At 37.5% G+C, this 72,089-nt stretch overlaps 4 protein-coding genes, 1 long non-coding RNA gene and 1 pseudogene across 6 annotated transcripts; 2 read left to right on the plus strand and 4 right to left on the minus strand.

Annotated features, from left to right (window-relative positions):
- Positions 1–5,485: 5,485 nt before the first annotated feature.
- LOC139192932 (uncharacterized) lies at positions 5,486–7,075 on the minus strand. The gene is made up of 2 exons (XR_011577494.1): positions 5,772–7,075; positions 5,486–5,684 (listed from the first exon to the last, which is right to left on the minus strand). It is a non-coding gene; the product is annotated as an uncharacterized lncRNA (long non-coding RNA).
- Positions 7,076–11,640: 4,565 nt separating this feature from the next.
- Positions 11,641–13,522, plus strand: LOC103403166 (REF/SRPP-like protein At1g67360). The gene is made up of 3 exons (XM_008341997.4): positions 11,641–11,822; positions 11,931–12,167; positions 12,752–13,522. Exons 1-3 carry the CDS (start codon positions 11,808–11,810, stop codon positions 13,205–13,207), a joined length of 708 nt encoding a protein of 235 aa, XP_008340219.3. The 5' UTR covers positions 11,641–11,807; the 3' UTR covers positions 13,208–13,522.
- Positions 13,523–13,881: 359 nt separating this feature from the next.
- Positions 13,882–30,818, minus strand: LOC103403772 (uncharacterized). 2 transcript variants are annotated; one of them, XM_070815380.1, is made up of 3 exons: positions 30,734–30,818; positions 15,250–15,556; positions 13,882–14,142 (listed from the first exon to the last, which is right to left on the minus strand). In XM_070815380.1, the coding sequence occupies exon 2, from the start codon at positions 15,544–15,546 to the stop codon at positions 15,259–15,261; it is 288 nt and encodes a 95-aa protein (XP_070671481.1). In that variant the 5' UTR covers positions 15,547–15,556; positions 30,734–30,818; the 3' UTR covers positions 13,882–14,142; positions 15,250–15,258. The 2 variants fall into 2 exon arrangements, with proteins under 2 accessions (XP_070671481.1, XP_028951815.1); XM_029095982.2 differs by lacking the exon at positions 30,734–30,818 and adding an exon at positions 15,905–16,040.
- Positions 25,548–29,614, minus strand: LOC103425533 (flavonoid 3',5'-methyltransferase-like; annotated as a pseudogene).
- A 3,643-nt stretch (positions 30,819–34,461) lies between the features above and the next one.
- On the minus strand, positions 34,462–36,305 carry LOC103403168 (F-box protein At1g67340). Its single transcript, XM_008341999.4, has 3 exons — positions 35,940–36,305; positions 35,646–35,808; positions 34,462–35,521 (listed from the first exon to the last, which is right to left on the minus strand). Exons 1-3 carry the CDS (start codon positions 36,203–36,205, stop codon positions 34,754–34,756), a joined length of 1,197 nt encoding a protein of 398 aa, XP_008340221.3. The 5' UTR covers positions 36,206–36,305; the 3' UTR covers positions 34,462–34,753.
- A 27,251-nt stretch (positions 36,306–63,556) lies between these two features.
- On the plus strand, positions 63,557–65,762 carry LOC103403170 (chlorophyll a-b binding protein, chloroplastic). Its single transcript, XM_008342001.4, has 5 exons — positions 63,557–64,322; positions 64,457–64,645; positions 64,819–64,856; positions 64,962–65,476; positions 65,586–65,762. Exons 1-5 carry the CDS (start codon positions 64,267–64,269, stop codon positions 65,601–65,603), a joined length of 816 nt encoding a protein of 271 aa, XP_008340223.3. The 5' UTR covers positions 63,557–64,266; the 3' UTR covers positions 65,604–65,762.
- Positions 65,763–72,089: the final 6,327 nt, after the last annotated feature.

The raw sequence follows: 72,089 nt of genomic DNA on the forward strand, positions 1-72,089 counted from the left end.
CGTGGCCTTTAAAGATCCTTGCAATGCGTTTCACCTAGAAATGAAACCATTAAGTAATTATGTATAACGTATTAACGTATAAACAAGTTTTCCATATTTTATTTCATGTTTTTCCCCTAAATTTAGGAGCTCATTTCAAGCTCATTTTCAACCAAATTCATGATTCAAAAGCCAACTAGAAGCTAGAAATGTGCGGAAGATGTTTGCACCAGTTTGAAGTCAAATAGAGGTCGGAGTTGACCGGGGAAATGGTCAGAAAGTGGCCAAATGCCCATGGATCCAAGTTTTCCAGAATACGGGAAATTTCATCCTAGCTTTTAGAGCTAATTACTAGCTCGATTCTCAATCAAATTTGATGATTCAAGAGCCATATTAAAGCTAGAAATGTAGAGAACAAGTCCATACCAAATTGGAGCTGATTTTATGCCGGAAAATGGCCTAAAGATGGTCAAATGGTCACGGCCAAAATTTCCAGAAATCTGGAAATTTCTTCCCAACTTTCATAACTAATTTCTAGTTCGATACTTAACCAAACCTGATGATTCAAAAACTAATTTGAAGCTAGAAATGTAGTGAACAAGGCTATACCAGTTTCGAGGGCCAATCATCACCGAGATGGTTGGAAATATCCTATAAAATGGGTTAAATAGTCACGGGTTCAAGCTTCCAAAATTTTTGGGGAAGTCCTCCCTTCGTCCCCGCAGCTTCTAAACCCTATCAAAACATGTCTAAGCCCTAAGATCGAACACTAGAAATGAAAAAAAAAATAAGGGGGAGAGAGATGAAAGGGTTCTTGAAGGAGAGATCACGGGAGGGAAAAGAAAAAGGGCACTAGAAATGGGGTGGTGCCACGTGTTAGTCATGTGGTGGTCTAGAGTGGAGAAATATCTCCATTTGTGAACTTACCAAGATACCCTTACATTTTGAATTCCATAATATCCCCGTTCTTGCTCCAAATTCAAATCCGCTTGTGCCCACGTGTTCATATCGTCGAGTACTACACAAATACACTAAAAGATGAGTCCTACGTCTCTCTAACCGGAGGTCAACGAAGGTCAAAATCTTTACCTCAAGGGGCATTTTCGTAAAATCACTCATTTAAAATTTATAAAACTTAAAATTAGGGACGGGTTGTTACAATCTACCCACCTTAAAAAAAAATTCGTCCCCGAAATTTGAAATCACTTGTTATACATAAAATACTCGGAGAGGTAAGAAGAAGAAGATATACATATATATGGAAGAAATCAACTTAGAGCGGTTGCATAAAAGAGAAAGCCATTCTGCCGCGATCGGAATGTAATAATTCCTCTTTCATGCTTCTACTCTAACTTCCCTTATCAAAACATAAAGTTGAAAGTATTTGTATATGTATAATAACATCCCGTCAAAATACATATATATAATAACGTCAAGTTAAAATATTTGTATTGAAATTAAACTGAACATAGAATATTTTTCACCTATCATTCGTTGTGTCACGTACTCTGAAAATAAGCATGTAGTATATTTGGGTCACGCCCAAACAATAAATAACTAACTAACATATAAATAAAATACGGGATACTTTGTATGCAGTTCCTAATCCTTAACATTTTTTTATTAATACCTTAATGATATTCAAAGTTTGATCAAAGTCCCTTGACTTTGTACACCTCATTATATTACAATTAATATTTTTATTTTTATAGTTTTGACATTAATTGTTTGATATTTTATGAGATTTAAAATCCTTTAAATTTAAAATCCCTTATTATAATACTATTAGAAACAGTTACAATAAAAAAAATTCAAACATTTTGATTGAATAAATGGATAAAAACTATGAAAAATTCAAACATTTTGATTGAATAAATGGATAAAAACTATGTAAAAATAATAAATAATAAATGGCAAAAGCATGTATAATGTATCCTTAGTGTTAACAAATTGGTACATTTCACATATAACAAAGTGTTACATTAATAAAGAATAATGGGTACATTATAAATAAATTAGGGTACATATAAAAGATTAAAAAATTATGAGTACAAATGAATTTTTAAAAAATATAGACACTAAAAGAAATTAATACATGGGTACAAAATAAAACTAAAAAGAAAATACTACAAATTTTAAAAAATGTTGCAAATTAAAAGTGGGTACAAACTAAAAATATAAATATATGATACAAAGCTTAGGCATAAAACATAAATATATCATATGTAATATTTCTATTATTGATTAAATATACAATGTCACGTGACAGTATACACATGGGTACAAACACAAATAAAACTTTAAACAATAAGGGTACAAAAAGAAACTAATATATGGGTACAAATTAAAAATGAAAAAAAAATGGTACAAATTAAAAATAGGTACAAACTAAAAATAAAAATATATGATAAAAATTTAGCCATAAATATAAATATACTAATTGTAACATTTTTAACACTAAAGGAATATATTTAAAAATAAAAATATTTTATTATTCAAATAATTAATGATGTTATTAATACTAAGGACCTTGATAAAAAATTGAAAATGAATAGGATTTTAATCAATGGAGTAGCAAAAAGAAAGATGTGAACCTAATTTCTCCATAAAATACTAACGTAGATGGACCTTGATGTCCACTTTGCTTAGCGAGTTCAACAAATAAATTCTTAGTATTACGGTCTGCAACCCGCAATACCTACAACTCACTGTTGTCCCAATAAGTAAGTAACAAATTTCCGAGGTGCAATATTACCATCATGCCCCCTATTGGGAAATATACATAAATTACCTGATTAACGCCTCAATCACACTCACAAGCTACCCTATCGGGTGATAACATCTATAGCACACGAATTAGCTATATAGTAACTTCGATTCTTCGAATACCTGTTTGCAATACTCACCTGTCAATCATGTGCTATGCATAAAATCTTTATATAACGCCTCAAATGGCACCATACCTAAAAATCGAAAGTGTAACCATAGTTACACGCAATTCTAACAAAGATAAGTGTATACTACTACCATGCTAAAACTATAGAACGGATAACGTAACATGCCATGAGGATCCGGATACTTCGTTTGTGGTACCTGACAACAACTTTGTAACTATAGCCTTCAAGGAGACTTCCCAAGGCTTGGAAGTGAACCATATGTCACGGCAAGATGCAGAAGTGACAAACATACTATATATTCGAACAATGCAGTTCACAATTCCATAATGAGCATATTCATATTGAATTTCTCTTGAATTTAGCGAAAAACTATGTCGAGAAGGTTAACATAACACTCAAAAATTTGAGGGTCAAAAGAAATCCATCAAATCTAGGATATCAGGTAACTGAAGTGAATGTATCACATCTCGCTACGATGGTAGCTTCCAAAAGATTCAATCACCAACGGTAAAATTCGTTCAGCAGAGTATTTGTTGGGTGATTGAAGAGTTAACGATCACCACTAAACTTCAATGCTTGTATGATTTTTCTAGATAATCTATCTGCCTCCAAAATAACACGAACTGCAGTAGAATGGCCACGTACCCAAAGTTAACTAGAATGTTTTCTACCACAAGGAGGTGACTATGGCATCATGGTCAAGGTAGATGTTGATCAAATCGCCATAAAGTCCGATAAGTCCAAGAATGAGAAATTTTGATAAGTGGTCTAAAATGTAGTCCTTTCGGACCAACGAAAGGTAAGCTGACTTATCAAGTCGATAGATAATCATCGAAACATCATCATGACATCCACATGTACAAGAAACCTCATACTGGGAGATTACGGTGATATTTCCCATCTCTTCTCAAATACAGTAAGTGATTATAACCACTCGAACGATTTCTTGAGGATTCGTAAGTAACGTCATATCAATACTCCTGAATCCCAACTAGAATGGAATAGGACAAGCTAAAGATGTTTAAGGGTAAATATGTCTTTTGCTATGGTAAATAGTATTTATGTTGCACAACCGAGATAATACATGATAGTGCAATCATAGTCATTGATGTAGTTCTTCCACTACTGCTGTCAGAAACTTAGCTATTTCCAAAAGTAAGTGTAATTGGGAAGTTCTAAGGTTAATAAAGATTTTGGACATATTTCTCCATAGAGAAATACCATTCGGTTTTCAGATAAAAATGACAACTGTTGACTCAAGGTCACATATATGATGGTTAATTTTGAACGGTTATACCGTTAGGAAATGTAAGCGATACTCCATCATGCTGCCTCTACATAGTTGAAATATCCAAGGAACATGTCATCATGGATTTCTAAAAAATGTGCCGACGAGGACGTCGAGCCCCTAAGAGGGTGGATTGTTAGATCGCACACCGCCCAATGCAATGGATCATCTATGCCTTATATATACATGCTTACCTCCCTATAACACGAGGCCTTTTAGGAGCTCATTGGCTTTAGGTTCCATCGAAACTCCAAAGTTAAGCGAGAAATGGGCTAGAGCATTTCCAGGATGGGTGACCCACTAAGAAGTTTTGCTCGCGTGAGTTCCCAGAAACAAAACCGTGAGGGTGTGGTCAGAGCCCAAAACGGACAATATCGTGCTACGGCGGAATCAAGTCCAGGATATGGGGGACCCCGGGTCAGGATGTGACATAATTTAAGTAATAATTTAATTATTATTTTTTATGTCATTTAATTTTTTTAATTTAGTCTACACATATAGTCTTCCTCCCATTACTCATGCTATTTTAACTAATAATATTCTCATTTATTGTAAGAGAAAAGCTTTAAGCTTGACGATTGAAGATGAAGAGTCAAATAGGAAATTCTATAATTGACTTTGTGTAGTTTAGCGCAATCTTCACATATGCATTATCATTTTCAACAAAAAAAAATTAGAATAAATTATAACAATGATCTCTTAATTTTAATTTAATTAGAGCAATGATACCTCAAATAAAAATTCATTACCATTGGTCCCTCAACTCATCAAAACGTGCAGCTATTGTCCCTCAACTTTAATCAAATTGGAGAAATAGTCCCTCAACTTTAACCCAATTTGAGCAATGGTCCCTCATTTTAACCTAATGGTAGTAATCATTCCAACATAACTCATTTTGATAAATTTCTGACAAAGTTGACGAAAATGACCATAGCTGACACACCCTGACCAAGATCAAGGCATGATGGCCGTCACGTGGGGGTGACGTAGCCATGTGCACAGTGCGGAAGCAATTAAGATAAGAAATATATGAATAATTAAAACTGAATCTACTAGAGTGCACTACTAAACAGGAAGTGTTTGGAGTAAGATACAAAAGTAAGTACTTCTAATCAGAGCATAGAAAGTCTAAGTGCAGTTAGGGCTGGGTTCGGTTCTTATCGGTTCGGTTTTTTGCCAAAACCGAAACCAAACCGAATTTTCGGTTCGGCCCAAATTTTTTTCGGTTTTTTTCGGTTCGGTTTTTTTTTCGGTTCGGTTTTTCCGGTTCGGTTTCGGTTTTTTTTCGGTTTTTTTTTTTTTTTTTTGTTCCTCCAAAAAATGCAAAACAACCACAACATAAGATAGAAATAGAAAATATGACATGTTTCCATCTCTCCAGGACGGTTTTTCAAGTACATGTTTTGAAAATATAAAAGCAAAAGAGTTATTCTCTCAAGTACTTATTCTTAGTATTCTCTCAAGTACATCCTCCCTTGAATGGATCACTTCAAATAAATGTTCGGCTGTTGCTCTATCAACTGATCTTCCTGGTCTTCTCCATATTCTTATTAGGACCTTATCTCTTAAATGACCATAACTATCTTGCAACATAGCAACAAAGACACTTCCCCAAGCACCTGCACCTACACCAACTATCCTAAGCGGATCACCTTCAGCTTTGCCCATTAAACTCCGAAGCTCATCAAGCTTCTGTTCAACAGAATCACTTGAGTGGTGAAGCAACCCATTTGAGTAGACATTATCGGTCACTCCATCAGTCCTCCCAACCATTTTCTTCTTCTTTTTCTTCGTCCAATTAAACGCGTCTCCAAGCAACTTAATATATGCACAACCAATTACAACAACAAATGCTCACAGACACTACAAATGTTTCCAATATTATACTCACTGAGAAGCGAAATCAAGATCAAACTGGCAATGATCAATCGCAAAAAGATCTCTTCGCTTTTTGAAGCTGCAAAACCTAACTTCCTAATTCCTAAATTCAAACAAACATACAAAGTTTGAAACAACTCACATCTGATTTTGTATCATAGATTCACACCACCCTCAACTGCACAGCTCAGATCAACAAATCACAACAACAAAATCGATTCGGAAAAAAACTTTAGATTTTCTTGGTGGGGTTTTCACCAAAATCTAAACAACCCCTTTTGTCAAACTTCCAGCTACCTTTTTCGCCTAAGACACTTCAGATTCTACAAAATTTCAACAAATACCCAAGAGGGTTTTATTTCATTGGGTGTTAGATCACCCCCACACAAGATTTGCATTCAAACACGCAAAGCAAAAACATTTAAAACTCTTAGCCAGAAGGTTCGCCTATCCACCCACCAAAACCAGTCAAAGCAAACAAAGAAAATGTAAAGCTTTAAAGGGAAGAAAAAAGAAGAAGTAACAAACTCTACTTTGCGTTTGCCGACGCGGTGATATCGACCGACCGACTTAACTTTGTCTTCTTCTAATTAATACGCTGCAAGCCTGCAAATCAAAATGTGTAGCCAAAAAAGCTGTCAAATTTGACACCCTTTGCCGATGAACGCAAAAGGGTTGTCGTCAGCGGAGATCAAAAGAGGAACTTTGAGGTCGAAAACTTGTTTGGTGATGTGGGTTTTGGAGTGTGAAATGGGAAAGTGGCCGGAAATGAAAGTGGCCGGAGTGTGAAATGGGAAAGTGGCCGGAAATGAGAGACTGATAGTGAGATGGCATCGGCGAGATGTGAGACAGGTCGCAGGTCGCAGGTCGCTGGGAAGGAAGAAGACGAAGCAGAGAGAGACCCAGCGAGAGAGAGAGGAGGCTCGGCTGCACGAGATGGTTACTTGGTTAGGGTTAGACTGGAGGCAGGGAACGAGAGAGAAGAGAAGAGAAGAGAGGAATGAAAAAAATAAAAGGTGCGGCTGCTAGTGGCTAGGGTTAGAAAGGGTTTTGACGATTTCTCAAAAAAAGTTTAAAAACTCTTCTGAAATCCTGGAGGCATGAGGGTTCGAACCCATGCACTGGGGCTTTAAAAATTTCCCGGAAACCAACTTGACAACAGGTTATATTTTGTTATGATTGTATGACTAAACTATTTATAATATTGAAACAAATAATTAAATATATATATATATATCGGTTCGGTTCGGTTTTCAAACCTTAAAAACCGAAACCGAACTGACCAGATTCGGTTCGGTTCGGTTTGACAGTTTCGGTTCGGTTTTTTTTTCGGTTCGGTTTTTTTCGGTCTCGGTCCGGTTTGGTTTTCGGTTTTTTTCGGTTTTCGGTTTTTTGAACCCACCCCTAAGTGCAGTCCAGTAGGACAAGTACTAATTATATAGTACCAGGAATGTCCTACTATTATTTAGATATGTTAGAACCGCCGAAATCCTCAAGGCCACTGACAGCAAGCTTACCTAAAACCTGGAGGGGCGCAAAACAGAAAACGTGAGTGGGCAAAAACAAATGTTTTACAAAACCATTTCATTTATCAACATATCAACCCCTCGCTGTAAAACATGTATAATTTTTCCCAGAATCCAGATATAAGCATAGACATAAATATATATGTAAATATATCAATTCAAATCATGCTTCACATAATCATATGCATATGTATGACATGCCAAGATACAACAGAGTAAGCAATTCAGGTAAGAATAATTTCATAGAAATATAACATGTTAGCCGGAACCCCTGTGGTAGTCTGTATGGCTGAATTCATAGCTCAAAAGTCAATCTAGCCAGAGTCACTACAATGACCTATACGGCACTATACTGCACAAGAGTCGGAACCAAATGAAAAGGTTTGTACGACAATAATGGGTGTAATATAATTATGCTCAATACTACTTTCACATAATAGCTGGGCGGTAAATCGCTAGTCAACTACGAGTCGGAACCATAAATAAGGTCTGTACAACAAGACTGTGCACCTAAATTGGATCCAATATGAGCATATGGTGCAGGAGGTGACATAATAAACAGGCATGTGCCATATCTCTGGCTAAATCACAATCACCCTAGGTGCAGTTTTATGAGCTCAACTTTATTCTATCACATATCGCATCATCGATAATTCACATAACTAAACACAACTCACCTGAGCTTACCTGAGCGTCCACAACACCACAATTATATATAATGCATCAAATACCAATTCATAAACAAACTATAAATTCATATGCATGGCATTTAAGGCATACTTTCATTTAAACACATATTTCTGGGAAAATATCAAGTATATAAATATATACTGAAAACCAAAAGCCCACTCACTGGTATGTTGAAGGGTCGTAGCCCCCGAGTCGCCCTTGAACACGTTCATCCTCGGGATAAGTCTCACCTATATGCGAATTAACTATAAAAACGTTATTTAAAGCACATAGACAAAACTAGCTAATAACTTCTCATACACTGGTCAAAATTGGTATTTGAATATACCAACGTGATCTACACAACGTCACGAACATCTCCATATTTTTAGAAAAATTTTCCGATTGCCCACACGCCGGCAAGGGCACGGCCCTACGCGCGGCCACGTGACAGGCATGCTGACGGCGTCAGTCAACGCCGCCAGGTATATACCGGGGAATATTCTGTGAAGTCCTAACGGAATCCGTCCAACCTAACTGACGGCGTCGGAATATTCCATCAGGCTTGACGAAATATTCCGTCGTCTCCTACCTCTGAACTCCAACGACCGTCGCCAGCACTGGAAAACTGGGAAATTTTTAAACCGTGATATCTCGGCCATTTTTGCACCATTTTCACAATCTTTATACCAAAATGAAGTGCATGGAGAATAGAACAAGTTTATACCTCTTTCAAGCTTAAAAAACCACGGGATCTCGCCGGGAAAATGGAGAAAAACTAGCCAAGCTTCGACCTCTCGATTCCGACGTCCAAAACCACCTAACGAACTTCTCCGAGCCTCTAGAGGGCCTCCCAAAGCTCCCTATGAGCTTAGAATTTCAAAAAACACATGTTTTTACGTTAGCATGAACAATGTTCAAATCGGAGATTCTTGGTTCACAAGGTTTTCGAAGGTTTTCATACCTGAAACTGGTATGGATGAGCTCGTGGTGAGGAGATGAAGACGATGCAACCAAGCACGATCTCGATCCGTGCGTGAATGGGTGAGTTTGGTGCTCATCCATACGAAGAAAGAGGAGAAAGAGTGAGTCTAAGAGAGAGAGCACGGGAGAGAAGAGAGAGAATGAGGTTTGTGTGTGTGTGTCCCACGTGGTCACCAACCAACCAAGAACATGACATCCAAGAACCAAAATATGTCACACACATACACTACAATTTCACGTCTAAGGATAAAACCGTCCTTTAAAGTCCTCGAGAATAAAATAATACATATCTCTGGGACGGGCTGTGACAATAGCTACCCATTTTGATGAGTTGAGAGACTAATGATAATGAATTTTTAGTTGAGGGACCAATACTCCAATTTGATTAAAATTGAGGGATCATTGCTACAATTTACTCAATATATTTATACTAAGGGGTGAGAGATTTGAGCTAAGACAAACTATGAATAAGCTATAATAATTTAACATAAACTCGTCATAAACTATTACTAAGCTATAATAATTTAACATAAACTCGTCATTCACCAGAATTAAATTATAAAAAAAATTCAATTATAAGTAAAGGTAAATATCAATTTTATAATAATAAATAGCAATGTAAAAAAATGTTCCTCTTCAACTTATTATGTCTCGATTTCTAACTCACGTGTAAGTTCAAATAGTAATATCTTTTTTTTTTTTTTGAAAACTTAGTAATATCATTTTATTATTAAAAGAAACTTCTTTACATTGCGCTATATAATAAATTAATGAGTAATGTTATTCATACTATATTTTTGTACTACATTTTCATACCACCTTAGGTGGCATTTGAGGTGGACATCCATATCATTTGAATTAATTAGAATTTTAAATTTAGTTTATTATTTAATAAACTAATAATTAAAAAAATGATTTGGCTGTACACATCAAATGTCACTTAAATAGTATAGAAATGTAATATAAAAGGGTAAATTACATAGTAGCCCCTCAGGTTTGAGGTCTATTGCAATCTTATACAACATCTTTAAAACATTTCACTTTCATACTTCAAGTACTATTTTATTTCAATTTCATACAACAGTTACATTTTCCATCCATGGATCTGTTAAATGCTAACGTGGCTGCCACATGTATGCCACGTGGCTGCCAAATGTCTGCCACGTGGCAAATAAAATAATTTTTTATTTAAAAAAAAAAAACCTGTTTGCCACTTTTTTTTTTCTCTTTCTCTTTCTTCTTCTTCTGGGTTCGGACCCCTTTTTTTTTTTCTTTTTTTTTTCTCTTTCTTCTTCTTCTCTTTCTCTTTCTTCTTCTTCTTCTTCTTCTTCTCTTTCTCTTTCTTCTTCTTCTGGGTTCGGACCCTTTTTTTTTCTTTCTCTTTCTTCTTCTTCTCTTTCTCTTTCTTCTTCTTCTTCTTCTCTTTCTCTTTCTCTTTCTTCTTCATCTGGGTTCGGACCCCTTTTTTTTTTTTTTCTCTTTCTTCTTCTTCTCTTTCTCTTTCTTCTTCTTCTTCTTCTTCTTCTTCTCTTTCTCTTTCTTCTTCTCTTTCTCTTTCTTCTTCTTCTTCTCTTTCTCTTTCTTCTTCTTCTGGGTTCGGACCCTTTTTTTTTTCTCTTTCTTCTTCTTCTCTTTCTCTCTCTTTCTTCTTCTTCTTCTTCTCTTTCTCCTCCTCCTCTTTCTTCTTCTTCCTCCTCCTTCTTCTTCTGGGTTGCAGGGGTTCGGTCCCTTTTTTTTTTTTCCTTCCAATTTCAGTTTTTTTTTTTAAATTAAAAAATTATTTTATTTGCCACGTGGCAGACATTTGGCAGCCACATGGCATACATGTGGCAGCCACGTCAGCATTTAACAGATCCATGGATGGAAAATGTAACGGTTGTATGAAATTGAAATAAAATAGTACTTGAGGTATGAAAGTGAAATGTTTTAAAGATATTGTATAAGATTACAATAGACCTCAAACCTGAGAGACTACTATGTAATTTACCCAATATAAAAATATGGTATGAATAGTATTACTCTAAATTGATTTAGAACCTTAACGTTTAGTTTTAGACTTAGAAAGAGTGGTTTCGTAGTGGGACCCACGTACGATGTAATGACAAGGCCCACAGAATACATTTCCGCCTCACACTCGATCATGATGGAGGGAAAGCAACTGGGTACCCGCCACGAGATTCCTTAAGTCAAGCTCGTTTCCTGAAACTTCCACAAACCTCCCTTCTTTGGGAGAAGAGATCCGAACATTTAAAATTTTATCCAACGATCTATAATTATTATAATTTTTAAGAATTCAAAATAAGTGGACCGTTGATAAAATTTAAAAAATATAAATCATTTGATCCGATGATTTTGATAGAGCTCTTCTCCTTATTTTGGTTTTCTAGTCGACCTACTCGGGGCCCACTCAGAACAAAACAAATCCCACATCCACGGCCCATCGTACGAACACACCAGATTCCTCTCGTAACTCCTCCTGCCACTATAAATAAAACCATTTCTCTATTTTCCGATCTTCCAATTCAATTTGCTCTTTCAGTCGCGACTTCCCGGAATCTCAAAAACCTGAAAAACAATCTGCAAACAATGGCAACTGTCGATGTAATTGAATTTCCGATCATCTGATTTGTCGTTTTATCTATATTTTTTGGATTTGTTTTTGCGTGGATCCTTGCCAACTATCTGATTTTTTTTTTTTTTTGTGTGCAGGATGGGGTACAGATCAACAGCAAGGAGAAGGAACTGAAGCATCTAGGGTTTCTGAGGGTGGCGACGATTCAGACGCTGGTGTGCGTTTCAAGTCTGTACGGTTACGCTAAGCAGAACTCTGGGCCGCTCAGTTCGACGGTCGGGACTGTGGAGGGCGCTGTCACCGCCGTCGTCGGTCCTGTTTACCAGAAGCTCAAGGGCATTCCTGACGATGTCCTCGCTTTTCTCGACACCAAGGTATTCTCTTCTCTTCTCTTCTCTTCTTTTCCTGACTCGAAAGAAAGAAACTGGAAAAGTTATGCATGTCAAATTAGATTATGCAAAATTACAAAGTCGAAATGTAAGATTGGTGCGGATTGTCGAAGGAATAGTGAAGTGTTAATTATGGTCTTTCTGGTATCCTTTGTGAACAGATGGTAGAAATTGTATGAGGTTGTGCTTGATCGGTGGATATGACTGTTGGTTTGCTTATGAATTGTGAAGGGGGGGTTTTTACTTGTGTAGTTGTTGTATTTTGTGTCTGGGATTGTATCCTGATGCCGAAAAGTCCCATCGGAATCCCATTGTAATAAGAGTGAAGGATCATCCGTGAACTGCGATTTCGATATCTTCATGGATAACTGATGCTTGTGATCCAACTAGTTTACTTTTTGTGTATTTGCTAACTCGATTTTTGAGCTACGTGTTTAGTGAGTTTTAGTTTATATGTTCTGCGGTTTTATGATGCTCTGTGCATGCTTACATATATGATCAACGTTGATTTTGAGATTTATTAGATGTTGATATGTATCATGTATGAGCAAAGATCACATTTTCAACAGGTAGACGAAGCTACAGACAAGTTCGATAAGCATGCTCCACCTGTGGCTAAGCAGGTTGCGAGCCAAGCGCACTGTTTGATCCAGAAAGCAGCGGAAAAGGGACAGAAATTTGTAAGGGAGGCTCAAACTGGCGGTCCACGCTCAGCTATTCACTATGCAGCAACCGAGTACAAGAACTTTGTCTTGAACCAATCTGTGAAGCTGTGGGTCGGACTCAACACGTACCCTTCCATCCACAGAGTGGCACAGAAGGCTACACCAACCGCTGCTCGCTGGTCTGACAAATACAACCACACCGTAAAGGGCATGACCCGCAAAGGCTATGCCATCTTCGGCTATCTACCCCTTGTTCCGATCGATGAGATATCCAATGCGGTTAAAAAGAGAGAGGTGGAGAAGAAAGAAGGTGCGGCTGCACACGTCGAGCACAAATCTGATTCTTCCGATTCTGATTGAAGAATCGGAAGAATCAGATTTGGTCTTTTAATTCTACTAGCAGTCTTGTTTCGAGTTGTGTTTAGGGTTGGCTGGTTGTGGATGAACTGAAGATATGTGGATAGCTACTTAGCTTAGCTTAGCTAGCGACTTCTGTAAATTAACTTCTAGACCCTTTCAACTTCTGTCTCAGTTTGGTAAAGGTCGTTTACCCTTCTCTTGGCGTGCGATTGTTTAGATACCGACTGATTTTGGTGCCGATTGTGGTTGAAAGGAAATGTCTGGTTCTGATGGATTACCATTTCGACAGCATGCATTGCTACCGTTTTCGTTTAAGTTCTACTCCATGGATACAAGGGAGTAGGATTCTCTCTCTTTTTATTTTCTCTCTTGTTATCTTTTCTTTTATTTAACCGGTTATGATTAAGCTGCGTCAATATCTTGTTTTGAATTTTTTATATAGAAAAAAAAACAAAAAAAATGAGAGAAAGGAAGAGAAGGAGATCATAATAGGAAGTCTTACTCCGGATTCAAGTCCAAACTATCTAATGACAAAAGGGGTTAGTGGTATTCACCGTCTCATTTTTTTAATTTTCGATCATCGGATTAAATGAATTAAAAATCAATAATAAAAAATTAACAAGAAAATTAACAAGGGTATGTGGAAGATAAAAATAAGTGTTGACAAAAAAAACTAACTAATTCGAACTTTTATTTCGTGTTGTCTGCATAATCCCAAACTAAAGCCAATGGAAATCCAAAGATTGTACGATAACAGAAAACTTGTAGAATTAACACATTAAATGTTTTCCTCCGCAACACCGAAGATACATGGGACTCTTATTCAAACAGAGACCAATCTTGAATAAACATTAAAACCGAACAACATTTTACGACAACGCCAAATTCCAAACTGCAACAGAAGCCTCAAACCTGAATTATGCAGATGGCTTGACCTGCAACAAGGAAAGAGAGCATCAAATATCATTCATCTCGTCAACCTGAGGATCTTAAGCACTATTCTTAAAGGTTGCGTAAACCTAAAAAACCCAATTACAGTGAGCTTATCCCACAATAGAATCCAACGTAAAAGATAGCACATCTAGTTTCAACTCGTAAGGACATATTTGAACTTCGATGATGCCCTTCGACAAAATCTAAGGCGGATGTAATCCTTTGCTCTCGTCTATAAAATGTAAGTGGTGGAAAGTTCAAATACAAAATAACTTACCGACTGTTTCTCTACGTACCAAAAAGTGACAAGCGGATAAGCATAAAGATAAAACCATGAATTTGCATAAACAGATGAAATGTTGGTGCCTAACCTATGAAAAGATTCAGGGCTGGTTTGGTATTGCTGTGCTTTAAAAAAAAACTGCTGCGAGAATAAGCGGCTGTGCTGTGAGAATAAGCGGCTGTGAAATAAAGCAGCAGAGTGTTTGGTAAACTTTTTTGTAAAAGTGCTTTTGGAAAAAAAAGCAGTCTGATAGTGGGTCTTTTCATTAAAGGAGCATTGTAGCTCGATGTGCTTTGAAAAAAAACCAGTTTTCCAAAGCTGCAAATAGCAACTTCAGCTTTTTCCTTTGATTTCAGCTTATTCTCACAGCAGCTTCCAAAATAAGCCCTTTTTTTACTTTACCAAATACCTAAAACCCTCACAGTTTTTTTTCATGGGTGCTTTTTTTTTAAGCACCTCACTCCCAAACTAGGGCTCAATCCAACAGAACTAGGGCTTACCTAAAAGAGAAGGGTCATACAAATCAAAACACATGCAAGACCAGCAATGTCCCATGCCAATACAAACCATGAGTTTATTGAAAGATTCTCACCGGAAATATTTAGACTAATTAACATGAAACTTGTAGCAATGACCCACACATATAGCACAAAGCTACCGCTAATGCCAACACACACTCTCCTGGGTACATGCGTTGGAGCAATTAGCATGAAGATGTATTCGGCTTCCATTCTCTTGGAGGCCACTGACAGCAAATGCAGAACATCCACACATTCCGAACAATGCAATAGAAACACAGAATGCCTTTAAAACTGAAAAAGCATACCTTATGCACTCATTTAGTTTTGGGGGTGACGAGATCATTGCTGTGTTCAAGGAGATCATCATAAGGATCCCTCCGGCCCTCAACCTGGCTAATCTGAGCATCCCAACGGAGCTGCGAATTATGGCGCTCAAAGGTCCAAAATCCGTAGGGACGGAGGGGTAGCGCCCACATGTCCTTGGTCTTTTGGCACCGGTCCTTCACCGCATACACGTGCTCCCTGAACTTCCTATCCCTCTCCTTAGGGTCCTCCATTAGCCTCAATACCAAATTCTCAGCAAACTCCATTATAAACGCCATCTCTCAGTCCCTGAACAACGTTAACCTAAAAATCTCAGCTCTGTTCACAGTTCCACAAACCCTAGCTTATACAAATCCAAAATATTCATACAAAACACGATTCAGCTACTATAGATTATTCGATTGGAATTCAATAGGGGAAATTTACGTTCAGATACACACAGAATTTTAAGATTTTTGTTTCCTTTCTAGCTTTTTCTCGGCAACCAAACAGATCGGATGGTCGCTGAATGGGAATTTTTTATGTGGGAAGAAATTGATTCAATAAACGATCTAACCAGCGATTAGTCTGAATCATATAGAAGATTAAACAGATATATCAACAGATTTGAAGAGGAGAATCGATTGGGAAGCTTACCTGTTCGTTGATTCGAGCTTTCCTGCTCAGCTCAGTGTATGGCACGATTTTTTGGGGTCGAACTGGCAAAGCAGCGGATTAAAAGTATTTTGTTTGGACCAAGCCTTATCAACTTCTATTTATTATCTAATTAAGGCCCAATTTTTATGATTTTGGACTTGTACAAGATTTGAAGCCTACAACTTCAATTGGGCCAAACACTTTAAACAAGCGTATAGACCCATTTCAAGTGCTTATCCCAAATTTCGAATTCATGATTTTTTTGAGTGATGAATCAACGTACTAATTTGCTCAAAGTGGCAAATCAACGTAAGAAATATTATTGCTCACCACTTTATTGATTATTGTTGAATGAGTTTGTTTTAATCTATGTGCTACACAAACTTTGAGACTTAACTGCTTCTAACGGTAATAAATAGAGTGATGAACGAAAATGCACTCTTCAACACACCTTAAAAAATGTTATATGTGTCAAAACCGAATTCACAGTCAAAGAGGACAAAACGAAAGACAGTCATAATTTCACAAGCCCATTTCAATTGTTTATTAAGTGTTGATCTCAAACTACTTTTTTACAAGTCCAAAGGAGGGAGAATGATAGTCGTATTCTTTCTATCAGTGGTAAAGTGGTCTACCACTAAAGCTATCAATCAAACACTCGTAGACAAATAGGATAACACATATGTTGTGTAATATGATTTTTTTTTTAATACATTCGACATTGAAAGAGGAGAAATCAAATTCAGGATTTCTTAGTGTAAGATAAACGCTCTTTGTGAACTAAACTCCAAACTCCATTAGACCATCTCCAATAGTGGCTTATAACCTAAAATTCCCCTTCTTCCCCCCCCTCCCCAAAAAAAACCCACTCCAACCCAAAACCTAAACCAAACCTAAAACTTAAAACCTAAAAGAAATGCAAATACCAGCCACAATTTAGCCTACAAAATAAAATGGGACTCACGGGTGAGAGTGCAAAGTGGGCTGTGAAGCCCACACCCCAAAACCCAACTCACCTCACGCGCCCACTTTCTTCCAGCCGAAGGCCCACCCACGTGGGTTGGTCCCCTCTGCTGTCATGGTTACTGTAGCCCAATGGCTACTTTTGTTCATCCAACGACCACTTTAATTGGACCGTTGGTTAATCCAACGGTCCACGTTCAAAATTTTTTATATATATTTATTGAATCTAACGGCTTAGATCGAATATAATCAAATCTAACGGTAAAAAAAAAAAAGATATAGCGGTCCAAATTTAAATCCAACGGCTAAAATAATTTTAAAAAATTATTTAACTTAAAATTCAACCAAAAACTCTATAAATACCTATGTATTTGTTCAAACATTCACACAAAACTCAATTTTCTTCTACAATTCTTCCACTTTTTCTTTCTACCATTTCTTCTCATTTCCAAAATTTTCAAGATGGTAAAAGAGCATGTTAGAGGTCGTAATTGGACCTTTGACGAAGATATTGCTTTATGTTTGGCATGGATTTCTGTTAGCGAAGATGGTGCCGTCAGCACCAATCAAAACTAGAAAGGTTTTGTGGGTAAAATTGTTGATAAGTTCCATGAAAACTCCAACGCCGGTCGAAGGGAAGTTGGTGGTGTTTATGATCAATGGAAGATTATCAACAAAGCGTACACTTTGTGGAAGGGAAGCTTGGAGAGAGCCATGGTTGACATGCCTAGTGGAAGGGGCGCCTCAGAAATTGTAAGTTTCTTTGTTGATATTTTAGTTGTCATGTACATAATAGTATTTTGCAACTAATTATTTTTATGTATTTGTTGCATATGGTGACAAAGGAATGACAATTTACAAGATAAGAACTACACCAAAAAATCAAGCTTTAAAGTTGCATCATGCTTGGAACATCCTCAAGGATTGTCTAAGGTGGGGAACCGATGCGAATCAACAATGTGGAAGATTATTTCATAATGAAGCCCCACCCCCAAATGATGTCAATGAAGGTGTGAATTTTGCCGACAATGAAAATGTCGACCAAATAAGCCCAACTTCTTCTTTTCCAAGGCCCCCGGGTAGAGATAAGCAAAATGAAGCAAAGAGAAAAGGGAAGTCCCAAGATCTAATACATGCACAATTTGCTAGCGAAATGGCAAGAATGAACAAAAACCAGTGCCGTCGGCAAGAAGAATCGGCCCAAATGCTTTTGGCCATGAAGGAACAAGGGGATAGGGAGCAAGAAAGGTACGAAACTAATTTTATAATGGAGGACCTCGACAAATACACTCTAGAGAGGAAGAAATACTTACGTGGTAAGCAAAAGGAAATTTTACAAAGGAATGCCACAAGGAGTATATTTCAAGATGATGATTCATCTCAAGACTATCACCCAAGTCCATTACCAAGTCAAGATGGTAGATATCATTATTAAGTTTATGTAGTCTATGAGTTTTCGATTGTATTAAGTTTATGTGGTTTATTAATTGTCTTTTTTTTTTTAAGTTTATGTGATTTATTAAATATCGTTGGTATTAAGTTTATGTGGTTTATCATAATTTTCATGTATTGATTTAGTGATTTTTCAAAATTTATCGGAATTTAAATATTTTAGGTTAAAATATTCATAAAATTAATCTAGGATAGTCTACATATTTTTTTTAAGTTAATTTTAAAAAAAATAGCCTTAATTCATTCTTTGATAATCTGGGGTTAAAATTTTAGATCAGAAGGGTTGGAGTAGAAAAACTGTTTTTGGGCTAAAACCTAAATTTTCTGGACTAAATATTTTTAGGTTTTAAGTCACCATTGGAGATGGTCTTAGTAAGTTAATTTTTCCACACATTGAGTGATTTACATGTCCTTTTTTTCACATATTCGGTGATTGACAGGTCTTTCATTCAATCAAAACATAACCAGAGTTGAAGTTTTGTGGCTTACCACACAAACAACTTTATTTTGTTGTATTTTGAAAAGTAGTTAGAATGTAGTATTTGTTGGGTTGTGAAATACAGTTGGCCATTCCCAATTCAACTAAGCACTAGAAGAATTTGAGCTGAGCTTCTCAAGTGTATACCCATAAGTTTTCTGCTAGCTGCAAACTGCTATACAATACAAAAGCACTTATTTAGCCAACAACACAGCCTTCAAAAACTGCTTCTGCGGTTTGCTTGTTTGGGCAGTCAAAACTCAAAAGGAGTTGGAGTAGGCAGAAAGGCATTGAATGTGCACCATCTTTTGAAGAAACTTTAGGCCCCCTCCTGCATGTAGAAATTTTTTAATATGCTGAAAAGACAATTGGTACATTAAGTATCATAATACAAGTAGTTAGAAATTTTTTTTTTTTAATATTCAATCACTTGTATTATAACGTTTGACGTACCGAACTATGTTCCCAGTATGCTGAAAAATCTCCCACTGCATCACTAAACTTTGTTTCATATTACTAAAAAAAAACAAAGACAGATTTGACTCCAACCAAAATATTAATTAATTAATAAATTAATAAATAACATAAGAGAAAACAAAAATGCAAACAATAAACATGGTGACGTTTTATGCATGATCCATTTGAGACAAGAGTATTTTCACAATCTGACATTTACATAGAGATAGAAGTTAAATTGCTAAACCTTTGTCTTTTTTCTTAATTTATTTGTATTTATTTGGATTTTCCAAGTTACGATGCAAAATATTCAAATTTAAGATTTGTGCAGTGATTCGTCGTTGTCATCATCATTTTGTACTTGGTTTTGTAGACCAAAATTTAAGTTAATTCAGATTATCAAACATAAAATCCCTCCCCTTGTAAATACAGAGAAATATCACAATATTATTTTCTTAGCTTTTGTGAATTTATTTTCTTAGCTTTTAACTCTTGGTTCTTATTGTTCTTGGTCAATAACTTAAATGTGTGTTCTCACCCTTTTTGACCACCTAAAAGCAAGTGCGATAATTAACACATCCTTTTGGTGTCTGCCTCACAACTTGCTCATTGCTTCATTGCTTGTGCTCTTTCTTTCTTCTGCATGCACTCATTCTGCATAAAAAGTATTTCTACTCTTCTAAGCTGTAAATTCGAATTTCGAATCTAATTTCCTTTATTTCACATCCCAGATAAGGAACATCTTAACTTTATCCTGCAAAATAACACTTTACAATATCTATTCTAGGAAAGAACTTAGATGAAACAGGTCCACAACTATTACGACGTTACAAGCCATTTTTACAAGGTCATGTTAAGAGTTTTATACATGACTATGAATTAGTAGTTCAGGACGCCACGATGATAGTAAATATGTTTTATATAACTCTCTCTTATTCTGAAGAGATATTACCGTATTATTAGAAATATAGCATCATTTTTTTTAGTACATCGATATTTTTACACTAAGGGAATGGAGAGTTCAGCAAAGCCACATAATGGGCAGCCTAATTTGTTATCGAATTTGCCATCCATTAGATTCGAATCTAAAACCTCTTACTTGCAAGTGAAGATGAATACTACCAGACCGTAGTAATGAGTGGCGAAATATAATTTCATTGGATTGTCTCATTGATCACGTGCTACAAAGAAAATTCAAAAACAGGTGTCTCTGTTAAATTTTAACAAAGGAGGTATTTTTCAAGATGATATTCATTTTGGCTATGCTAGAATAAAATGATCATTTAAAAAACAGGGCAGAAGCAAAGCTCAAATGCTAAGGTCACATTAAGCACACCATAAACCATTAGGTTAGTCGGAGGCATCCCCAGTATGTGAAATAATGTTCTGTATTTCATTTCTTAATCAAAAGGAATTACAATCAGGTTTATATACACTTCTGTAAAATAGCTTAGTGACTAATTAAGCTTAGTTAACTAACTAAACTAGGATTAGTTACATGGACAACTGTAACAAACTTATAACAGTATTACAGCTAGCTATTATGTAGCTCTTTACACCCCCTCAAGCTGATCGGAGGAGGACCGAGAGAAAGCTTGGACTGAAGAAACCGAAACCGAGCTTTAGACAAGGATTTGGTATGAATATCAGCAACCTGATGGTGAGTATGGATGTAGTGCACACGAAGCAGTTTGGCAAGAACAAGTTCACGAATATAATGATAATCAAGTTCCACATGCTTTGTGTGAGCATGAAAAACCGGATTAGAAGCCAGAGAGATCGCAGAGATGTTGTCACACCAGATTTTAGGAATAGTAGAAAGAAGGAAATCCACATCCTGAAAAATTTTGCACACCCAAGTAAGTTCAGCTGCAGTGTGGGCGAGAGATCGATATTCAGCTTCGATAGAAGAACGAGCAACAGTATGTTGCTTTTTGGCACTCCAACTGATTAGATTTCTACCCAAATAGATGCAGTAACCACTGGTAGACCGGCGATCAAAGACACAACCTGCCCAATCAGCATCAGAGAAAGCAGTAAGATGCAAAGGACCTTTCTTGAACCACATACCTTGATCAATGGTACCCTTTAAAAATCTGAGGATTCTTTTGACAGCTTGAAAGTGGGAATCCCGTGGACAATGAAGAAATTGGCAGACTTGATTCACTGCAAAGGAAAGATCAGGTCTTGTCCAAGTAAGGTACTGAAGGGCCCCGACAATGGATCTGTACTCAGTGGGATCAGCCAATGGAACACCAACATGATCTAGTTTCTGTGTGCCTAAAGGAGTACCACAGGGCTTGCAGCCGTCCATGTGTGTCTTGACTAAAAGATCCAAAGCATACTTGTGCTGAGAGAGGAATATACCTTCAGAGGATCGGTGCACTTCGAGGCCAAGAAAGTAATGTAAAGGACCTAAGTCCTTGACTGGAAACAAGGAACTGAGTTGATGAATAAAGGATTGACACAGAGAAGTATTGGGGCCAGTGACCATAATATCATCCACATAGACAAGCACAATCACAGGAGAGGGTTGAAGTTTCACAAATAAGGAACAATCAGATTGAGAATTTGTGAAACCAAGGCAGACTAAAGTATGAAAAAGCTTATCATACCAAGCCCGAGGAACTTGCTTTAAGCCATAAAGAGATTTGTTAAGCTTGCAAACATAGGTAGGCTTGTAGGAATCAATGAAACCGGGGGGTTGTTGCATAAAGACTTCTTCTTGAAGAGTACCATGGAGAAATGCATTGCTTATGTCAAGTTGGTTTAAAAACCAATCATGTTGCACAGCAAGAGTGAGCAGAATACGAATTGTAACCGGTTTTGCAACTGGACTGAATGTTTCTTTGAAATCAATGCCTTCCTGTTGATGGTAGCCTTTAGCAACAAGGCGGGCTTTGTATCTGTCAACTGAGCCATCTGGTTTTCGTTTGATACGAAATACCCACTTACAGCCTACCAGATTTTGATGTGGAGATGAAGGGACAAGAGTCCAGGTGTCTGTGGAGTGAAGGGCCTGAAACTCTTCAAGCATGGCTTTATGCCAGTGGTCATGTTTGGAGGCTTGGAGAAATGTGGTAGGGACAAACGAACTTGGATCAAGGGGATGTTTAGTAACAGCCAAGGCTTTTGGCTTGAAAATGCCAGCTTTAGATCTGGTGAGCATGGGATGATGATTGAGAGGAGCTGAAACCAAAACTGGAGGAGGCAAAGGGGAATGCTCCTGAGAAGGAATTGGTGATGAAGGCTGCGGGGAGTGTGGATGATGGGGTGCAGATGGTGTAGAAACATCACTAGAAGGGTGTGTACTTTGTCCCGGAAGAGAAGACGAATCTGGAGGTACAGATGAGCTTAGGTGAGGAAATGGTAGGAGAAAGTCAGTTGGCATAGGGGATGGAGCAGAAGAATCCCTCTGAGAAGAACCGGTAGGCAGTGAAGGAAGATCATTATATGGAAAATGATCTTCATTAAAGATAACATGCCGTGAGATATAAATTCTGTTGGAGTGAACATCAAAACACCGATAGCCTTTATGTTGAAGACTATATCCCAGAAAAACACATTGGGTACTTTTGCCATCCAGCTTGGAATGCACATAGGGCTTGAGCCACGGATAGCAACTGCATCCAAACACCTTCAGCTTGGAATAGTCAGGAGGCTTGTGGAAGAGAATTTCCCATGGAGACTTGTAAGAACCAGAAATAGGCATCCGATTGATAAGATATAGAGCAGTGGAGAATGCCTCTACCCATAATCTGTGTGGAACCTTAGAACGAACAAGAAGTGTCCTGGCAGTCTCAGTGAGATGTCAGTGCTTGCGTTCAACACATCCGTTTTGCTCAGGTGTGTGAGGACAGCTAAGTTGACGAGAAATACCATGCTTGTGTAAAAAAGAACAAAATACAGAACTTGTAAATTCACCCCCTGAATCAGATCTGAAAGTCTTGATTTTATTCCCAAGAAGGTTTTCAACATAGGATTTGAAAGTTACAAAGATAGACAGAACTTCAGATTTTGCTTTTAAAGGAAACAACCAGCTATATTTGCTAAACTCATCCACAAAGAGTACATAGTACTTATAACCACTGAGAGATGAAACTGGACAGGGACCCCAGACATCACAATGAACTAACTCCAAGCTACGAGAGACAGTAGAAGTACTAGATGAAAATGGCAATTTGTGAATTTTGCCAATGGCACAGTCTGTACAAAAAAATGAAACAGAAGCAGAACGAGCAGGAACAAGTTTAGTAGTATGCAGGATCCTTCGGAGAATAGCAGGGGAGGGATGACCAAGCCGGTTATGCCATTGCTGTAAAGAAACTTCTGTGCTAACTAGAACAGTAGGTGAAGCTTTGAGTGGTTGGCATTGTAAGGGATAGAAACCATTCTTAACCGGGCCCCGAAAAAGCATCTTCCCAGTGGAACGGTCCTTGATAACAGAACCATCAGAGTCAAGGGTTAAGGAGCAATAATTATCCCTTAAAAACTGATACGCAGAAAGCAAATTAAATTGCATCATTGGGACATGAAGAACATTATTTAAGCGAAAATCAGCATGAGGAGTTTGAAGAACAGAGGAGCCTATATGGTGAATGGCCATACCTTTACCATCACCAACATAGACTTTATCTTCACCAGAGTACGGAGTGGGAGAAGAGATTGCGGCAATATCATTAGTAACATGCGCAGTAGCTCCAGAGTCCAGGAGCCATGGAGACTGGGAAGAAGAAGCAGTATTGACACACATAGCAGCAAGCTGAGCAGGTGGAATTTTGCCAGCAAAAGCATGATTCATTCGAGCATAACAATCAATAGCCTCATGATCAAAGGAATTGCAGATTTGACAGGGAGACCGAGGGCCAGAATTGCGACCGTAACCACCAGAATTACGAGTGAAGTTGCCAGAATATCGATTAGAAGGACCATTACCAGTGCCATAATTGTTGTAATTTCCACGATAATTGCCACGGCCTCGATTGTTTTTCTGAAAGTTACCCCGATTACGATTGTTGCGCTGAAAATTAGGGCGATTACCAGTGCCATATGCTTGTGAGAAGGAGGGCGTAGGTAAAAGACCATGCTGAAATTGTGAAGGTTGAGCAACAAAGGCTTGGAATGGTTCTGCAACAGCAGATGAAGGAGTTTTCTTCTTCCGAAGCATAAAAAGTTCTTTGTTCATTAGAAGACCATGAAGCTCATCTAAGGAAGTAGATGAAATTCGAAGCATGATAGAATCAATGAATGATTCATAATCATCAGAGAGACCATTAAGCGTGACAGCAATGAGATCTGATTCAGAAATTGGGGCTCCGGCAGCCATAAGAGCATCTGATATACCTTTGATACGCTGCAGATAATCAGAAACTGAGAGATCACCTTTTTGAAGAGCATGAAGACGCGATCGGAGCTGATGAATGTGAGCAGCCGTGACTCCACCAAAACGCTGTTCAAGATTCTACCATAATTCTCGAGATGAAGTGACACCGACGGTAAACGGAATTAAGTCTTCAGAAAGAGTATAATTCAACCAAATTAGGATATTTTGATCCTTTTCATACCAGATCTCGAAATTAGGGTTAGGAATTGCAGAAGCCACACCAGAATGATCAGAAAGAAATGGCGGTGGACATTTCTCAGATCCATCGATAATCCCGGTAAGCTTGTATCGGCGAAAGATCGGAGCAAAGAGAGCTCTCCAAGCCAGATAATTATCCTTCTTAAGCTTTGTAGGAACCATACAACTGATGTTCTGGATGGAAATCGAAGAAACCAGAGAAGAATTGGAAGAATTAGGGTTCATCGGAGCAGGCGGTGGAGGAACAATTTCTGGATCGACAGGCGAAGAGGTAGAAGACGCCATGAAATCTATCAAGAACTCAAGCAAGAAACGCAAAGATTGAAGCAAATGCGATCAGAGAGATGAAGAATTGCAGAGGAAGGTAGGATCGGTGAGTGAGCAGAAAGGCGGTTGATACCATATGTGAAATAATGTTCTGTATTTCATTTCTTAATCAAAAGGAATTACAATCAGGTTTATATACACTTCTGTAAAATAGCTTAGTGACTAATTAAGCTTAGTTAACTAACTAAACTAGGATTAGTTACATGGACAACTGTAACAAACTTATAACAGTATTACAGCTAGCTATTATGTAGCTCTTTACCCAGTTGGTGGTTGGTGGCAAATTACAAGCATTTCCCAAATTTAATTAACACAGAATTCCTTGTTTCTCAAAAACTAAAAACAAAAACTTTCTTAAAATCAAAATAAAATAAAACCCACATGAATTTTATGTTTAAAATTTGGAATAGAAAATCTTCCAAGATTAAATGAAGTTCACTAAGAAGGCAACCAAGATAATGTTCATAACCATTTTAATTGCCACAGATAAAACTATCTTAATTATTTATTAGACAACTTCAAAATGAGAGTTGTTTCTTGCTCAGCAAGCTAACAGAGACGCCCGCAGAGGGTGAGTCCATCTCCGGTGGAAACAACGGCTAGCTCAACTAGGTCATCCGCGGCGAGAAAGCTGTTGAGTTCCAGCAAATGTTTTCTGCCCTTCCTTGCAAATTCTTGCACATTCTCCTCTCCTCAGGCTCCGCCACTGTCCCAAACCACAATGTGTTATCATAAGCTATGATTCCTCCAACCTTCACAAGCTTCATCAGCTGCTTGTGATATTCCATGTACGAGTCCTTGTCGGCATCCACAAATGCAAAATCAAAGCTCCCTTCTTCCTCCCCCTGCTTAATTGATTGCACGTTTAATTCTCCAAATCAAATAATATAGTATTAACTACTACTACTTATTACTTAAGCTAAGTATCGTGATGATATATTACATCCCAAATTCACCATTATTTAGTATTTACTCAGGATCAACATTATATTATTAAACACTCGTAGAAGAGGTTTAACATGCTAATTTGAGAGTGCGGATAACATTCTCCATAACTGTGTAGCTTTCTCTTTGTTTTAAAGACAAATGCTATTCATATTTACCAATTTGTTACTTGAAATCTAGAGACAAACTTAGGTGGGTCAGCCTGACCAGCTTAACGATCATGCACTATGCAGAAGGAAATAGCTCCACTGTATAGGGGTTCCTTCCAACCACACACAAGTACAATTTCCAATGCACACAGGCCACCCCATCTTATAAATTATAATGGCCTAATCTACTTTCTCCCAACTTAAAATCACAAACATTAACTTACTTTGGTAATGAGATCATTTAGGACCGTGAAGGCATCTGACTGGCAGAAGTTAATCTTATGTTCCACCCCAACCTTCTGAATAAATGGTAGTCCAACCTCATAGGCTTCTTTATCTACATCGATTGCTGTTATCTGAAATTTGAAATATTAATCTAGCTAGCCACTACACGTAAAAGGATGAAATTAATCTAACTATTTCAAAGAAATTTTTTATAAAAAAAAAACACATGAATAATATTAATAAACGAGTAGTACATACTTTTCCATCAGCAGGCAGTGCAAGAGCAGTAGTGAGAAGAGAATAACCAGTGAAGACACCGAGCTCCAACGTCTTCTTAGCATTCATCACCTGCAGAAGCATCGATACAAGCAGACCTTCGTCTACAGGCACATTCATAAGACTCCTGCGTGTTCGAAATGTAATCCTTCAGGCTCATGTAATTATATATATATTCATTCATGAAGAAACGTACAAGAGGATTGGGTGCAAAATGTGGCCTCGTTAAAACCTTGGCAGGGATTTAAGCCCAGTACGAAGGAAAAAAGAGTACTACAAATATCAAACCCTACCAGACAGCATATTTCTCGATGGTGGCCTCCCTTAGTTGCTTCAGTTGCTCGTGTTCTCTTGGAAAGCAGCTTGTTTCGAAGATGTATTGTACTATCAGAAATTAAGGACGTTGTTTGAGACCATTAATTAACGCAAAATATAATTAGCACCTTCTGTTTCTTTAGTTTATAAATATTTCAACAACAACAAAATGTGGACACGTAAACCTGAATTTCAAGAATTTTTTATACAACGATATATTTACGAATTGATTGCGAATTCTTCATTCCAAACTGTTTTCTTAAAAAAAAAATTGCAGAAGATAGACATTTGTGCATCATGCAGCTTCTAAGTTGTAACTGAACTTATAAACAGGGACATTTGTGCATCATGATATATGGCCATCTCATAATTTAAAAATAAAAAGAATCTAATTCCCAAAAAAAAAAATAATAAAAAAGTATCTGATTTTTAGCTGAAAAGACTAAAGATTATAAATGTTGATTTTTTTTATTTCCACAGTACAAGAAATTTTTATTAAAAAAATTAGAACGAAAATGTTGAAAACTCCAATCTGAATCTGAAAGAAAGAAATCTAGAAAACGAGAAGGAACTCATCGTTTATATGAAACAGGAGGTCAAGACAGTGGTGTTACAAACTAATCATGATCATCGTGTAAGAAAGTTAAAATGCCTAACAAGTTTGGAAGAACGTCACTATGGCGGTCTAGTTTCATGTGAATCTCTCTTTTATAAAAAACGCATTTGATCTGTAGAAGCAACGAGTCACATTAGGGAAAAGAAAACAAGAGTGTACCTTGAGAAGTGCTGGGGTTTTGAGGATTATCTTCTCCGGTCTGTCGTCTGCCTTGGCTGAGAAAACAACAAAAGAGCAAATGTTTATTTTCTTCAATTTCTAATTTTCTGTGAAATAAGCAGTTGGGTGCATTGTGTGTTTTATATTGGGAATTTGGGTGTAAAGGGGTAGGTGGCAAAAACATGGCCTAAAAGGAAAGGTCGTGCCAGACTTTTGGACTGGGCTTCACTTTTTATTTGATAGGTGTGGGCAGTATGGCTAGTTGAGCAGTGTGGCTGGTTGGGCTGTTTTACATTTTTTGGATCCGTGGATAATTACTTATATGTAACAGGTTCTTTATTGAACATTATTAAGGAGTGTATTGTATATAACGTTCAATGGATTTTCACAGAGTTCTGAACATAAAGATTTTGAGGGAGTTTAGTTGCCTTTAATAAGTTCATGTGGATTTGATTTGAATTTTACGTAGATCTTAACAAAGTTTGTGAGATTTTTATCATGAATTTTGGAGCCTTTATTGTATATAAAATTTGATGGACTTCACAAAGCGTTGTTTGACTCTCAAATTCAAGTGTATACAATATAATATTGTAGTATTCAATTAAGATTTTTGTAAGTCTCACATAAATATAGGTGTATTCAAAATTTCGTTGATTTTAAAGGATTTGATTGACTTTTGAGTGCTTTTATAGTAAATATTTTGTCATTGTGAATCCAATCACTACCTATAAGATTTTGTTGGATTTTATTTTTTCCACTTCTAATCATATACTCCACCACTCACCATAATTAATACAATGATGATCACTAGCTACCAACACCACCACCTTATCATGACCATCCATGTTACCTCTACTGCCAACAATGTCACCTCACCTTGCCATGACCATCACCATGACCCTATCACCCCCACCATCACCTTATCAATACCACCACCACCATCGTACCATAACCTCTTACGATCGCTCGCCGATGTCATCACTACCACGACTGCCATCTCTACTACCACCATCTTATATACCCTACCCATCGTCACCCCCGCCTTTACAACTAACATAACCTTCTACGACTATCTTATGGCCGCCACCGCCACCGTGACCACCAACTTTACCACCATTATCACCACCTCATCAAGGCTGTACCCACCCCCACTCCTCCATCACCCCAACACCAGGCTGCAACCACAGTCTCACCACCCTTACTTTTATCTCCTTCACCAACGAGTAGAGGTAGCAAATCAACTCATTGGGTTGTTAATGTGTACCCGTTTAATTTAATATCACCATAATATAGAGGTGATAATGGTAGTGGTGATGAAGGTGTAAGGTGAAATCAAACTAAATGAGTCTTAATGGGTTTTCTGATTTGCCACCTCTACCAACAAGCATTTCCCAAATTTAATTAACACATAATTCCTTGTTTCCAAAAAAAAATAAAAACAAAATTTTTTCTTAAAATCAAAATAAAATAAAACCCACATTAATTTTATGTTTAAAATTTGGAATAAAAAATCTCCCAAGATTAAATGAAGTTCATTAAGAAGGCAACCAAGATGATGTTCATTCATAACCATTTTAATTACCACAGATAAAACTGTCTTAATTATTTATTAGATAGCTTCAAAATGAGAGTTGTTTCTTACTCAGCAAGTTAACAGAGACGCGTGCAGAGGGTGAGTCCATCTCCGATGGAAACAACGGCTGGCTCAACACGGTCATCCGCGGCGAGAAAGCTGTTGAGTTCCAGCAAATGTTTTCTGCCCTTCCTTGCAAATTCTTGCACATTCTCCTCAGGCTCCGCCACTGTCCCAAACCACAATGTGTTATCATAAGCTATGATTCCTCCAACCTTCACAAGCTTCATCAGCTGCTTGTGATATTCCATGTACGAGTCCTTGTCGGCATCCACAAATGCAAAATCAAAGCTCCCTTCTTCCTCCCCCTGCTTAATTAATTGCACGTTTAATAATATATTAACTAATACCACTTACTACTTAAGCTAAGTATCATGATGATATATTACATCCCAAATTCACCATTATTTACTCAGAAGTTTAACATGCTAATTTAAGAGTGCGGATAACATTCTCCATAACAATGTAGCTTTCCCTTTGTTTTAAGGACAAATGCTATTCATATTTACCAATTTGTTACTCGAAATCTAGAGACAAACATAGGTGGACCAGCTTGACCAGCGTAACGGTCATGCACTGTGCCGAAGGAAATAGCTCCATTCTATATGGGTTCCTTCCAACCACACACAAGTACAATTTCCAATGCACACAGGCCACCCCCGTGTTATAAATTATAATGGCCTAACCCACTTTCTCCCAACTTAATTCACAAACATTAACATACTTCGGTAATGAAATCATTTAGGACCGTGAAGGCATCTGACTGGCAGGAGTTAATCTTATGTTCCACCCCAGCCTTCTGAATAAATGCAGTCCAACCTCATAGGCTTCTTTATCTACATCAATTGCTGTTATCTGAAATTTTGAAATGTTAATCTAGCTACCCACTACACGTAAAAGGATGAAATTAATCTAACTATTTCAAAGAAAATTGAAAAAAAAACACATGAATAATATTAATGAGTATTACATACTTTGCCATCAGCAGCAGTGCAAGAGCAGTAGTGAGAAGAGAATAACCAGTGAAGACACCGAGCTCCAACGTCTTCTTCGCATTCATCACCTTCAGAAGCATCGATAGAAGCAGACCTTCATCTACCGGCACATTCATAAGACTCCTGCGTGTTTGAAATGTAATCCTTCATGCTCAAGTAATTATGTTTAAAGTGATGGCAAACGATTAATCCGAATCATATAGAAAATTAAACAAATACATCAACAGATTTGAAGAGGAGAATCGATTGGGAAGCTTACCTGTTCGTTGATTCGAGCTTTCCTGCTCAGCTCAGTGTATGGCAAACGATTTTTGGGGTCGAACTGGCAAAGCAGCGGATTAGAAGTATTTTGTTTGGACCAAGCCTTATCAACTTCTATTTATTATCTAATTAAGGCCCAATTTTTATGATTTTGGACTTGTACAAATTTGAAGCCTACAAATTCAATTGGGCCAAACACTATAAACAAGCGTATGGACCCATTTCAAGTGCTTATCCCAAATTTCGTATTCATGATTTTTTTGAGTGATGAATCAACATACTAATTTGCTCAAAGTGGCAAATCAACATAAGAAATATTATTGCTCACCACTTTATTGATTATTGTTGAATGAGTTTGTTTTAATCTATCTACTACACAAACTTTGAGACTGAACTGCTTCTAACGGTAATTGATAGAGTGATGAATATTAACACCACTTAAGGATGATGAGCGAAAATGCACACAATTTAAAAAAAATTATATATGTCAAAACCGAATTCACAGTGATAGGGGACGAAACGAAAGACAGTCATAATTTCACAAGCCCATTTCAATTGTTTATTAAAGGTGTTGATCTCAAACTACTTTTTTACAAGTACAAAGGAGGGAGAATGATTGTCGTATTCTTTCTATCAGTGGTAAAGTGGTCTACCACCACTTAAGCTATCAATCAAACACTCGTAGACCAATAGGATAACACATATGTTGTGTAATACGACTATTTTTTTTTAATACATACAACATTGAAAGGGGGGAGAAATCGAATTCATGATTTCTTAATGTAAGATGAATACTCTTCGTTAACTGAACTCTAAACTCCATCAGTAAGTTAATTTTTCCACGTATTGAGTGATTGACTGATTATTTTTCCACGTATTCAGTGATTGATAGGTCTTTCATTCAATCAAAACATAACCAAAGTTGAAGTTTTGGTGCTTACCACACACAAACAACTTTATTTTGTTGTATTTTGAAAAGTAGTTAGAATGTAGTATTTCTTGGGTTGTGAAATACAGCTGGCCATTCCCAATTCAACTAAGCACTAGAAGAATTTGAGCTGAGCTTCTCAAGTGTATACCCAGAAGTTATCTGCTAGCTGCCTACTGCTATACAATACAAAAGTACTTAGCCAACAACACAGCCTTCAAAAACTGCTTCTGCGGTTTGCTTGTTTGGGCAGTCAAAACTCAAAAGGAGTTGGAGTAGCCAGAAAGGCATTGAATGTGCACCATCTTTTGAAGAAACTTAGAAATTGTAAGAAAAACTTGGAAATTTTTATTGAAACTTTGCAAGATGTTTATTTAGTCAAATATATATTAATTTTATCACAAAAAATTGGAAGAAAATGCATTGCATGATGGATTTAACTGATTTAGGTTGATTATATAGCGAGCTGGCAAACATTGTGAGTGTAGAAAATATGTAGTAATTAATAAAAGAAGTTTAAACACATCATAATCATTTATATATAATGAATTAGTACAATATTTTACACTTTATACATTGCATGGTAAGATACATGAGTGACTTAGTACCACATAGAGTTCCTATCCAGGTCTAAAATATCGATGATATCGGAAATATCGGTAGTCAAAAAACATGGAAATTTCGATGGAAATATCAGGATAATATCGATATTTTAGACCTCATCTCTATACCCTCTGGTTTTTCACCTACTATTCTTAGTGCCTAGCAAACATTTAGCTGTAAATTACTTGTACCTCAAGTACCATGATTCTTAGATATCAAACTCGTTATTTACAAACAGAGTTCGAATTCTTTTTTAGAGAGGGTCTTTCAAATATGTATTGAGAAAATTTTGAACTCATCACATGACTTATTGAATAAATCTTGTGAAAATTTGAAATAGGTCCAATTTTATATACATACTTTTGAAATAGGTCAAATTTTTAATTACTTTTGACTTTTAAAATAGGTCCAATTTTTAGTTACTTTAGATCCATATCAAAAGACTCCATAAATCTTTCACAAAACTGTAAGACCCATTAAATTTAATAGAGAGAACCAAAAGAAGTGTATAACACAACTAAGTGGGATGGGAGGTAACCATATAATTTTTGAAATTATAGGAACAAAATACAAAGAAATCTGATTTGAATTGTGGACAGAAAAAAGAAGGGCAAAGAAGAGGGCCGCACAGAGTAAATAAACAAAAATGTTGGAAAAATAGTAGACACGACGTCGATCGACTCAATTTTTTCACAAGGATAATTCATCTTCTTCCTCGTGTCTCACGGTTCTACAACTATAAGCTTGAGATCGCTAGAAATTTCTACAGTGGTTAGAATGGGCCTGGAGTTGGGTTTTGTAAAGAGTAAATGGAGCTGCTGAGCTATAATTTCACGCCCATCAGATCTCAATTAATGTGTTTTAATGTTGTGGGTCTGGACCACATCATATGTTGTTTTTGGGCATGCAATCACCAACAATCGTTTTAATTTATAGCCTAAAAGAAAATAGGCAAAAAAAGAAAAAAAATATATAAAATAAATAAATAAATAAAAGTGCTCTCCCACCAGGAGAAATGCTGTTTTGATTTTCTTTTCTCTTTTTCTCCACTTGATTTGGTTTTGTGAACATAAATGACTAGTCCCTAAAACAACAATGCCCACCACTTGCAAATTGCACATCTTTTTTGCCCACTCCCACTACTTTCAATTCCCCTTTTAGTTTTGTTTTTTTTTTTTTTTTAAATTAAGTTTTTTGTATAACCATTTTTCCACTAGATGGTAAAATAATTTAGGGCGAGCCTTGGCGCAACAAGAATATTGTTGTTTTGTGACGAAGGTCACAGGTTTGACTTTCCCACCTATCCTCGCAAAGTAGAGAGCTTTGTTTGCTTAAGATCGCCCTAGTAAAATAATTTAAGTTAATTCAGATTATCAAACATAAAACCGCTATTCTTGTCAATACAAAGAAATATCACAACATCGTAATTCTAATTTTTTTTTTTTTTTTTTTTTTTTTTTGGAATTCTAATAGCTTTTATGAATTTATTTTCCTAGTTTTTAACTCTTGGTTTTTATTGTTCTTGGTCAATAACTTAAATGTGTGTTTTGAGACCTTTTGACCACCTAAAAGCAAGTGCGATAATTAACACATCCTTTTGGTGTCTGCCTCACAACTTGCTCATTGCTTCATTGCTTGTGCTCTTTCTTTCTTCTGCATGCACTCATTTTGCATAAAAAGTATTTCTACTCTTCTGAGCTGTAAATTCGAATTTCGAATCCAATTTCCTTTATTTGATATCCAAGATAAGGAACATCTTAACTTTACCCTAAAGTCAAGCGATTTTCTCACCCCATAAATTCACATTTCATCACCCCCCATAAAATTATTAAACGGGATTATTTGGCATGACAAGTTCAATTTCGTTGATAAGAGTTTAGTCACGTTGCCTTGAAAATATGCATCAAAATTTGAATGCAGATTTCCGCAATTTAGATAAATTTAGTAAAAATTATTTTTTCTTTCGCAAAAAACATAAAATGACCTATTTGGCACCTACCTAAAAGACAGTTGTCTGTTGTCATTTATAAAAAAGAACAATAAGAATAATGTCAGGAGCATACGTAGCTTAGGCCAGTTGGTCTCGATTGTGGCCCAGATGGTCTCGATTGTGGCCGCCACCTTGCATCCGAAACCGAAACATTTGAATTTTAGAGTGAAAAAAAAAGAAAAGAAAAAACGTATGGAGAAAAGAATAAGAGAGGAAAGAACATTTGAATTTTCATGAGTTTGGAAATTTGCTTTACCGAAATTAAGGCTAAAGTTGCTCTATAGTACAAAAAAAAGGAACCGAAAAGGAAAAAACAGAACAAAGAAAATACTTCCTTCAAGAGATCCCCCGCTGTGGAACAAAGGGTGAACAAAATTTCCAACGGCCATGATTATCTTAACATATATTTCCACAAAAACGGCCCGTTTCCCTTTTTTGCCCTTTCCGTTCCCGTCTTCAATTCACATTTTCCTGCCGTTACCGTCACGGTCTAATTTTTAACTCTCAGCCATAACGTCATCGCCATCATTGACAGCTCCGTCACCGTCAGCACCCTCACCTTCCTCATCCGCCCACCGCTCAACGGCGGTACACTCCGCCTTGTGGCGCAGCTTCCAATCAAGTGCCTGGCAGGCGCGGGAGCAGTAGTTGACGGCCCCACACACCGAACACCGACGAAACTCGTGCCTCCTAGTCTCAGGCCTCCCGCACCCCACGTGCGAGCAAAGCCTCAAACCCGGTCCTGGCGAACCGTTCCGAGCAGCGAACCACTCTCCCAAAAACCGGTTCGCCGGATGGACCTCCGGGGCCGGAACGTTGCACCCGAAGTCACTGAGCAGGGGGCAGCCCGACCCGGTCAGGTGCCGCAGCTGCGGATGAGGATGAGGGTGCGGATGAGGGAGTGGAGTCCACGTCAGTAACTGGCGCATGGGGACTCCCGAAACTGCCGCAGAGGACAAAACCGCCGCGAGTTCACGTGCGTTGGCCTGCACGAGAAACCGTCGCCCTTCCGTTATGTTCTGACGAACTCCGTAACCGTCCTGGAGACAGTGCCCGAGCTCTCGCAGAGCGTCGATGTGGCCGAGAAACGCGGCTCGAGCGCATAGCGCCACTCCGGCCCGGAGGTCCTTGTCGTTTTTGGAGCCTCCGCTGCCGTTGAATTGAATGACGGCAAGCGAATAAAGCGCCGGCGCGTGAGAGCCAATCGCCGCCTTGGCCATGAGCGAGGCTCCGCTTCCTCTGTTTTGCAAACAATAGAAGCGAATCTGCAGAGGTAAATGAACAAAAACAATTAATATATAATAATGCCGCAAAATGTTCATAAAACGCGAATAAACAAGTAATTAAATGAAATTGAGTGAGAATTTGGAGGGTAAGGAGTGAACTGACCATGCCGAGAGTGTAGCAGGCCTCGGTGTTGCCGGCGTCGGCGCAGAGCTTGAGGAATCGGTGAGCCGACTCGGACCAGTTCTTGGCCTTGAGGTTAAACGCCTTGGGATTAGCCTTGGAGAGCACTAGAGAATGGAGAGATAAGCCGTTCAACCGCTTGCATCTGTCATCCAATCAAATCGTCAGTTCCGTTAATTCAAAACACACTCCCACCACGTTTCTCTAACTGACCGCGATTAACCTCCAAGCTTATACAAATTAATCAAATTAAAATTTATGCAAAGTAGACCGTACGTTATCAAGACGTTGATGAAATCGGCGGGCGTGTTAGCGGTGGCGCTGAGTTTCGAGAGGATAAGAATGAGGAGGTCGTCCGGCAAAGCATCGAACGAATCGGGAGCCGACGAGCTCGTCGTCGTCTCCGGAGAGAATCTATTCCTTTTCCGGCAGACCGTCCGCTCTCCTCCGGGTAATTCCTTCTTCCTCTTCCTCTGACAACACACATCTCCGCCGCCGCTGCCTCCAACTCTCGGATAACAAACGCCGCCCCTGGTCCTCATATTTTCTCTTAGAAATGAATAAAAAGCCGAGTGAAGGTCTTATATACGAAGAGAGGGAAAAGCGAGGAGAAAGAAACACACAGCCGAATGCTCTCCAACAAATATACATATATATATATATTTTTTTTTTTTCTTTTTTCAAGCGACTCTTAAATTACTCATTTAATAAACATAACGTCCTTTTTACAACTTCTCGCCCCTGGAGTTTATCGTATTTACGGTCAAACGGAGTTGACCCAGATCCGTTCGTCTGTCCGTCGTCGGTTCGTTTTGGCTTTTCACTCCCCCTCTTTTCCTAAAACCCGCAAAATTCAAGTATTTAAACCCTACCCGAACCCAATGAGAGGAGAGAGATAGAGACAGAAGGGTGAAGGAGGTGAGAGACAGCCTTTCTTCACCGTCTTCCCTCTTAACTCGATTTTAACTGTTTGTTGGCTGTAATTTTTTTTCACTCCTAAAAATACATATTTGTCTTCCGAGTCGTTACGGAGGCAGTTACTTTTGTTACCGGTAAAAACACCTAATCTTGGGTTAATCTTCTGTATTTCCAAATTTCACCCGCGGTTAAAAGTACTGAACTCGCGCGTGGGTTTACTCTTTCACCAACACAACATCGCCCCTTTGTTTTTGGGAGCGTTACGGGGACGCTTTGGGATTAGGAGTGGCGAGATAAACGTGGTCGTTTCAACAAACTCAGGTGGCAAAATCAGCCAAATAAAGGTCAAACGGATGAATTAGCACTAACACAGGTTCAATCACACTTCTTTTGTTTGGAAGATTCATCAAAGTCGTCCAATCATCTAATCTGAATTCTTGAAATTTAATTCAACGATTAAGTTATTATAACTTTTAAACGGATTATCTATTTTTAGCCGTTAGATTAAATTTAAAAAACTTAAATTTGTTTATTGAGTGGATTTGATAGAAATGATTCAAAGAGGATCATTTTCCCTTTTGTTTTACTTGCCTTTTTAGGATTTATCTCTTCTTTTTGTTACGATTTTTTGTTTTTTTGGTTGACGTGTTTTTTTTTTCTTCTCTTTTTGTGGCTGGCGTTATAAATATACTATTTTAAATATTTAATATTCCATTTCAATATTTTTTGCCAACACATTGTTACAAACTAGTTAGTGCTTACAATGTATTTTTATACTTTTATTAGTCCATACTAGCGTAATAATAGTTTACTTTACTAAACGAAGAATTAGGTGAAGTCAATTTCTATATCCAAAACTGTAACACCATTATCTGATGAAGCTAGAAAAAGACTTCAGGGCGAATTTGTGTACACAAAGATCTTCCAAAGTTCAACCTAAGCTAATAGCATCTTAAACATGTCAATGCTTTAACAAAAAAAATTGCATGAGATTAATGTTACGAGATTGAGATCTCAATACATTTTAATGCCCAAAAAAAAAAAAAAAAAAACCTTCCATTTTAATTGAAGTATAAAACTGAATAATTAGGTTATAACTTACACCGTTATGATTTCCGTTAACCTCAATGATCGAGAAGATAAACATCGTACTTTTAGTGATTACGAACGTTTATCTGTACATACAAAGTTATACTCATCTTCTCAAATAAGTTTTCTTAGGTCAAGTTGTAAATTGAAGCCTTCAATCACAAGCTAGCCCCAACAGTCCCCCGACAACCTACGGAAACAGCAACGGCGCCGTAAAACTGCAACAAAACCAAATGGCTACGGCAAAAATCGGAGACACGATCCCCATTCCTCCGTGCACAGCGATATTCATAATGACAAGTAAATAAACCCTTACACCTTACTGCTGCTACTGTTCTCAAGTCAAGTCAACGCCCATGTTTTCACACTTTCACTGTGCGCGCACAACAATTTCACATTTATTTTTACTCGTGATTTAAAAACTTAAATATATAAAAAAAAAAAAAAACAGAACGGATTCGTAAAGTTTTTGTCTAATAATATAATATCATGTTTAAATTTTAATTTACACCGCATTGATTGACCAAGACGACTTTAATAGGTTTATACAAGTTGCTCTCGTTTTCACACACCAAAAATCAGAAGAAAAAATAAAAGGTTTTTTTTTTTAATCCAAAATGGTTATGAGATTGACATAACTTCTTATTTATGGTTTATAAGATTTAAAATCGAAAGATGTGGGCTTGAAATTGTCTACCGTCAATTATTTTGATCATTTCATGAAATTTTTTTTAAATTGAGGGGATTTTTGTCAAAGCAACCCTTTCACTTGAACTGGTCGTTTCTTCAATTTATCTAAGATATTTCACAAAATGATCAAAATGATTGATGATGGACAATCTCAGAAGTCACTCTTATCGATTTTAAATCTTAAAAAAAAAAAATTCAAAAGTCATGACAATCTTATAAACTATTTTATTAAAAAGATTAAATAAAAATAAAACTGGAGTCGTATCGTATTTTTGCTTGGCGGTTTTCTTGTAACAACACCCAGGAACAATTACGTACGTAATTTGGATAATTTAAGGAAGCATTCTGATGGTTTAGTTCTAAGAATCCCAAATGCAAAGTCAAGAATTTGGCACTCTCTTTTGGACATTTATGTATTGACCATACCATTAGACAAGTGATTAAACAGATAACTAAGCAGAACTTAATCATAACTCTTTAGAAAACATACTAGGGAAAGAATCTTGAAAAACGGAAATTTGTGGTCGCATAAGGAACGAAACGTGCAGATCGAACCAAAAGAAAACAGAAATAAAAACGTAAAAATTTCAGCAACATCGGCCTGCTGTTACATCTTCCTCTAATTACTTATTCTAATTTCTCTCGTAATCTCTAATTCTGACGTTGATAAGTATAATCTCAAGAAACTCAAAAGGGTTTTGTTTTCTTGACAGGAAAGCTAGTTAATTGATCACCCCTGCTGTGATTTTCGTAGAAACGTAATGAAACAAGAAACTCGAAATACCTAAATAGAATTTATTCATTTCTTTTCCATCAACTAAAATATTTTAGAGTTCATGAAAGTTGATGTAGTATAATTATTCACATCCAAACATGAACTTGTACACTTGCATTCTTTCTAATCTATTTTATTAAGAGTATGAGCAAAGAACTAAATTTGGTTTTCTTTTTTTATAAATATGGATTGAATGTGTAAACTATATATGTCATTATCTCTCATTAGATATCTGACACGTTATAATGGTAGGTTATGAATTAAAATGTTAAAGTCTAATGAGGGTGGGTTTAAAACACAGAAAATCGAAAGAAAAAAAATGAATCGAACACCGAACTGAAATAGGAAAGAAACAAGCCGAATCAAACCGAATTCTATTGGTTCAATTTCGGTTTTAGGGGATTGAAAATCGAATCTAAACCCACTTAAAACGACGTGGTTTCATGTTAACCTTAACCTTAACCAATACATGGCATACACCACTCCAAACTCAATACCATGATACTCAGTCCTCTTAGCCCGTGACGCCGTCTCTCTCTTCGCGTCTCTGCCCTTCTCTCATCCTCGCTTAGACGCGCTCTCTCTTAGCATTACTTGAAGTTTGAAAGAAAGGTATATATGAGTTTAATTAGGATAAAATTAGGGTTTAATTGAATTGGGGTTTTAGTGGACATTAGGGAATAGGGTTGCTGGTGGGTTGTTCTGTGGATTTGTTCTTTGTACATGTGTAATTAGCTTAAAGATTTGTTATTGTTTTTTATTTCCAATTGCTTAAGATGAAATGGATATTGGCAGGAGCCTTCTGATTAGATTTTCCATTAGGAACCTGCAGCTATCGGACTTCATGAAATCAATCAGTAATAATCCTTGTGAACATTTATCTAGTACTCTTATCTATATTCTGCAGATTATAAAAACACAAAATTCTGATATCTCTGTGAAAATAAACAAAAATTGCATGGGGAAGCGACTGGTTTTTCGGGAGGATCGAGTTGATTAATTAATAAATCTTAATATATTTTTGTTATTTAGACAGAAGTACAGGTCTAAAAGGTTGCCATTTGGATTTAGAAATCCAATTCAGGTAAGTTCCAAATCCAAAACTATTGTCAATTTTCAGGTTTTAAAAAATATTGAACTGAATCTAAATTTGAATATAAAAAATATAAACTCAACTAAACAAAAACTCAAGAAAGCTGAACCAAATAATAATCTCAGGTTGACTTTTATTAGAAAAAAAATCGAATGGAATGAAACCGAAATCACTCTACAATCCAACATGATCTCACTAAATAAAAAGTCTTAATTCACAACTCCAATAACGTAATGTATCTATACATTTGACATATCACCTCATAAAATAAAAATAAAAAAAGGAAAAAATGAACAAGATTAAAAATTAAAACTGAAATATGTGAAAGTCTTGGCAGGCGTGACATTTTCGTGAAATTGACTCTTCAAAGAGACAATGGCAGTACAATCAATATGAATATGTTGTAGCTGTGTTTGTAGTTGTGGACTTATATTGTATGTGGGGCGTAGTGGGGTGGTACCAGTAATCTTTCCAAACCCTAACGTGGGAGGATGAGGCCGTAGTTCATTAGTCACGCCCTAATCTTAATTAATAAATTTCAATCAGAAGAAAAGGGTAGTTGTTTTAAAGAGGTGGAGTAAGTTGGGAAGTGACGTGGATCTCAAGGAGTGATGTCGACCACTCATGTCATACTTCCATATCACGGTAGGACCCACGTGTTTCCTCCTCCTGCTAGCGGTTCCTTCTGGAAGTAGAAAGTTGGAAATGCTATCTCTTTCTTCTAATCTATCAAATCAAGGAATCTGTGTTTTTAAAAATTTATTCAATGGCTATAAACAAAGGTTCACTTTAAAAATTATAATAATTTCAGTTGTTAAATCAAATTTCAATTGCACGGATTTCCTGCTTTTATGAATTAGAAGGAAGGAATTTAGAGATGATTCATTTCTTAGAAAGTTGAAAACTGCCACAAAACATGCATAAGTAGGGACGTGGGACCCTAATTTTAGCATATTAAAAAAAAATTCTGTGAAGACAGCCGTTGCATTAAGTGTAATGATACAATTAGAAAAAATTTGAAAAAAAAAAAGTTTAACTAACTGTATTAGTTGATGTAATGAGCCGTGTTTTATAGATATTGAAAATTTTTCTTTGCGTAGGTGTGGGGTGGGGTCCGTACACCGTGGGACAAAGGGTGGGCCGTGATGTTGTGGCCAACCAGCCGAAGGTGATTGTGCAGCTAGGGTTATTGGTGGCACCCGCGATCAACGAAGCCGATTTCGTTCGAGAGTTAGGGTTAACTTGGAATATTGCTAATCCAATTCACTGACTTACAACTGCAGCCACATGGAAGTGAGTGAACTTTTACTTATTCTCCGCTCTTTCACTTGCACCAATTCTTGCGTGAATTGAGATCGATAATTATCCTCTCCTTTTCTTTTATCTTTATTTAAAAAATAAATAAAACTTGTTGGTCTTTTCTTTTTAACTTAATGTTAATGACAATCAAAAGAAACCCTGACTGATTTGTGATTAGTGTAAGACTTAATGGTTTTATGTAGTCCGATTTGGCCGGTATTTTTTGGGGTTTGAATTTCCAAAGAGTGTCTAACTCGAGTCCATTACTAAGAGATTATGAAAATGGATCAATGGAGTATTATTGCTTAACACTTATAAAATAAACCTACTAATTAACAAAAATCTAACCAAGTATGTTCATAATACACAAGAAAATAGCTAGCAATATTTTTCCCTTGTAAGGTGGTGGGTTGAGATTTACGTACTGTAAGAATCTATACGCGACTGAGATAGACAACTTCAAGCCAACAAAAATCGCCAAATAAAATTAAAAAAAAAACGATTAGCAATTATAGTACCACTAGAATATTTGAATTTAAAATTAAGGGCAAGCAAATCCAATATTTATATATAGTAGATTTACAAAATTTTAATTCGAAAGAAGCTAATCAGTTTGGAGGTGGCCGGCAGGATATGATTAGCAAAAACGATTTGACGTTAATTATTGGAGTCTAGTTAAATAGTTTTTTGTAGGCACAAATATTATCAAGTGGTTGACCAAGCTTATATATCGTTCTAGGTGGCAAGCATGATCTCCAAATTAATGCTGGAAGTGAATTTAGTTGGTTTTTCTTTACTTACAAGTAGGGGTGTTGTGCGTAAATTAAGTGATTAATTAAAATTAATTCCGTAAAAATTCAATTCCTTCAACTTGAAGTAGTCAAAGACAAGAGCCATCAGTGTTACATTTTTTTTCTCCTCAGTCTTTTTCTTGCAGTCATTAAAGAAGATTTATCTGCGGATTCTGTTCTAGTTTTTTGTCTCTTGAGTGGGGATGGCCAGGGCCTTGTTCCATGATTTCTCAATTATTTACCATCTCGTATCTTACTTTGCTTCCTCTTACTCTCTCTCTCTCTCTCTCTCTCTCTCTCTCTCTCTCTCTCTCTAGATTGCTAATCAATCATTTAAAATGAAGAAGTGGCTTTGACTAACATAGCTTCTGAAGTTTTAAATTACAGAAACAGTAAGTCGGATTATACAAGGGATTTCCTCATATGTAATGCCCAGTAGTATATAGGATCAATGTGCCTGTCAACAGTAGTAAATTGATCCCACCAATAGAAGAACCAAAGATTTCCATATCACAATGTCCTAGTTGAAAACAATATAGTGTTATAAGTATCTATCCGAAGAAATTAACAATTTTTTATTTTATTTTATATAAGTGTCATTTATTAACTCATTTGACACTCTCATACTGTTGCAAAGAGACTCTAAGAAAAGTCATTGAGTACTTGGAGCTAATTGAAGACTTGACACAAAATCAAGTATAGTAGCATTTTAATATTCATACAGCCAACCACACTCAATAGGATAAGACTTTGTTTTTGTTTGTTATTTTTAGTTGCTCCTTCTTTAATTTGCTAATTGGGTTGCTACCTTCATTGGAGATGTGTTTTTTCTCATTGGCATATCAAATCTAACTTTGCTGGCCAATTGCTACCTCCCTTAAAGATGCTCTTGACTCACGAAATCTGTTTCTATTTGCTAACCTTTGGTTAAGAGGTTTCTCTCATTGCTTAAATTAAGTAACTAAACAAAATTGGAAAAGCACGTGATCAGTTGGTGTAATGACACTTGATCTCTAGCTACTTGTCGTCCTAGATTTCAAGTTTAACTCGCACAATTACAAAAATGATAAATACAATTTTCATGGTTTTAAATGTCTTCAAAGACTAATTAAGCATACATTTTTGTTTGTATCATACTTTGGATAATATTGTGATGTTTTTCTTTACAATCTGATCCACTGTCTTAATCTGGTTGCTACCTAACTTGGTGATGTAGCATGAACGGCAATGAGTGCTTCTTATTAGGATCTTAATATATTCCCAAATGAACGTCAAAGATAATATAGTTGCACTATTTTGCTTGCATGCAAGTTGTTTGACGTCGACTCCTCTTCGTATAGCACGACAGATATTTTCATTCGATACACTTTGGATTCGGATTAGGCTTTTTGGGCAAACGACACGTGGTCGGTAGCAGTGAGAAATTCTCTCCTTAGCTAAGATAACACGAAGTGATTGGATTTGAAAGCAAGGGTGGAGAGCTGTGTGAGGTGGCCTCCTTCCTCCTCCCTGGTTTGTGAGACCTTTTCCACACTAGGGATAAAGAGTGAATGAATATGAATACTTCTTTATCAATAATATTATTTATACACTTAAAATAAAACGTTTGCTCATACATTCTTAAAAAAAATAACGAGACTACCATTATACACGTCAAATTTTATCAAAAACTATGTCAACAAGTATATTAATTTTGTGTCCAAATTAATAGCATTACTCTTTCGACTTTTTATCTAAAATAGTCATTGAGATTGTCATAATTCTTCACTTTGGTCTCTAAAATTTTAATTGAATAACCAAAATGATTGACAATAGATAGTCTCAGGAACCACATCTATCGACTTTAAATCTCAGAGGCCACAATGAAGAGTTATAACAATCTCATTGACCATTTTAGCTAAAAAAACTCTTACTTTTTTTTTTCCAATAATATTAAAAAATGTTGTATTCTATCCGCAATTAATTAGTCAATTACCAAACCCTTTGAGTTTTTAAATGTTTTGGGAAACGTATTGAGATGGTTTGAGAAGCAAGTAAATGGAAAAGACGTAGTAAAATAAAATTTACTACACATATATGTGAGACATGCAAGAGGCAAAAGCAAAGGCTCTCCTCTAAACTCTCCAAGCATGCATCACGTGATAGCTTTGTCTCGCAGTATGATGAAGTAAGTAAACCAACGCAAAGCACACATGATCAGCTGCCGTGCAAATTAAACCACTCACGTTCATCGTTTCATGTTACTTTATCTTAGAGTCATTTCAAGTGTGATTCCACGTGGCACCACAAGATCCATCCCTATATTTGATTGAATAGTTGGTTAATATTATCAATGGGAGAAAATCTTTTCGATGGAAAATAACTTCATTAAAGAGAAAAGTCTCTAGTACAACCAGTTTCAATACAATAAAAATTTAAAATAACTAAAGCCGAATCAGGGAGACAGTGATCTCAAAAGTGAGGGTTAGCCATATCAATAGGAGAACATAATAACGTACGTAATTGTTACTAGTCCACTCCTGCGATAAGAACCTGAAAATACAATATATCACAATGTAAATGTACATAACGAACCCTTCAATATTAAAAGCATATTGTATTGACTACTTACATTGAGTACTTTTTAGTGCCCAGCTAAAATATTGTCAAGTGGTGTTATTATTACAAACTATAACGCACTCAGAATTATTATTTATGTATTTGTTTTATCAAATTGATAACATACAATTGACACATTTTTATTCTGTCGTTGACTCATACCACAATACGTGAATCAAATTCCACATAAGTTATAAAGGAGGTGATGGTGATTTGTGTACGCAAATGGTAGATTGCCCTTATAATTAAGGCTAACTTTTTAACCTATTTCGTTCCGAATTCAAAATTGTTCCGTACAATATTTGCTTATATTAAAAAAAAAGAAAAAAAAAGAAACATACAGGAGATGATGATTGTGAGTTTGTAGATGAATGGGAAAGCCACCGCTTACAGGGTGGGCTCCAACCAAGATATAAAATATCGATGATATCAGAAATATCGGTAGTTTAAAAACACGGAAATTTCGATGGAAATATCAGGATATTATCGATATCGATAAAAATTGAATAAAAACCACGGAAATTGAAGAAAAACTTGGAAATTTTTATTAAAACTTTGCTGGATGTTTATTTAGTCAATTATCTATTAGTTTATCACAAAAAATTGGAAGGAAATGCATTGCATGATGGATTTAACTAATTTAAGTTGATTATATAGCAAGTTGGCAAACATTGTGAGTGTAGAAAATATGTAGTAATTAATGAAAGAATAAACACACCATAATCATTTATATATAATGAATTAGTACAATATTTTACACTTTATACATTGCATGGTAAGATACATGAGTGACTTAGTACCACATAGAGTTCCTATGAGGTTCAAAATTTTCACTATCTTCATGATCTCTATGTGTAGATTTGTTTCTTGCAAAAAGAATTCAAAACAAAACCATATGTATAAATATTTTAGCATATTTTCACAAAAACATAAGTGATATGGTGGTCAAGGTGTTGAAGGAGTAAAATGGGAGGGGTTCGAATCCCTTGGTGTTTTTTTAAATATAGAAATTTATCCTAGATAATAAATATTAGGGTAAATTACACAAAACTATCACAACTATTAGGGTTTTTTTTTTTTTTTTTTTCTGGGTTGCAGGTAGCGGGTGCGGCGTGTAACACCCTAACCCCCAATTATATGTATAATTTCGTAAGTCTCCTAAAGTTTTATTGAGATTTCATTTCCCCCCCCCCCCATTTTGATTAAATCTGGACCATTTATCTAGATTCCTAAACATTCCCAAACTGCCACATGGCAACACCATATCACTCCTCACTCTTCTCTCTTTCCGTCCCCTACCCCGTGACCCTCTTTCCTTTCTTTTTCTTCTTCTTCTTTCTTTGCACTCTATCTTTCTCTCTTGAAACCCTCTATCTTTTCCCTATCTGTCGCCGAGACACACACACGGCAGCACCATCGTGCAAACATCATTACCATCATCATCATCGTCATCAAACCTCATCTTTCTCCCTCTCCTTCTTGTCTCTGCAACTCGGCGAACGCAGGAACTCTCCAGCAAGCTTCTTAATCTTCTCCGGTTAGGTAAGCTTCAGGTTTACCTCTTTCTGTTCTAGATTGAAGCTTAGATGTGAATTTTTAAGTTCGATCTCGTGTTTTTCCAAGGTTTTTGGGATGAAATCGGCTCGGGATTAGGCACACCCATCTCCGGCGAGGCCGTGGGTGTCTAGAGGTGTTTTAACCACCATAGGTCATTTCATGGCAAACGAAAATGGTTCGAGTGGGTCCTGCCGTCAAACGAATGGGATCCGATGACTGCCACATCGTCGGGAGTCGTTCACCGGCACAGCGACGGCCGAGGGTCTTCAAGTCACCGATCTTGTTGAAGACGAGGAGGAGGAGGGAGTCCAGGAGGCGATCGAAGAGGTCGTCGTCAATAGTGGAGTAGGGTTCTAGACGGCAACGATGAATTCCTCCGATAATATCGCGATATATTGACGATAATTAAGTGGATACTCGTGAAAATATCGCCATCTCACAAAAACGATATTATCGGCGAAATATCGTCGATAATATCGATATTTTGGTCCATGGCTCCAACAAAGGCCGAGAAGAATGAGGACAAATTATTAAGTAGTATTGTACTACGGACCTGGATTGTCTGCCCTCCCCCATTCCAACCATTTCCCATCCCTTCTTATTTATGTGGTCACGGACTCACGGTTAAGTCACGTCAACATTTTATATTGATTTTTTATAAAAATAATAAGACAAAAAGCAATGAGAATATAAAATGTTGACGTGATTTAATCGTGACCACAGAAATAAAAGGGGATGGGATGAGATGGGGAGGGCAGATAATCCAGGTCCCTATACTACCGCATCATCTGTGGTACTCCTATTAAAATTTGACATGTGTATTATTTTATCACAGCCGGATTATAATTTATTTTAAAAATTTTAAAATAAATTAAATACTTGAAGAAAAAAAACGCAGCGATGCCACCCTCCATCCCCAACAAGTCCCCCTCCCAGTCCTCCTCCTCCATGCCATAGCTGTGGTGTGGATTAATCATATTGAAAACCCACTAAAGTGTTTTGTGGATTAATCATATTGGTGTACTAATTTGAAAACCCAATGAATATAACAACGAATTGAAATCCCAATCCATTAATTATCTTGATGTTGTCGTTTCTGCAATTTCTGAGTACCTTTGATGGCAGCGATGTTAGTAAAACAACATCTCTTAAAAATTTTGTGAGTAACTTTCAGTGGGTTTGGATTAGGAAAACACTTAATTGGGTGAATTTACTGGCTTTATGTAGTTTATGAAGAATCAGCGAGAGAAGAAGTTCATGTGTACTTGATGATACTGGATGAACCCTAAACTCTCTTAAGAGTTAGTCTTAGATGAGATCTTTATAGGGAAAAAGGGGAAGAGATAAGGATATGGCCACCAGTGGCTTGAAGTCGGATTGGAGCCGTGGAGGCAGTGGACTGAGATGGGGACTTGTCGGCGACGGAAGGTCAGGGTCGCCGTCACTGGGTTTTTTTTCCAGGTATTTAATTTATTTTTTCTCAAGAATAAGAGTGTACCTTTTCTTCTGTTAAATTTGGACAGAATCTGTTAAAGGGTAGCTGTTACGGTAGGACCCATTTTGTTGGGAGTTATGAGACAACTGATTGTTCCCTCTTGGCTGACGCAAGACTCTTCTCTCCACTGGACACGTGGAAGTCATTAAGGCCATCGGTGGCAGAGTTAGATTGTTTGCCCTCTTGTTTGGAAGTCATTGTCATCCCCTCTTATTATGTGCGGTCACGATTAAGTTACATCAATATTTTATATTAATTTTTTTTATAGAGATAATAAGATAAAAAATAATAAGAATATAAAATATTAACGTGGTTTAACCGTAACCGCACAAATAAGACAGGATGGGAAAGGCACCCAAACAGGAGGACAGACAATCTGCCTCCATGGGTGGCAAAGTGTTGGTGCGTGCTTCAGTTGCCACGCAAGACAAAGTATGAAGCTCAACACAGAGTGTCGCAATTCGATCATAATAGTAGTTTGTTCTGCTTACGTGGAAATGTGATGAATAATAAAATAATATAGTCAACTGGTCAACGTATTTAACGAAACGTTAACTAACACCGTTTGTATTGGGCCGTGGTGAATACTTGTCGAAGCCGGCCCGCCCAGGCTTTCGGCTCTCTCACCACCTCCTGGCTCCGTGATGAGATTTTACTTTCAACTCTTTACTCAAAACAAATGTTTTACCTAACAGCAAAATAAAAAAAGCTCGTAATGCATTCCATTAAGAATATTTATTTCTGCATCTACATCTGAAGTTTTAGTTCAATTTTTGCCTCACTCAATGTTTATTTTAAAAAAAATCCAAAAAAAACAAACAAATTGTTATATATTTAATCTCAAAGCTGAAATTGAAAATGAGAAACCGAATGCATCTGAATTTAATTTGTATATTTAGTTAGAGACGAAATGATATTTAAACGAAGCAACAAGAAGGTTTAAGTATTGTGGACAAATCCTAATTAAATTAATTAAACGAATGCATTCGTAAATATTTATACCAATATCATTAATTTGTATATATGGGACCACAAGAAGCTCCCGACTAATATAGCTGGAAAAAAAAACCCAATAAGTACACTTGGTGGCTTGTATAAACACCACACTCTTGTGGCACAATTTTGTGGCCAAAACCCTTTTTTCATGGCAACCTTATCATAAATGGAGATAAAGGCATTAGCTTTTAGCTGTAAAATCAAATGCAATGATTTCCAAGTTATCCATTTCTTGTGATTTTTCTTTTGCCAATTGTGACTCACTTTGGTACCACCAAAAAACATGAGTTGTTGCGACAAACTTTAGTACACGTAGAGGGAACTGAAATGGTTGTGGCACAGCTTGCCGCCGTGTAGGTATTAAGTATGAAAAAGAAGGAAAACAAATTCTAAATTTGGTTGGAAGAAAAGAATATAGCTAAGAGACAAACTAAAGACCTAAAATGAATCTCTTTATATGATAACAAAGTTTTTTTTTTTTTTTGTACATACGAAATTTGTCACATAATGAATTCTTTTTACCTGTTATAATATGAGTGTGCGACATACATATAGTTAATACATTCTACTTCTAAGTGTGTTAACAAAATAAATATACATATTATAATTAAGTAAAATATTCAAAACATTTGGCTGTGTTTTAAGAGAAATATTTCAATACGACTCGAACACAGGGCGATACACACCATATATTGTTATACAAGTGGCTGGGAAGGTTTTTCTTTAAAGTATTCATTCACTTATATAATGACATATGGTGTACGTGTTTATGTTCCGAGCACGCTGAAAAATCTGTTTATAATAATGATAAGATTATCTAGAGTGAATGAGGATACTCTTTGGATCCTCTTTGTGAGGATCCCGGGGATCCTCCAATCATATTCATTCATCGTACATCGTGCAGCCAGATTTACAATAATTTATGATCGCACAATATACGATGAACGAATGTAATTGGAGGATCCCCAAGATCCTCACAAAGAGGATATGGAGATGATGTTCATTCATCTAGAGTCACACAAGCCAAGTCATCACATGAACTTTCGTTATATGGCGATATTTTAGAGAGGAGGGGGTTTGACGTAGAGAAATGTCAATCTTATTCCGTACATCGGAACATGCAAAAACTCAACCAACTTGATTAATTAAATTAGAAGTCTTAAAAAAGAAAAAAATCTAATTAATTTATTGTAAAATAAAAACAGAAAAGAATGCAAAGCACGCACTGACTAAACAGAGGAATTTGAAGGAGACAAAGCAGAGGATGTTGCTTAACGCATTTGCCAGAAGTTAGGGACCCTCGTAATCGTAAATGGTGTTGAGTGAGAAGAAATGAAATGAAGTGAAATATTGAAATGCAAGGCATGGGCACGTGACGGTTGAGTTTTGCCACGGTTGAGTATGGATCAAGCTAGTATTGGCTTGTTTAACATGTGTACTGGTTGTGGAGAAATTTTTTAATGGAGCGATTATCTTGTTGTTGAAGAAAGTTCGATATCTCATCTTAAAATTAATTAGTAATGTGGCAAGTAGCTCAATTTTAAGTATACACATATAAGGTCTCTTATTTTTTCGGTAGGCAATTTACTCTCAACATGTCATATTCTCATCCAAATAGACTAGTAAATAACACTTAGAGTGACATGGGTAACTAGCTCTCAAATATTACGTGGCGTTATATACTGATGTGTTTTATGTATGAACATGCGACATGATTTACACTAACGAATTTAAATTTTAATATAATCAAGAGGTATTATGATATGGATAAATTAACATCACGTGAAGTTGTGGTTAAACATTAATAGATTTTTCGTAGGCCCTCGAAAATTGCCCATCAATATTTATTATACGGATGACTGTGATTGAAAAATAAGATTGTGTACAAGAGTCGCATCGTAGTCAAGTCCTTCAATCGTGGGTTGGTCGGGCATTCTCATGCATTCCTAGTTTTGAATCCGAAGCATATGATTACGCACAGTGGAAAACCCTCTCTCTTACGTTCCAAAAGACAAAAACGCCCTCAGTGGTTCGAGTAGATTTGCATGTTGACCGAAACCCTAGCTGGAGGCTGAAGTGGATTTGCCATGCACGTGTAATGTGAGCCGTAGATGTAATCATGTAACTTGCACTTGATTGTTACACGTCAATGCATATTTTCCCAAAAGTCAAGACTGACAGGCTTGGACCGAGCTTTTAGACCATGTGAGTGAGTAGAGTAATGGTCTTGCTTTTTATTCTTCTTCCCGACTAGTGACACAAGTTGGAAGCTAAATTTAATAAAATGTAAGTGGATTCACACGCCACCTCACGCCTATCCTGAGGTGCAACTCTTTTTACGTTGCCTCCGCCTTCTGCCACTTCGTGTGACAATCCATCACACTACCATGACTAAGCATTCTTTCTCTCTCAGTCTCTGTTTTGACAACCTTTTATGAGAAATTAGGTCCTTGAAATGATATAGACATCGTGGATGGATGTTCATTGTTGGAGTTCGGAGATAAATCTTAGTACAGGTGAGTGATCACGTCATTCATATGATACTTTTTACAAAATTATGATATTCTCTAGCATTTTGACTTCACATGATTTTACTTTGATTTAACTCAGTGTGGAAGGTTTGTGAAATGACATAAATATCCACGGATGGATATTAATGTTTGTAGTTGAGGACAAAAACTTAGGTACAAGTGTCCAACCATGTAGTATATAATTAACACAAAAACACAAAATATTTTGTAGACGATCTCATACTGATTTCACCACAAGTGAGAGATGTCCTAGTCATGCAGTCTTATTGAAAGTTCTCTCATGGATAAAGAGCAGGGGTTGTACTGTAATTTTCAGAGGGGTTGTATTGGAATTTTCAGAAAAGGATAATATTCAAGAATCATGCAAATCCATCGGCTCACTGCTTCGCCGTGTAAGCAAGGAGTAACTGGTTGCTTTATGCTTCCTAGTTCTGGGACAAGTACAATTTCGACTTTACGTGCATGGTAAGTGAACTCCAACACCAAAAAAGGAAAAAAGGAAAATGAGGAAAAAAACCGAACCAAAAGAAAAGGAAAAGAGGGTGCACAATAGTCATAATGTTCCCACACACATCTTAATATCCTATGGCCATTCTTTTTCGTTAAGTATAGTAATTACTTTCTCTCCTGGGGTCGACTGGGCTCACTCAAGCTATACCTGTAAGTTATCTTCGATGCTTGAATCAGCCAATTGAATAACTCCACGCGGGGAGAGATTAGAATTAATTGGATGGAAAGCTTTTCACTCTTCCACTTCAAGAATTTGGTACTCTACTTCCTGTTTGGTTTGCTTATAGATCAGATAAGATTGAGGATGTGTGGAGTGGGTGCAACACAGATATAGTGATCTATCCATTTCTCATCCTAGGGTAGAGAATGTGTTTCATGTTTATATATATCAAAATTACATATATGCCTAATTAAATTAAACTTATACAAATCTTAAATACTTTAAGCTTGTTACAATTTATCTAAAAACAATGAAACTATTTATGCAATATTTGATGGGAGATGGCATTTTTACACCGTACACGATGACTTATTTATTAGAGTTATTTTTCCAAGAAAACGTAAGGCAAAATTGTAACTTATGTCAATAATAAACCAAGATGACATGCCACCCTCTTAACCACTGTAATATCTGATTGTTCACGTTTTTATTCTCTTGAGGCCTAAGTATATTTCCACGCTTCCAGCTAAGAAACTTGCTTAAATAACCAAACCAAACAAATCAGAATTTATCCTTTTCCATCATAACCTTTGTAACAAAAGAAAAGGGATTAAAACGTACGGTTTTTATAAAATTATAAGTAGCTGCATGCATGTGACCGCAACAAAACCCCCCATGCATGCATTAAAGTTTACGATAATAGTTTAAAAAGTGGAACTTTCTATAGAACTTCCGGTAACGTCAATTTTCACGTCAATAATATAAACATGGTAAAAATTATGAGGTAAGAGAAAACTTATTAAGACCCTACTTTTGAAAGAGTCCTTTTTGCATTTTTCTTCCTAATAAAAAACAAGATGGCAGCTCAAGGTGGCGTAAAATTTCATCATTCTCTCATTCCTAAGATAATTAATATTCGGAAATATATATTTTAGTAAACTTAGGGATTTGTGAGAATTTAGCGTAACGAACTATAAATGGGATTAGAGTGAGAGGAAACTTAAGGATGTTGCTTGACGCATTTGGCATCTACCTCTCTCTCTCTTCAGCTGCTTCTTCTTCCTCACAGCTGCTTTAGATTTGGGGTCCCTTAATTCCTTTCCTTCCATGATTCCATCCACCCTCTCCCTCCCTCCCTCCCTCCCTCCCTCGTGCCTCGTTTGCTGCGCAATATCTCAGTCGTGAGCCACCACACGTGCTGCATGCCCTAATATACATATGATATATATGTTGGAGTCATTTTTAAGCCATGTAACATTCTCTGTTCCATTAGATATTAATTAGTTATTCTTTAAAAGATCAAGATCTTAGTTACTTTATTAGTATAAAAGGTTGCTACCCCTGACAATACACTGAACGCGACCTATTATATTCTTTTGTTACCTTTGCGGAGCACTCTTGTTTGGTCAAACTCAAGCAGACAAACCTAGATTTTGGGGTCCCTTTGGCCAACAGCACCCACTAAACTTAAGTTTATCCAATAATTCTATAAGAGGGCCAATAATTTCTCAAACCGTCCAATTATATCTAATAATCTGTTAATTTAAATGGTTAAAAGTGTTAGGATTATAGGATGATATGATGGACTGCTGAGATTGTGACAATCAGTTTTGTTAGAGTTGATGTTGTTAAGGTGTTAAGTAACTCTCTGTATGTCTCAATGTAAAATTCAACAACCTATTCAATGAAAGCTTTCCTTCTTCTTTCTTAACATGGTATTAGAGCAGTTGTCTCACGTATGAAACCCAACAGCCACACGTGCTCCACGTCATCCGATTTGTATGTCACATGTAAGACTTAAAAATTACTACACACTTCAAATTATGTGTTCCATATCCCCCTTTCCATGCAGGGTTTGTAAACGAAAGAAAAACCAACGCAATACTATGAGCTCAAATAACATGTAGTTACTAGAATTTTAGGAAACCATATCTTACTTGTTTTGTTACAAATCTCTTTCTTTACCTTATTACTTTTCAATATTTTATAACACTCAAATATGCAATCAGAGCACACTAAATCTTGCTTCTTGAAGTTAGTTAATGGAAATTTTCTAGGATGACATCTTTGAATCACTACAAGGAGAAGGAAACAAAACCGTTTAGGATGTGACACTATATATAGTACTGATGATCATGAAGAATTTCCAAATACATGCCCCACCTTTCTCATTTTTTCTTTTCCATGATATAATGCGCAATGGCATGAGGAGCGTGGATATGAATTACATCAATTGAATCAACTTTCAAAGTTTGAAAAATATACAACGTGAAGAACAGTGGTGATGAAGTGGTAACGTCGCCTGTCGCTGGCCATTCGTTGGACACCCTTTATAACCCTAAACCTTAAAAATGCCCCAAATAATTAAGTGAAGTTGACCTCCACTCCTGTCATCCACCTCAAGTACTCCTTCGTTGAATTAGAGTGTAAGGCAGTAGAGATTTTTTCAGCGAACAGGGATTACGTCCCGGTACACTGTTTGAAGGTAGCGATGCAGTTTTTGCGAATGTAAGGTTTGGGACGATATCAAAATGTGTTCTTTTTAATTTTTATTTTATTTTATCAAGTTAAACACATTTTGTTGCAAATGTAGGCCAAAATACTTTTGTATATATTACTTTCTTCTACTGGTTATCAATCATTATACGTACTATGTATTCCCTAACTAAGATCTCCTCATTGATCTGAAAAATCAGGAAATCTGTAATAATAACGTACTTGAAGATAAAAATTAAAAAAAATAAAAAATAAAAAAGAAGCTAGTTAGCATATCATCACATCCAAAAGAATTAATACATTTTGATATTTTGTTCAAATTCAACCCAAAAAGTAGGTCATTATTTACCAATATTTTTTCTCACTGAACCCTTATTTTTTTTATTCTCTCTCCCCCTCCCCTCTCTCCCAATTTAGAATTGAGGATATATATATATGCGAGTAAAAAGTTTGAGAGAAAGAAGTTCCACCACTGCAACAAATTTGGGGACCGCAACACAAGTACTCGCTTGTGGGCACTTCTCAATTAGAAATGGGGGCTTTTGAACTTTAATCCTCAAAAAATTGAAATTAAATTAAAATATAGTGTTAGATTACATATGGTTTATAGTCCTTAGATGTGTATTTTAATTCAAAATTTATATTCTAGTTTTGTTTTAATATTTAGTGATACATAAGCAAAATATGTAAATAGATAAGATCCTGAAATATATTAAAATGAATTGATGTACCTAACATTTGTGCCGAAATGTATGTATCGTAATAATATTAAAATAAACTATTAATGTACTTGAGTGTATGTACCAAAAAGTATAGTGAATGTCTGTACCAAAATAAATATATCAAGATATATTAAATGAATTAATGTACCTAAATGAAGAACACAAAATATACCGGAATATCTTATAAAAAAATTAATTTGCTTAAATGTCTACAATAAAATATATTATGATAAATCGTGAATGAAATGAAATAAAGACTAAATGAAATTAATAGATTAAAATTAGGAAGAAAAAGTGAAATAAAATATCAAAATATAAGGTAATATGAGGTGATTAAATGTATACTGACATGCATGGACATTCAGTTAAGGACTAAAATTAAGTTTAATCTTACATAAGATTTTATTTTAAAAGTAATATTTTTTAAGGAATAGAATGACGTTTTTTTTATTGAAAATGTCTAGAGGAATGTCGTGATTTGGTTTTAAATGAAATTTTCTCAATAAACTTGGAGAAGAGCTTAGATGAGGAGAGTCTTGGACGACTTGATAAACTCAAAACGAGGAGCTCAACAGTATTGTTGAGTTCTTGCAGAATTTAGATAGCTAGGTACTAGAGTTCCCTAAGTTTTTTTTTTTTTAGAAAATTGATGATTTATTAATGACTAGTAGTATTAAAAGCGAAAGGAAGACAACTTGATCCGTATCATGAAGGATTAGGCAAGCTAGATTACATATTAGGGTTCGATCTGCCGATCTAGCTATGCAACTTACTCCTTCCTTATCCTGGCTTTAAATTATATTAAAATTTTAATATTATTCTGATGTAACAGCTTCTAGAAGTTAATTAGCATATAACATCAACATTCATTCCAAATTGTGACTCGATAGGAATAAATATATATATGCACGTCTCTATCTGAAAATTGTTTGTGTGTTAGCATAAAACCCCACGTCATTTCACATAAATCAATTAAATAGGCAGACTTTCTAATCCAAACTCGAAAGCAAAGTTTAAAGAATGATTAGAAAAATAGTTAACCTCAAAGATCAAACATAAGGCATGCACCTAAAACACACAAATCCCATATAAAAATAAGAAGAAAAGCACGATAACACTGGTAAAGTGGCCCTTCGGGTTGTAAGATATGCATGCACCTTTACAGAGTTCCGGCTGCACGTCACGGTTGAGAGCTCCGTTTTAGCTAACAAGTTTGTTTGCTTCATTTTTCTTTTAATTGACTTGGTTACAATACAACGTACTCACACCAATTATTATCTAATGAGTGTGATTAGTTTGTTATAATATAAGGTTGACTCTTGACTACGGCGATCGATCGATCGATTGAGCAACATACATGTAACATTATGAAAGTAACCGGCCGTCCAAAGAGCCCACAATGTGATCGTATATTCTCATCAGCTTAATAGATATAAAGAGGCAGAGATTAGGTGGTGTACAAGAAGCAATGGTTGCATCACTACAGATAATGCATACAAAACCCTGATGTTTTGGTCGGCATCTAATTATCTTAAGTTTCTTGACAAAAATAAATGGTTGTCATCATTTGTTGTATGTAAGGAATTAAGATTGGAGTCTTTTAGCCTTTCATCTTTTGTAACTCTTGTAATCTTTTTTCTTGTCAATTTTTGTTTATTACCTTATTCGCTAAGGGTGATAGTAATCCTATAATTAATAGCACTTTATCCATCATCCTTTTATTCATTATCCCACTAGCAAGTTCCTCTACTATAATTATTCTTCATTCCTCAATTTTTTCTATTTTTACTTACCAGACAAAGAAGGGTGTTCGTGTGATGTAGCTTTGGACTCTTCCTTTTTGTGCAGATAAGTTTAAGTCACACAACGATTCAGTCAAGCTATTATATTTTAGAAAAGACATGTTAAGAGATATACTGTTGCACCGGTTTGTGGATTTTTGTCAAACCATAATGGTCTTAAATCTCCTTAAAGAAAAAGAGATACACGCATCTCAGTCTAATTATCTACACGCTTCTTAGAAAAATATCATATTTTCCCAATAATTTTCCCAAACATATCTTAAGTTAACATCACTAACGGATTACTAATAGATTATGACGTGACCCCAAAACCACGAGTCCTTCTGGTTTAGTTCATTTGGTCCTGTACGTACATGTCTTTTCGATTAATCGACCCATAGCAATATTTGAATCGACAAGTCAGTCACTCCTCAGTCCCTTAGCTTTATAGGACGGTTTCTAGCTAACTTTTTAGATTTTCTTTCTTGAAGCTTCTTTGCGATAATTTTATTAATTTCAAGTGTATATGTATATATAAACGACTTTCTTCGTAATAATTTTTTTTAATCGGCATTAAGGCATGCTAAGCACCCACTCATTATTTAATTACAATGTCAATGGCTAAAACTTAATCGTATAGACAGATATATTAGTAAAATAAGTGTTGACATAGGTAGTCATGTTTATATTTCAGACTCAACCTACCTACTTACAAGTTTTAAAGGAGACAGAATCATGCAGTTAGTTTACAAGAAAGGCTACTAATGATCATTATTTGTTTTCCATTCATTTAGTGAAGCACGATTATCATGCATAAGCCCAATAGTGTGACACTGTGTTTCCGAAATGGTAGATTTTATACTTAAAAACAAAAATTATATCTAACTAGTTGTATTCAATTATGTGTCTTTTTTTAAGTTAAATCAACATAAATTTCTTTGAATGAGCGAAGATTAACCAATACACAATACATCAGATAGTCCAACAAAAATTGGGGATAACCAATAAGCCCATTCAATAGAAAGATGAAAAACGAAAAAGAGAACCCTAATCCTTATCTTGCTAAGGCAGAATGCAACTGGTGTCGCTGCCCCTGCCACTACCACCTTGCCAACAACTATAAGGGTAGCTGCCCTAAGAAAATTAACACCGCGTTGAATTCAACGAAGGCATTGTAGCAAAAAAATTTCTAACCCGCAACAAGAGAACATCACCAACCAGATTTGTCACAACAAACCAAGCACCGTAAAAGAACCACTAGATCCAAACCACAGTCACAAACCCCTACCAAAAGAACCAAAAACACAAAAATGGAGAAGGAGATTGGGTTAAGAGGCATCTTAAACACCCCCTCGCTTTGGGCTAAGCCTCAACACGGTTGGCCCCACATTCTGGCATGCCGGTCATGTAAGGGATAGTGAGGGGAGGATTGAGATAAGACGGCCAAAGAGATTTGCCACTTGTAGCCTTAAGCAAAGGTTGTTGGAGTGCGGCGTGAGAAGGGAGATCTTATGAAGTAGATGGAATATGGAGGGTGTTAGGGGTTGAAGAAAGGCAATTACAAGACAAGAATTGGGTTTACCGAAGATTAAACACGGTAATAAATACCGAAATTTGACGAGGAACACCGAAAAAATGGTGAAGCACGTTATGAAACCAAGTGATAATGATAAAGAAATATTTTCCCCAAAAATTATCAGAAATTAACCCTAAAGTAGTCCATTTTCTGGTGAAACCCTAGAGTAGTGTTGATCTAGCAAAAAACAAGGGTAGTAATATTTACACACTAATTTTTACCTTCCACACACTCTTGTAAATTTGTGGCCATTGATTTTCTTAAGTTCATTAGAATGGACGGGCAAAAATTGAAAAATGTGTGTAAGAAGTCAAAATAGGTGTGTGAGTAACACTGTCCAAAAACAATAAGGCAGTGATTACCGCCATGAGAATGATGTTATTTACCGCTTTGACATCTATAAATCCCAATTCCTTTGCAAATCTGCGATGTGCACTCCAACTACAAACTCTCTGTTGTTGGCATCAGATTTGCCCCCACCAATAAATCACAATCTTGAACCTAAATTCACAACCGATACCATGTGACCATATCATGACTGGTGTGGACATAAATACAGAAGCACCATCATAAAAAAGAAGAAAAACTGACATAATAATATAATGAGCTTTTCAAGATGTGCATGATTTAGTACTTTCAGAACAATAAACTCACTGGGACTTGTTCTTCTTTACGTTCTATCTCGCATGTCAAAGGAAAAAAAACATACACAATGATTCATAGGACTGCGTCGTCGCTTGTTGACTCCGCAATTAAGAAACAATGAAAAGGAGAGATGAGAAAATATAGAATTGTATGCTAATCAAACTTTAGGAATCGACCCTACTTGTCTGTCACGGAGATAAGTAATTTTTCGGTGTAACCGGAAAGTTTGAGGGATGCAATCACACAAATTTGACAAAACAAATTACACTTGATGAGATTGGTTACAATACTTACATATAATTAATACAAAATTATCATATGTGGGTCAATTATATTCATGTGAATATATGTATTTAATGCAACTACCTTCTGATTGCCTAGATGATGATTGTACTTAATACATATAAGTATTGTAGTCAAACCCACAATTTGTATTGAATAGTTACATTTCTAATTGTATTAGGACATTTTTTGATAAAATTAACACATGTTGGTCTGTGCTACAATTTGTATTGAATGGTTAAGTTGAGACAATATCAATCTTATTAGTAGTACTAGTAAGTTGTTGGTCCGACTTTGAAATCTTAACATAGAACACATAATCGGACTTGTGACGTTACTATTTCACTCAAATTAGAACATGTCGATTTTTTCTTTATTTATGTTACAGTATTACCTTAAAGCATATCAACCTCGTCGTTCACCCTTAATACCCAACACGTAAAATAATACACTACGTAATTTTGTTCTAATACTTATGAATATTTCTCCCAGGGGAGAGACTTGTAATTTTGTAATGCTGTAATGCTCAATGACTGCTCAGTGAGACATGATTAGGACACCGTTTTTGTACTGTAATTTCCTTGGCAGACATAATTGCAATACTAATAGCGAGCACATGGTTGCATGGCAAAATGATAGATAAGGAATCCAAAGGAAATGATATGAAGTAAAGGAGAAGAAGATAAAGATTATTGCGATGCCTTTATATGTATCAAACATGGTTTGATGTTGTTGGTAGACCTCAAAACAATCACTAATTACGTTTCTGAAATCTTCTAACCACCATTTGCTTCCTTAAAAGGACCATTTTCCACCAACCTAGATTTCTTGGTCGGTTGCTTTATCTTATGGGGTAAATTTTGGGATAAGTATGTCTCAGTAATCCTAATATATACATGGTTATTTTAACTTTTACCGTTTTTGTTAATTACAAGCAACATTATTCCTCTGAATAAAATTAAGAAAATGAGGATGGTTTCTCTTCTAGTAAATAAACTTAAGAAAGAAAGCATTCCTCCCTCTCGCCTGCATCTGAGGGACTGGACGCTCTAGTAGGCAGTGGTGAAGCCACGTGAGGGCGAGGAGTGGCGGCGGCCACTCCCCTCGTCGGAAAACAGGACTGGATTTCTGGGTCCGCCCTTCCCCTCGCTAGAAAACCCACTGGTTCAGTCAAGGGCGGATCTATTAAGGGACCTAGATGGTCCCGGGACCACTCGAAAGTCCAGATAACATGCTATAAGGACCTCCGAGGACCACCCAGTCTGGGCACAAGGTGAAGGATAAAAGGAGCGGGGCTGCAAACAGTGGCGAAGCCACGTGAGGGCGAGGAGTGGCGGCCGCCACTCCCCTCGCCAGAAAACAAGACTGGATTTCTGGGTCCACCCCTCCCCTCGTTGGAAAACCCACTGGTTCAGTCACGGGCGGATCTATTAAGGGACCTAGGTGGTCCCGGGACCACCTGAAAGTCCAGATAACATGCTATAAGGACCTCCGAGGACCACCCAGTCTGGGCACAAGGTGGAGGATAAGAGGAGCGGGGCTGCAGAGTTCTGGGGTTCTGCAAATTAGAAGAAGGAAGAAGAAGACTGTTTATCATTTAAGTAAAACGGTGTGTTTTACATAGGGCTCGGGTTTGAAAACACCCTTTAGTAAAACGGTGCGTTTGGTGCACTTCTTTAATATATAGTTTTCACAATTTTTTTTTTTTTGAAAAAACAAAAACAAAACGGTTCAAATTTGAAACAGAGAACCATTCCTTATCCCCACCCCACCCCACCCCATCGAAGACCACCCACCAGCACAACACTAGTCTCCTCTCCAGTGTCCACATATCAAATAGTTCAATTTCAATATTGGATGGTTTCAATCATATACGGATGTTTTTGCTCTAGTTGACAATAAATCTATCATGATGCATTTTTTAGTATGAGATCTCGTTGGGGACGTATTTAGTTTTTGTAATTTGTAATGTTATTTTTGCACTAATATGGTTATTGATTATTGATCTAATTCTATGATTATTGATATGAAATTAAAATTATTTTTTAGGTTGAAAATTAAAATTTGAATTCTTGATTATTGATTAATTAATTGAATTATTACATAATGTATACAATTATTCATATGATTAGTTGAATTGAATAATTTGTACGCTTATTGGTATAGCTTAATTGAATTGTTAGTTGGATTAATTATTATGCATATTAGTATAGTCTACTCTAGAATTAAGAGTGTAAGAATTTTTTTTCCTCTCCATTTTACAGTTACGTAAGGGTGCGTTTGGTACGCAGACGGGACGGGACGGGACAGGACGGAACGGGACGGGACGGGACGGGACGGAACGAAGGTGTCATTTTTGAAAAAGACATGGGGTATATTTGTCTTAAAATGGTAAAACATTGTGTTCCACATACGTGGAACAAACCCGTTCCAGGGGGGAGGTGGAACGCAAAAACACCCAAAATCTGTCCCGTGGAACAGCCCGTTCCACCCATTTTTGGCGCACCAAACGCGGGACGGAACGCCTCGTCCCGTTCCGTCCCGTCCCGTCCCGCGTACCAAACGCACCCTAATGGAACGATACTATAAGAAACAATGCTTAAATCCTCCTTCAAACATTTCGGGTAGTCATTTCCCTTCAAATATTCCAAGTGGTCCTCCTCCTCCTTCAAATATTCCAAGAAGTCCTTCTTCAAGTATTCCGAGTAATTCACAACAAAGTGAGGCCACTAGGTTGACGAAATATTGGTTAATATTCCTGCAGACCCTGGACATAGACGTCGAATGCTTGATTGTCCACTTAATTATCGTGAAGCAATTCATAGACACTACTTGACTTTGCCCCTCCCCCCGTCAATTCCTGGCTTCGCCACTGCTAGTAGGGACATTCTATGGTGTTAATAAGAGGAGGTAGAGCGAAAGATTTGCCAGATGGGTCTTTACCAACTTAAGTTTTTTTTAGAAAAGCCAAAAAATGCGAGCGCCCCATGATAATTATGCTTTTTATGGCCTACAGATCTTCAGTCATAATGCTGCATGTGCCGATAAGTCAGGTAGCGAAGTCTAAGATGAAATGACTGAATGGATTACTAGTTTGTGACTCAAGTTAAGCTCCATCTCGGAACCTTGCAGAGTTAGGAGTAAAGCATCCTGAGATTGGCGTATCTTGTTGGTTCAAGATAAAGAAAAGAGGAGGATTTGAACCAAGATGCAGTTGAGTGAAGAGAAAAATCCTCACCTTAACTTTTGATCCTTTGCATCATTGAAAAGTTTTCATCATTGCGAAGCCATTTTCCGGAGTTACTCCTTCCTTTCACATATGGGTCAAAAGTCAAAACTTTTGTGCTTTAATCCACAAAATATTGACTTGTATGCAGAAATTATTGAATGTTTGGGTTTGATCTAGCTGGAGTTGTATTTAGTTTTTCCTTTTTTCTTTCCCAAATGATTTCCCACAGCTGCTGCTTTCTGCTGATTACTTTGAGTAACCAACACTCTTTCCCTTATGATTTTTACAGCTGCTTCATGATAACAAGGCTATCAAATTTGTAAAAGTAGCTCCTCTTCTAGTATTTAAAGTCCTTCCAAAGTTATGATTGGGCTTTTTTCTTGAAATAACCCAGGAAGCCCACTTGAACTGAATAAGTTCCTCCTGACCCAAAAAAACTCAACCGGGCTTCATGTGATAGAAGGTCTCAGGCTAATAAGTTTCTCTCTTAAATGTCCGTACAGTTGAGCCCAATTAAAGTTGGGCCTTCTTAAACGACCCGATTCCGTTATGGCAATCTAACTTCGACCTATCCTGATTCTGAATCATTACCCTAGCCTTCCCTCAGTGCTTGGCTAACACCGGAAGCAAATACTATCACAAACCCTAACATTATAGACTCATAGAAATCATTACAAATTCTAAACTCCGAAATGTAATTGTGCACTAAGCTTTTGGACACCCTCCCATTAGTCTATGGATAGCACTCATTCCCAAAAACCGGCTTGTAAGAGGGATGTGCTTCAAATCTCAATGCACTACATCAAGAATTTGCCAAGAAGAAGACCGAAGATAACTTCTCCAACACATTGCAATACAAGCCAATGTATTTGAGTACAATCTAGTCTGGTGAAATATGGCCTAATACGGCTACCAGGCGTCGTTGTTATGTCTGTTCGAGAACTGTGGATAATCAATGGCTTCAAGCTTGTGTTAATGTTATACGTGTTTCATACACATTAAACTGGGTAACAAACATTACCTTATGTGAGAATATCAGATATCTGCTTGGCCTCCTTATACGATGCCATCATTGGTTGCAACCCGTTCTCAGATATATTGGTGACTCTGACTTGTAATGTAAACCACCAGTTTGTGATTTTAACAGGTAAGCTCAACAACTGGAGGTGGAGGGAATGAAGGGGCCCACTTTCAGATTCTGCATGCCACATGGCAATCCAAAAGCCAATCGGACACCACTCTCCTATCCTACAAGATAAGCCCCTTCGATTCCTTACATTAACTCGTTTGCGTCTCTCTCCCCAAACATCCAAACCCCATACAATTTCATAGATCAAATAAGCAGCAAAGTTTGGTTAAAGTCTCACAAAATGGCCTCCGCTTGGGCTTCCTCTTCCGCCATTGCAACCTTCGCCGTATCTTCACGGTAATTAGTAATTAATTAACTTAATTCATGTTGTCGTTAATTACTTGCTCTTGCATGGTTTAGTAAAAATTTGGAGCTTTGTTTTTAGTCACGTTTGCTTAATTGATACAACAAGGATATGGATTATACTGCAGCTCCCAGAAGGGTGGGGCTACTTTGGCAGCGACCAAGGCTTCTTTCTTTGGTGGAAGGAAGCTGAGAGTGAGAAGCTTCACAGCACCCACCGGATCATCGTCATCTTTTACAGTACGTGCTGCTGCTGCTGACCCTGATAGACCTCTGTGGTTTCCGGGAAGCACCCCTCCACCATGGCTCGATGGAAGGTCTGTCCAAAATGTTTCGTATACCTACATATAAATGTTCTCTGATCCGACTGTTTGTCTTTTTTGTTACTAACATGTGAACTCTAAAAATAATACTCTATATGTTTCTTTATATAGTCTACATCTTCTTTGCTAGTTTCTGATTACGTGTTAATTATGCTATAATAATGCAGCCTCCCAGGAGACTTTGGCTTTGATCCGCTTGGTCTTTGTAAGTTAAACACCAGTGTTACTAAACCCTAACCCTAATTCTCACATGATCTCTAAATGCTGATGAAATCTGTAACTAATAATGTTTATTAAATTGTAATTACAGCATCTGACCCAGACAGCCTGAAATGGAACCAGCAAGCGGAGCTTGTACACTGCAGATGGGCAATGCTCGGCGCAGCCGGAATCTTCATCCCCGAATTCTTGACCAAAATTGGCATTCTAAACACCCCATCATGGTACACAGCCGGAGAGCAAGAGTACTTCACAGACACCACCACTCTCTTCGTCGTTGAGCTTGTTTTGATCGGGTGGGCCGAGGGAAGGAGATGGGCGGACATCCTCAAGCCCGGGTCTGTTAACACAGATCCAATCTTCCCCAACAACAAGCTCACCGGGACAGATGTTGGGTACCCGGGAGGGCTCTGGTTCGACCCACTTGGATGGGGAAGCGGCTCGCCTGAGAAGATCAAGGAGTTGAGGACAAAGGAGATCAAGAACGGAAGGCTGGCTATGTTGGCTGTGATGGGAGCTTGGTTCCAACACATTTACACTGGGACTGGCCCCATTGACAACCTCTTCGCTCACCTCGCCGATCCCGGCCATGCCACCATTTTTGCTGTAAGTGCAATTAGTACATTATAAATTGATTTAAACTAATTTGAGAACATGTTTAGGGTTTTCTTAATTAGGGTTAACATATCTAATTGTTTTGGTTGTTTTTTGACAGTCTTTTTCCCCGAAGTGAGGAAAGAAGGAGAATTCTAATTGGGATTCAAGTGCGGGAGGAGAAGGGGCAACGTTTGTAGGACTAAAAACTTGTAATTTTATCTGCTTGCCTTGTGTACAAAAATCTATTTGGAACCTTCATTCCAATATGTATGAAATCAGCTGGCGACCTACAAAATCGGAACTTATAAATATGTAAACTACTGTTTTGCGATATTAGAGGAGGGCACGATCGAACCTAGAACCACAAATGTATTAATAAGTATTCTAAATCACTCAAGTTACAAATCCACTTCAAAATGTTTTCTTTTTTTCGTGGAAAGAACTTAACTTGGGATTTTATTATACTACAATATTCATTACGAAAAGGTTAAACAACATGAACTTTTTAAAAAATCCAAATCCTGGTTTGTGTAGGCAGGGAGAAGATGCCCAAAGCCTCAAACATACGGTCAGATTGCAGTCTTATTTATTAAAATTAAGCGATTTCGAAGTTTCACAACCATGTGAACCGATGTTCTTATCAAACTAGCTTGGGAATATATATTATACAATAAAACTGGTTACAAAGTTTTAATCAAAATTAAACGTGCGGATCTAATAAACTGATATAAGCTGTATATTAATCACGATGTAATATCATTTTTAACCAGCTTTATTTGTGTATATGGAATGAGAATTGTGGATGCAAATTTCTTCCTCTTTGATCTTGGACAAAATTGCACCTACAAAACAACTAACACCTTTGGTTAAGGCCAAAAGCCTCACGCGCCCATGATGAATGGGGGGGGCTTTGGCCGAAGAACCTTCGATGCCAAAGTTAGAATTTAGAGAGAAAAGTGTTTAGAGAGCTTTTTGGGAGTTTTGCAAGAGTGTTGGAACTAACTTTTTAGAGAAAATGGAGTCCTATTTATAGAGCATGACCGGCTCTCTTTGGAAGAAAGAGTGGCCGGCCCTAGGGTATTTTTGGGGGTGTAATTATTGATTTAATTGGTGATTAATGGATTAATTAGGAATTAATCCATTAATTAGCCAATTAACCTTCACTTAAATGGAATGTTATGTAGGTTATAAAATGATTACCTAAGATGAGGATGGATGAGAATATCTTTGAATTTATTACCTATTTTGGAGACTTTTGACTTGATTGACGGATGATTGTCCGCTGCTCGCGCGTAGGAATCCCGGTATGCCTCAAGGGTATTTTTGTCCTCTTTTACCCAAAAATCCACGTGTTACCTTGTGATTATTTTTGGCTCCACAAATGCCTCCACACCTGTTGGGCTGCTCGTAGGAAAGGGCAACAGGTGTAGAGATCTTGCTTTATGAAACATACGACTGCTTCTTTTTTTTTTATATAGATTCCCTCTTTAATAGGAAATTAGATCCTTCTAGGAAAGGGAGATAAATTTCTCTCAAAGTCTATTTAAGTCCACCTTAAGTGGGTTATTAAATCAACTTTGGAAAGCGATTTACTCTACCCTACAAGAGAGAGAGAGAGCTTAGAGGATATTTGTTCCCCCTCCTCTAGCAATCTTCTACATCTTGCTCGTGCAAATGACCGTCTTTCGTTGATTTCTTCGTCTTCTCCGTACCGCACCAATGTAAGAAAAGTTTAATTTTTCTTGTCTTGTTCTTGGATAGTGTTGTCGCGGGGCAGCCATAGGGGTGGTGCAGCACGTCGGCTGTCAGGAGGCCAGGACTCGGCTCGGCATGGGCCGATGAGGTGTTGTGGCAGAGGCCACTGCTTGGGCAACTCGGCTTGGCTAAAGCCAAGGGCAGCTTGTGTGGCTGGGGCCGCGGATTGTGGCGCTAGGGCGCAGTGCTAGGTGAGCCGTATGGTTCATGTCCTTTGGGCTATTAGACCTAACTCAGGCCAGGCTAGCGACTGAGAGAAATGAGGAGGTCGTGGGAGCTCATGGATTGCTGGAATGTTGGGCATGTAGGCCTCCTGCTTGCTAGAATGCTGGGTTGAGCTCTTCTGTTAAGTACCGTTAGTGTCGTTGGCTGCTTAGTCCTATTTGTCAGGAGAAAGGTAGGCTGTCCCCAAAAGATGAGGTAAAGAGGATTAAGGCAGATGCATTAACTCATCTGATCGATGTCGTAGAGCTTACTATGAATGAAGGTGGAAATAAGAGATATTCCCTGCCTACTCAAGAGATGCTAGTTATGAGAAAAATGAAGACTTCTTCCACTGCTCGTGAGGGTTCGCCTGCTGCCGAGAGGTCTGTGATTGGCATGACTTCTTCCAATTGGAAGAAAATTGAAGCTGTTAGATCTAAGCATCTGGCGCCTGCCATCGAGAATAACTAGTACGATTGCTGATAGGATTGCTCAACGTAGAGGTCCTATCGTGCCCCCAGTACCGAAGTCTGTATCAAGACGTCCGTTGGGAGATAAGTCTGGTTCACCTTTGGATGGGCTTTCTATTATGCAGATGTAGCAAGGCTGCCAAGGAGGTGGCGAAGACTATGGCAGCTGAAGCTTATTCCTCGACTGAGGAGATCAAAATGTTGGATTTTGAGCTTGTTGTTTTGACGGGGTCTAATATTTCTACCCCTACTTCTCTGCAGCTTGAGACCGCTTGCCAAAAGATCGTTGACTTGAAGACTAGGCTTGACGCAATCCAAGTTAAGTATGAAAATGCAAAGAAGGAGATTGGATGTTACATACCTTAGATTCAAGATCTTGAGTTTGCAGTTTCTGAGCTTCGTTTCACTGTTTATGCAAAGGATGAAGAGTTGATTACTGCTTATAATCAAGTGATCCATTTCAAGAGAATCGTCGATAGGCTTGGACACCAAGTATTTGAAATTCAAGGTGTATTGAAAATCAACGAAAGTCTGAAGAAGGAAGTGGTGAGCTGCAGTGTGTCCGTGTTGGTCTGCTTGAGAAGAATGAACAGTTGAAAGGTGAGAATGATGAGCTTGAGGTTTCTAGACCTTCTCTATTTTTCTGAAAGACATGCTTGCTTTTACTTTTGAGGCTTCCATTGGTGAAGTAGTTGGAGAAATTAGTGCCCAGGCTGGGGCAGTTGGGAGTGAAGCACTGGATGATGCCGCTGCTAAGAGCGTCGCGGCTGCTGAAGGTGTGGTGACTGAGTAGTCGTGGGATGTCCAAGCTGCTGTAGTCTTCTAGGTAGCCTTTATGATTTTATTTATTTTTCCTTGTAGCTCTTGTTTTGCTTGAACTCATTTGGCCTTTGCTAATAGTTTATAAACATGTTTTCTTTGCTTGTCTTCATCTTCGCTTCTGTTGTTCATGCCTTAACCTTTAAACTTTATAGTCCGGTGGTAGACGTGCTACTTTTTTATAAGCAGACAGACTCGCGTAACCTATGCAGCCGTAGGTGTTGGTGTAGAGCTTTACAAAGTTGTTAGCCATAGGGTTGGCAGCCGGATGCCTTACTTACAAAAGCAGACAAGTCCGCGTAACCACTAGGCTGTTAACATTGGCTTTTTCTAATTCCATAGGTTGCGTAGCAAGTATCACAACACTTTAGAACTTGGTGTAGGTTGTTCCGCGCTTGGCAGAGGTGAAGTTTATCGACCATGTAGCATGTCGGTAGTGGATAAAACTTCGTATATGCACGCTAGCTGGTTTAACCTTTCACAAGAATGTGAAGTTGTATAAGTCTAGCGTGGTTTTACTGCTCGAAGGGCAAACCGTATACAGTCTTTCGGAAATTGTAGGCTACCTTAGTGCACTCAGTAACAGCTTTAGGGTTCCAGGGCAGCCATCTGTAGGGCGTACTGCGTAATGTGCCCCATAAGTCTCTAGGGCCCGGTTCCCCACGAATTAGGCTAAGAGACCCAAAATCCTTCACTTAGCTAAGCCTTGAAAAAGACCATTGTGGCTACTTCTAGGAATCCCAGCGCAAGCCATCGTGTATTTAGTTATACTAGGGTAGCCAAGCTCATCCACGTCTGGATATTCGGAGTGTAAAGTTTATCCTCCCGTCTTGGAGAGCTGACCCATGTGGGTGTCGGGGAATTGGTTTGCCCTCTCGTACTAAGAGCAATTAGTTTACCCTCTCGCACTGGAGAGCATGGTCAGTCCCTTGGGGGGCGCAATTCATGCGATGAGTCCCTAAGAAGGGCGCAGTCTTCTTTTGAAGTGTATGAGTGATCAGTTGTTAGAAGCATGCAACCGAGCCAAGTTCCTCATTGAAAAACGAATGAAACGAATGAGAACTTAATTGTAAGGTAGGAACTGCATAACAACTGGATAGTCCTCGACTTGTGAGGTGGTGCTCGTCGAGCTGCTTGAGTCTTCGGGCTTTGATGTAGCGGGAGGTCACACATGGTACTTCCTCAGATTGTAGACATTCCATTGCTTTTCGATCTTTTTGACGTTTCATGGTGGCGAGGGTGTAATTACTTTTGCTGCCTACTTTGTTGATCTTGTACGGACTTTCCCAAATGAGATCCATCTTTTTGGAGCTTTCTCCTCGGGCAGTGATGAAGGATTTTCTTAGGACTAAATCTCCGGGCTAGAACTACCGGATCTTAGCCCTTTTGTTGTAGCTGGAAATGAGCTGCTGCTGGTAAGCTGCAATGCGGGTACTGGTCTGCTCGTGCTTCTCCTCTGCCAGATCTAAGTTTGTGACCATCTCCTTACTGTTCTGCTCAATGCTTGGTAGTAGAGTGGTGATACTTGGCTTGATGACATTGGGATGAATGATTGCTTCCGAACCAAATGCCAAAGAGAAAGGAGTTTCACCGGTTGCTCGTCTTTTGGTGGTGTGATATACCCATAAACATCCGGGAAGTTCATCTGGCCATTTTTCCTTCTTGTTGGTGAGGGATTTCTTGTGGCAGTTAAGGATCATTTTGTTGGATGCTTCGACCTGCCTATTGCTTTGAGGATATCTCGGCATGGACATGTGCTGCTTGATACCATATTCTTAGAAGAACTTCTCCAAATCTTTGCCCATGAATTACGGGCCGTTGTGGGTGACAATGGACTAAGGGATGCCAAATCCCTAAATGATTTTCCTTCATTTGAAGCGTTCTATGTCCGTCTGAATCGTGGTCATTATGGGCTCTGCTTTTACCCATTTGGTGAAATAGTTGGTTGCCACGATCATCATGCCTCTGCCCCCAATAACAGGTAGCATTGGTCCTACCAGGTCGATTGCCCACTACATGAACGACCAATGACTCGTCTGCGAGTGTAGTTTGCTAGCAGGTAATGCTGGTAACGGCTTGTAGTGTTAGCAACGGTCGCACTTTGTACTAACTCCTTAGCATTTTGGTGCATGGTAGGCCAATAGTAGCCTGTGTTAAGAGCCTTATGTGCCAAGGATCGACCTCCGGAGTGATTTCCACAAATGTTTTCGTGGATTGAGCTTAGAACCTTCAAGTCATCGGGATGCGCTAAGCAGCAGAGATGTGGTCCGGTGCAGGATCTTCGGATGAGAATGCCATTCCACATGTAGTAGCGAGCCGTCTTGATTTAAAGTTTCCTAGACTCCAATCTTTCGGTGGGGAATGTACCGTTGACCAGGTAGTTTATAATAGAACTTTGCTAGTTGGGAGTTACACTAACCTGTGACACTTTGGCTGCCGGCTCCGTCTCTATGTTTGGCTTGTTTAGATATTCCACCGAATAGAGCGTTTGAATTGGTGGTCGAAAGCGGAGACCTAAGCCGGCTAGCACATCTGCATAGGTGTTGTTTGCTCGGGGAACTTAAGTGAGAGTGTAAGTCTGAAATGCCTCAAGCTGTTTGCGTACTTTATCTACGTATTGCGCCATCCTCGGATGTTTTGTCGTGTACTTCTCAGTAGTCTAGCTGGTGATTAGCTGGGAATCAGAATGAATTGCGAGCTTTTTCACCACCAAGTCTTTTACCATTCAGATGCCTGCTAGTAGGGTCTTGTACTCTGTTTCATTGTTAGATGCTTTGAAGCTTAGAGTGATCGCCTGCTCGAGTATTGAGCCATCTGGGGTGACAAGAATCACGGTTGCTTGTAAGCCTTTGTAGTTGGATGCGCCGTCGACATGCAAATACCAGAAATCTCCATTGATGGGGCAGGTGCGGCTAAAGTGTGCTCGGCTGCCTTCGGGGCTTTGTTGGGCCGCTTTATTGCGTTGTCAGGGCTAGGCGTGAAGGCGCGGTAGGGAGCCATGGAGCTGGGGCCATGTTACATGTAGCAGGAGATGCTCAACTTCTGGTATTTGGCCACTCTAGAGCTGAATAATGGAGCAAGGGTCGGCTAGGGCCGTGTGACGTGCGACAGGAGGTAGTGCTCAACTGCCGGTACATGTTGCTCTTATGTAGAATCTTATGGGGCAACGAGGACAAAACTTACTTCTGAGTGTTCATTCCAGTGTTCGTCTGCCTTTGGCGTATCTTTTGGGCCGAGTTGTTGCATTCGTTTGCAAACTTTGCATCCTCTAAGGTCTACACTTTTATCGTCGCGTGTCTGGATTCGACGGAATAGTGCGTCATGATGATGACTGTGTGCGTTTGAAGGTAACACTTGAGTTTTCAGGTTACAAC

Source organism: Malus domestica, chromosome 16 (genome assembly GCF_042453785.1).
Source record: "Malus domestica chromosome 16, GDT2T_hap1".
Classification (NCBI taxonomy): Eukaryota; Viridiplantae; Streptophyta; class Magnoliopsida; order Rosales; family Rosaceae; genus Malus; species Malus domestica.

Coding starts and splice junctions, on each gene's coding strand:
- LOC103403166 (XM_008341997.4), top strand. Junction 12,168..12,751: donor TCGCTTTTCTCGACACCAAG/GTATTCTCTTCT, acceptor CATTTTCAACAG/GTAGACGAAGCTACAGACAA.
- LOC103403772 (XM_070815380.1), bottom strand. CDS start 15,546: ATGGCGTTTATAATGGAGTTTGCTGAGAATTTGGTATTGAGGCTAATG.
- LOC103403168 (XM_008341999.4), bottom strand. CDS start 36,205: ATGAGGACCAGGGGCGGCGTTTGTTATCCGAGAGTTGGAGGCAGCGGC. Junction 35,809..35,939: donor TTCATCAACGTCTTGATAAC/GTACGGTCTACT, acceptor ATTGGATGACAG/ATGCAAGCGGTTGAACGGCT. Junction 35,522..35,645: donor CCTGCTACACTCTCGGCATG/GTCAGTTCACTC, acceptor TTACCTCTGCAG/ATTCGCTTCTATTGTTTGCA.
- LOC103403170 (XM_008342001.4), top strand. CDS start 64,267: ATGGCCTCCGCTTGGGCTTCCTCTTCCGCCATTGCAACCTTCGCCGTA. Junction 64,323..64,456: donor ACCTTCGCCGTATCTTCACG/GTAATTAGTAAT, acceptor ATTATACTGCAG/CTCCCAGAAGGGTGGGGCTA. Junction 64,646..64,818: donor CCACCATGGCTCGATGGAAG/GTCTGTCCAAAA, acceptor ATAATAATGCAG/CCTCCCAGGAGACTTTGGCT.